The sequence below is a fragment of the Nicotiana tabacum genome, chromosome 6, assembly GCF_000715075.1.
Source record: "Nicotiana tabacum cultivar K326 chromosome 6, ASM71507v2, whole genome shotgun sequence".
Lineage (NCBI taxonomy): Eukaryota > Viridiplantae > Streptophyta > Magnoliopsida > Solanales > Solanaceae > Nicotiana > Nicotiana tabacum.
Window position 1 is genome coordinate 116475584 of NC_134085.1, and position 72089 is coordinate 116547672.

Consider the following 72089-nt stretch of genomic DNA (forward strand, 5'->3'; position numbering starts at 1 on the left):
AGGCAGGGAACGAAACTAAATAAATTAAACTAATGAGACTAAAACCAAAAGGGAACAATCGAACAGAAAACGATTCAAACTCGAAAAATTGGTCAAGTTTTCAACCAAAGAAAGAGGAGAAGAAAAGAAGAAGGACAAAAGGTGAAATAAAACCAAAAATGGACACAGAGATGAATAGAAACTCACCGATTAAACTCGAAATTACACTTGATATCCTGATTCACACGAAATTGATGCTACTCACTTGTTCTCTGTCAAGAACAGACGAACAACATCAGTTTTGTAGTGCATCAGCCTCATAATCGTGGAAAACAAAGGCTTGAGTCGATGCATATTGGTTTTGAATTTTTAGGGCTCGAACTCGGATCTAAAATTCGAGGGGTTTTAGCAAGTTTCGAGGGAAACGAGTTGTGGATTAGTAAAAAGGATGAGGTAAGGGTTCTATGATATCAACTTGGGGCCGGTCAGAGGTGGCGCCACCAGCTGAGGCGGTGGAAAATTAGGGCGGCCCTAGGGTTTCTGGGGTGATCTGAGAGGAATACGAAGAATGAGATTGTAACGGGGGGGGGGGGGGGAGTGGTTCAGACAGATTTATATCAAATGGAACCCCACTTCGCGACCGTTGAATTACTAAACCTCGACGGCTCAGATCTGATCTAACCTAAACGGGGTCGTTTTGGTTGGGGGATGGGTTGGACCGGTTTGGACGGGTATGGGCGGGTTCTGGGGAAAAAACATTGGGCTTGGGTGAATTAATTTAAAGCAGCCCAAAAACCAGCTCTCTCCTTATTTTGTTTTCAATTCTTTTCAATTCTCTAATTTCAAATCAATTTTTCAAACAATTCTTTTCCTTCTTTTCCAAAATTAAATTAAAATCTAAATTAAGTCCTAGAACCTAATTAAATAAAAAACACTAATTAAACCTAAATAATAATTATCACAATTAACAACGAAATCAAATTAAAAGAAAACTATTCAAAAATCAAAATCAAGATTAAAAGTGCAAATTAAACTATTTTTTGTGATTTTCCCATTTTATAAAAAACAATAATCACTAATTAATTTTTAAAAATGCAAAGTTAAATCCTAAATGTAAATGCAACCTATATTTTTGTATTTTTCATTAATTTCAATAAACACGCACAAACAAATGCAAACAATTGACAAAAAATGCCCCAAAAATCCACGAATTTGTAAATAATGGGCAAATTATTCTGTTTTGAATTTATGAGAGTAATTCATATAGGGCAAAAATCACATGCTCATAGCTGCCCCTCTTTGCTCGGAAACACGGAGAGTTTTCGTGCAAAGATAAAGTGAGCGGATACGAGCGATTTTTGCCCGTTTGAATACTCCGCGGGAAGTATTTTTGAAAGATTTGACCGCACCCTGCTTCCGAGTTTGCCTACATATCCTTGGCTATAAAGAAATCAGGTCAGTGTAGTTCGGGAAGTTTTGGTAGCTGGGACTACCATGAAGCTGTGATTTCACTGTTGCTGCTGCTGCTACTGCTTACTGACCTCCTTATTACCCCATGATGAAATAAAAGAAGCTAGACTAAACTATGATCTATATATTACAAAAATCCTATCTATATCTTCAAACTTGATCTTGTGATTCTTGTTGCCTTGTGGACTTGTATTCTCCCGGTGAAATCCCTTTGTTGAGTTGTGATCTGAGACGCTCTCCCTTTTCTTCAGGTGGACGCTTGATTGTTGAATTCAAATTATAATCTGAAATGATTTCCCTTTCTTCAGGTGGACACCTGATTGCCAAAACTGAACTGTATTCCCGTGCTCTCCAGGTAGGCGCCTGATTGCCAAAACTTCAACTGTGTTCACTTGCTCTCCAGGTGGGTGCCTGATTGCCAAAACTTTAACTGTATTCCCTTGCTCTCTAGGTGGGCGCCTGATTACAACATTTGAACTGTACTCCCTTGCTCTCTAGGTGTGCGCCTGATTGCCAAAACTTCAACTATATTCCCTTGCTCTCCAGGTTGGCGCCTGATTGCCAAAATTTTAACTGTATTCCCTTGCTTTCTAGGTGGGCGCCTGATTATCGAAACTTGAACTGTTCATCTGAAACTGCTGCCTTTGAACCTGCTTAGAACAAAACAAACAAAACAAAAGAAATTTTCCTGCCCCAGTTTGGTGTTGGGCGCGTCTATGAGTGTTAATTGAATCATGTCACCAAATATCTCTATGAATTTGAAAGATATATCCTATTATCCAGGAGGGTTCTGAAAACTCCTAGTTAAATGACAGTTTTAAAAGCCGAATTATGTTTTCTAAAGGTATGACTTCCGCCAGATCTTGTTATCTAAGAAGGTCTTACGACTACATCCCGTTATCCAGGAGGGTCCTGACAATCTCTTAATTAAGAGACAATTTTAAATCTAAGTCATATCTTCTGAAGGTAAGAAAGTATTAAAGCTACATCCCATTATCCAGGAGGGTCCTGAAAATCAAAAATCAAGTCTTATCTTAAGATTGACAACTTTGACGGATGAATTATACTTCCTTACAACAAAACTTACGTTAAATCTAGTTATTAGAGGAAACCTTAAAACTACATCCCATTATCCAGGAGGGTCCTGAAAATCAAAATCAAGTCTTATCTTAAGCGTGACAATTTTTACGACTGAATTATACCACCCTACAACAGAACTTACGCCAAATCTTGTTATCTAATGAAAATCTTAAAGCTAGGTCCCATTATTCAAGAGGGTCCTGACAACTCCTAATTGAATCCTATCTCAAACTTGCAAACTTTGAAACCAACTTATATTCCTTTGTGGTGCATTTATGTTAGATTATGCTACTCATGATTGTTTTGAATTTTAAACTAGGTCCCATTTTCCAGGAGGGTCCTGAAAACTTCAAATGAAATCCCATTATCCAGGCGGGTCCTGAGAGTTTACGGTCAAACCTATCTGGTGCTTGCCTTTCCTTATGGAGGCTTTCCCTGAAACAATCGAAACTTTCTGCCCCTGTTTTAATCAAAGAAAAATCTTGTCAGTTTAAAATGTGGTGGTTAGTTTGTGGCATTCTTGATGAAAGTCTCTCCGCTGCCGTGCTTTGTTTTGATTGGCTTCCCCGAACTGGCTCTGAACCTCTTGACTTTCTGGATATCTTTCAACCCACATGACCTCGAATGACCCGATTATTCTATACCCGAACCGCTGTTTTACACATTTGACCCCTTTTACTGAGCCTCTGCATTTCCCATGAAATTACTAAATCATTCCATCGGTGGATCTTCTACTGGCATTTTATCCCACTCTACATCATGCTATCTTTGGTATGTTCTAGCCATACTGTGCTTTGCAATGTTTGGAAGTTGGTAGTGAGCATCGAAATCCTTTCTTATTTTGCTTGTCCAAGACTGACATTGAAACATCTTAGAGAAATGAAACCCAAAAGAAATGAAATGCAATGACCCTGAGAGTTAAGGATAAAGAAAATCCAAAACTGGATGACTTGCTAAAAAGGGAAAAGGAAAAAGACTTATCTGAGTGGAACGACTGATACCAATGATCATGACATGCATTTCGGATTAAACGGCCTGATCTGTCCAACCAATCAACTTTCAGTTGCCATACTTGTTGCCCCGGAGTTTCCATAACCTGATTTCTTCACCGAAGCCTTGACCTTGTTCGGCCTGCGGTGCCCTGAAGGGTTTTCACCAACAAACCTCTCTCATTTGTTCATCTCTCAACTCACTTTCATCTTACGGCGCCCGTGAGGGTTTTCACCAATAAGACTCTCTTATTTTTGATTTCTCTCAGCTCCCGTCGCCTTATGGTTCCCGTGAGGGTTTTCACCAATAAGACTCTCTCATTTTTAACATTTTTGCTTGGACCAGAGTGTTGCCCCTGATATGCATTACCTCTCCTTACTTGACTTGGCATTTCTCGAAGACTGATTGGAAGGTCTTTCTTTGGACCGTAATGTGGGCTTTTGGATAGGGTTAGAAAGAAAGGGTATCAAAGGTTCAAAACAATTCAAATAGGTTCAATATTACAACTTTTGGAATCAGATTTCTTGCAACAACCACAACTTCTGCCCCAGTTTCTTTGCTTGGGGATTTTTTTGGGATTTTATTTTAATGGGACCGAACCGTGAGGCTGCCTACGTATCCTTAAAAGAAATCAGATCGAACGTAGTTCATGTCATAGGAATTACTTTGTTGTTGTGATTTTTCTTTCCTTTTCTTCCTCTTTCTCCTCTTTTCTTTTCTTTCTTCTTTTTCTCTTTTTGTTGTTTTGTTGTTGTTTTTTTTCTTCTTTTTGTTTCTTCTTCTTTTTCTCTCTTTTCTTCTTTTCCTTTTCTCTTTTTCCTTTACTTATCTATCACACTTGCGTTTCTGATCTTTGCTACTAATTTCGAAAGAAGGGTATGAAAGAAAATAAATAAGGCTCAAAGGGGTAACAAAGGATAAAGTGTGTAGATAGCAGAACAAAATGCCTTCGTCATTCCAATCTTCAAAATATGCCAATTACAAACAAACACAATTTAACCGAAGAGATCATACATAATATCTTTTGACCGTATCAGAATTGATGGTCATTTCTACACATTTGCCTTCTACATCTGTTAAATACAAAACACCATTGGACAACATTTTCGTCACGATGAATGGCCCATGCCAGTTTGGGGAGAACTTGCCTCTGCTTCAGCCTGATGAGGAAGGATACATTTCAATAATAACTGACCCACTTCAAACCTCCGTGGACGCACCTTCTTATTATATTCTCTTGCCATTCTCTATTGATACAACTGGCCATGACACACTGCTGCTAATCTTTTCTCATCAATTAAACTCATCTGTTGTAAGTGAGTTTTGACCCACTCATCGTCATCAATTTTGGCCTTAGCGACAATCCGAAGGGACAGAATTTTAATTTCCGCAGGTATCACTGCCTCAGTGCCATATACTAACAAATAAGGAGTTGCCCCTACTGAAGTGCGAACAGTAGTGCGATAACCCAACAATGCAAAAGGCAACTTCTCGTGCCATTGCTTGGAACCTTCCACCATTTTCTGAAGTATCTTTTTTATATTCTTGTTGGCCGCCTCAACTGCTCTGTTTGCCTTGGGACGGTAAGGGGTGGAATTGCGATGCGTAATCTTGAATTGCTGACATACCTCTTTCATCAGATGACTATTGAGATTAGCCCCATTGTCTGTAATGATCACCTTTGGTATCCCAAACCGACAAATGATATTTGAGTGCACAAAATCAACCACCGCTTTCTTGGTTACGGACTTGAATGTTTTAGCCTCTACCCACTTGGTGAAAGAGTCGATGGCCACTAGAATGAACCTGTGCCTATTTGATGCTGATGGCTCAATTGGCCCAATGACATCCATGCCCCACGCAACAAAAGGCCATGGTGCAAACATTGTGTGCAATTCAGATGGTGGAGAATGAATCAAATCTCCATGCACTTGGAACTGATGACACTTGCGCGCGAAACTGATACAATCTCGCTCCATAGTGAGCCAATAATAACCTGCTCGGAGGATCTTCTTTGCCAACACGTACCCACTCATATGCGGTCCACAGACTCCAGAATGTATTTCAGTCATGATAGTTGTGGCCTGTCTAGCATCTATGCATCTTAACAATCCAAGATCCAGAGTCCTTTTGTACAAAACCCCTCCGCTGAAGAAAAATTTGTTCGCTAACCACCGAATTGTTCTCTTTTGATCGCCTGTGGCTTGTACCGGATACACCCCCATCCTGATATATTCCTTGATATCATGAAACCAAGGCTCTCCATCAAGTTCTTCTTCTACCATATTACAGTAAGCATGCTGATCATGAACCTGAATATGAAATGGGTCTATATAAGCCTTATTCGGATGATGTAACATTGACGCCAAGGTAGCCAAAGCATCAACAACTTCTTTATGGATCCTTGGAATGTGCCTGAACTCTACTGATCGAAACTGTTGACAAAGATCATGCAAACATTGCCAGTACGGTATGAGTTTTAGATCTCGTGTTTCCCATTCCCCTTGAATTTGATGCACCAGAAGGTCCGAGTCCCCCAAGACCAAAACTTCCTGGACACCCATGTCTGCAGCTAACCTCAAACCCAAAATGCATGCCTCGTATTCAGCCATATTGTTAGTACAGTAGAAACGAAGCTGAGCCGTAACAGGGTAGTGATATCTTGTTTCAGAAATCAATACAGCTCCTATCCCAACGCCTTTCATGTTAGCAGCTCCGTCAAAGAAAAGTTTCCAACCTGTCTCTCCAACTCGTTCCAACTCATCAATATGCATTACCTCTTCATCAGGGAAGTAAGTCTTCAAAGGCTCATATTCTTCATCCACTGGGTTCTCAGCCAGATGATTGGCCAAAGCCTGGGCTTTCATCGCGGTCCTGGTCACATAGACAATGTCAACTTCTGTGAGCAAGATCTGCCACTTTGCGAGCCTCCCTGTAGGTATAGGCTTCTGAAAGATATACTTTAATGGATCCAAACGAGAGATGAGGTAAGTAGTGTAAGATGACAAATAGTGCTTCAGCTTCTGTGCTACCCAAGTTAGGGCGCAACATGTCCTCTCAAGGTGAGTGTACTTAACCTCGTAAGATATGAACTTCTTGCTGAGATAATAGATGACCTACTCTTTCCTACCTGTGATGTCGTGCTGACCCAACACACAACCAAATGAATTGTCCAAAACCATCAAATACAGAATCAAAGGTCCCCCTGGTTCTGATGGCACCAACACGGGTGGGTTTGACAAATACCCTTTTATCTTATCAAATGCTTCTTGACACTCATCTGTCCACGTGACCGCAACATCTTTCTTTAATAGTTTGAAGATAGGCTCACAAGTTGTCGTAAGCTGAGAAATAAATCTGCTGATGTAATTCAACCTCCCTAATAAACTCATCACCTCAGTCTTGTTCCTTGGAGGTGGAAATTCTTGGATAGCTTTAATCTTTGACGGGTCCAATTCCATACCTCGGCGGCTGACTATGAATTCCAACACTTTTCCGGACGGCACACCGAATGCGCATTTTGCAGGATTGAGCTTAAGATTGTACCTGCGAAGCCTTTGAAAGAATTTTCTCAAATATCTGACGTGATCAGACTAATTTCTAGACTTTATGATTACATCATCCACATAAACCTCGATCTCCTTGTGTATCATGTCGTGAAATATGGTTGTCATTGCCCTCATGTAAGTTGCCCCAGCATTTTTCAATCCGAAAGGCATGACCCTGTAGCAGTATGTTCCCCATGGTGTGATGAATGCCGTCTTCTCCGCATCTTCCTCATCCATTAAGATCTGATGATAACCTGCATAACGGTCCACAAAAGACCCAAGCTCATGTTTGGCGCAATTTTCAATCAGAATGTAGATATTTGGCAGTGGGAAGTTGTCCTTGGGACTCGCTTTGTTGAGATCACGGTAATCAACACACACATTGGTCTTGCCATCCTTCTTTGGCACAGGTACTACATTGGCTAACCAAGTGGGATACCGAGTGACCCGAATGACTTTTGCATCAAACTGCTTAGTGACCTCTTCTTTGATCTTCACACTCATATCAGTCTTAAATTTCCTCAGCTTCTGCTTGATAGGAAGGAATGCTAGATCAGTAGGCAATTTGTGAACCACCAAGTCAGTGCTTAAATCCGGCATGTCATCATATGACCATGCAAAGACGTCTTTGTACTCAAGTAATGCTTTAATTGTCTCTTCCCTGAGTTTTTTTTTGGCAGTCCGCTAGGCAATGCCTAGGGCTAGTTTTTATATATATAAATCAAAACAAAACGAAATATACAATGTCAGGTGGTCTTGCAAAATGGAAATAATAACCTATGTTTATTACATAATACCTATTACCAATATTGAGCAATGGACTCAAAATTGGTATCACATATGAACTGATGTACACATTGATGAAAAAACCTAGCCCATGCATCAGATTAGCACGGGTGTCCAATTTCAAAACTTGGATACTGCACATAAAGCCTCTTAGCCTTATAGCCACTGCCCAGTTTTTGACTTTGTAGCCCCCTTGTATTTGAATTCTTGCTTCTGCCCAGTTTTGTTGATGGTGTTTGCTTGTATATGCCCTCATGATCCTCCATAGTAAAGTACAAATGCAATGGCTCGTCAACTAAATATCCTCATCATTTGTGTATCCCAATTCCTTAGCATATGGTAATATTGCTGCCCATCACCTGATGTGTGTGCTGCTCGTGTATTTTGTTGTCCACAATTGAAGGATTATCCAAGTACTAAAAAATGTACAGAAAACGAGACCCCAAGTTCCTTGTTTTAATATCCCAATGCGCTTGACTACACTGTTCACAACATTACTTGGTATATGAACCCACGCCTGACAGCCTTTTCCTCCTTTTGATACATGAGCATGTAGTGCATTTACAGCATGATTGCAAAGCTGAATTCATTGCATATCCCAAGTATTAAAACATTTACCTTCTTCAGTTTTCCGGAACCTCATGGTGACTCCATTTACGTATACCGTATCTTTGGTCATTGTTGAGCTCCTCGTCTGTTCTTCAGCTTTGTACCAGTAGGTACAGTTATTTTTAAGCGCAATTGAGTTCTTCTGCAAAGCTCTGCTTAAAATTTGCTGTGATGTTTCCTTTTTGCATGAAGAGATGTCCTTGCCATAACAGCCATTTCGATTTGATTGATGTTGTGTCCTGATGTTTCTGTATCTTCCGTTGGTGACTCTTGATGTGTGACTTCTTGTAGTGCATTTATTTTAGTTTCTCTGATATTATCTAGGTCCTCTAAATTGATTGCTTCTGTATCACTCAGGTTAGGCTTGGGTTTTTCTTCAAAATGGCTTAGTTCTTTACTAATCTCTTCAAAGGCCTCATCCTCATCGTATTCTGATTCATCATCACACTCTATTTCTTGAATTACTATTTCAGAATTAGATTGGCTTTTAAGGCTGGGCCAAAGATTCCTCATGCATGTCATGTTATTGAAACCAACATAAAAAGAGCTATACAAGGAAGAAAAGAAAACAAAATAAAACTGTCAGGAATGAGGAAAAGGGAAATTGCATTTTATTGAAATTGAAAGATAACAAGGTTTATACATCCAAACAGACGGAACATAGAATCTGAATTACAACCCTGGAATAATCCAGATAAACTGAAAGAAAATCAAAGCAAACTACCAAAACTCCTTCCTGGTGGGGAGATGAGTAGCTTCCTAATTGTTAATCTTTGCACTGGGCCCAACAAATTGTACATCTGCCTTGCTAGAACCCTCTCCAGCCTCCACCATGTTCACCTCGTCGAATAATTTCTCAAACCTTTCAAGCAACTCCTTATCAGGACCAACCACAGAACTGGGAACTATTGTTACTGGGCGTTTCTTGGTGCCGGGCTTGACAAATGATCTGGAGAGACGTGGGATGGGCTTTGGGAGGACCCATGCCCTATGTTTCAACTTTCTGGCTCTTTTTATGTCCGCAACTGTGGGCTTGAAACCCAAACCAAATGTATCCAAGTTTTTGGGGAGAGACATCGGCTGTACGATACCTTGTAGAGATGCACCCAAACCCTTGCCTGGTACAAAACCATTTTTCAACATTTCAACGGCTACCATGACTGATGCGGCAGCTACCCTCGGAGTTCGAACTCACTTCCCTTCTGGAATTTTCTCTACCGATACTGTGTCAAATACCCGATAAACCCATGGCCCCGTGTCGTCTTCAAACTCTATGAACGAAACAATGGCATCACTGTGGTCACACAAATTATCCTCGTCGTGCATAACAATTTCCTGTCTATCCCATTCAAATTTGACCATTTGATGAAGAGTAGAAGGAACCGCTTTTGCAGCATGAATCCAGGGTCGACCCAACAACAGATTATAAGAAACAACCACATTGAGCACATGGAACTCCATGGTAAATTCAACTGGCCCTATTGTAATCTCAAGCACTATGTCTCCGACTGGATCTTTCCCTCCACCGTCAAATCCCCGAACGCAGATACTGTTCTTGTGAATTCTTTCATCATCCACCTTCAACTTGTTTAGAGTGGAGAGAGGGCAAATGTTCGCACTGGAACCATTGTCGACCAGTACCTGGGTAACCACGAAATCGTCGCATTTCACCATGAGATAGAGGGCTCTATTGTGCTCAGTACCCTCCACATGCAACTCATCATCAGAAAAAGTGACTCTGTTTACCTCAAATATCTTGTTAGCTATCTTTTCCAAGTGGTTTACTGAGATTTTGTCAGGGACGTGGGCCTCATTCAAGATCTTCATCAAAGCCCGACGGTGCTCGTCTGAATGGATCAATAATGACAATATTGAAATCTAAGCCGGCGTCTTCCTCAACTGCTCCATAATGGAATAGTCCTGCACTTTCATCTTTCTCAAGAATTCCTCTGCTTCTTCCTCGGTCACAGCTTTCTTCATTAGCACCGGGTTGTCTATGGAGCTCTTAGCTTTTCTCAACTCTTCGGGGGCAAAGTATTTCCCCGATCGAGTCAAACCATAGGTCTCAAAAACTTTTTTTTTTAACCTCTTTCCCCTTGTAAGTCACTGTCACTCGTTCATAATTCCACGGAACTACCTTGCTATTGACTATCGGTAATTGAGTTACCGTCTTGATAATGACAGGGTCTGTGCGGGCAACCTCCACAATTACAATAGGCTTGTTCACCACTTCGGGCACAATCACTTTTGCTCTTTCTTGTTTCACTGCAACACCACTTGAAAACCCCTTCTTGCCCACCGCGGATGGTTTACTGTCTGCCCCACTCAACCAGATCACTGATTCCCCACTTGTTGGCTTTTCAATCGGCCTGACTTCGCTGGCCCGGATCATCATGACGGTCTGTGAAGGCTTCTTGGGCTCCCCTGCCATATGCACTATCTCGATCATATTTGTCTCAAGATGGGCCAACAGCGAATTCTGGTTGATATTGGGTGCCTCCGAAGCTTGAACTTCAATCCGATTAGTATCAATGAGCTCTTGAATAGCTGTTTTCAATTTCCAGCACTTCTATGTGTCATGCCCCGGAGCACCAGAACAATATTCGCAACTCATAGAGTGATCAAGATTCCTCGGGTGAGGGTTTAGCAGTTTTGGCTCGATCGGGCTCAGCATACCCAATTGTCTCAACTGGTGGAACAAACTGGTATAGGATTTTCCCAATGAAGTTAAGGTTTTCTTCTTTTGCAACCTCTCATTCTTAAATGCTTGGTTGGGCCGGAAACCTGATCCAGGAGGGTTTCAGTAGGCTCTTAGGGGTGGATAAGCATTTTGTGGAGCTGGGTATGTATTTTATGGGACTGGCGCATGCCATTATGCGTGGGCCGGAGGTTGGCTGTATGTTTGGGCATGATGGACAGAAAAATGGGGGTCTGGTGGTAGGTAGTAGTGTTGGGGTGAATTATATGGGGTATGAGGGTAGGTTTGGTGGTGGGGTCTAGGCAAGCTATAGTAATGTGATGGACCCCTAGGTCCACACCAAGCTCCTGAATCAATCGTTGCTACATCCTCTTTCTTCTTTTTTCCAATTACTCCCCCAGTTCCGCTTTGAATGGCCTGGGTGGTTGCCTTAATAGCCGAATAACTCATGATTTTATTTGTCTTGAGCCCTTCTTCTACCATACTGCCCATCTTTACCACTTCATTGAAGGACTTGCCTATAGCTGATACCAGATAACCATAATAAGCAGGTTCTAAGGCCTACAGAAAATAATCTACCATTTCACTTTCTTTCATTGGAGGGTCAACCCTTGCTGCCTGTTCTTTCCACCTAAAACCATACTCCTTGAAATTCTTATTATGCTTTTTCTCAAGTTTCGTAAAAGACAGACGATCCGGAACAATCTCAAGGTTGTACTGGAAGTGACAAGCAAATGCCTGGGCTAGATCATCCCATGTGTACCATCTTTCGTGATCCTGCCGAGTATACCATTCTAGCGCTGATCCACTCAGACTCTGACTAAAATACGCCATTAGCAGCTCGTTTTTCCTGCCAGCTCCCCTCATTTTGCTACAAAAACCTCTCAAATGCACTACTGGATCACCGTGCCCATCATACAAATCAAACTTGGGCATCTTAAACCCTGCCAGCAATTGCACATCTGGAAATAGACATAGATCTTTGTAAGCCACACTTACTTGACCTCCCAACCCCCGCATATCTCTGAATGACTGTTCCAGGCTTTTAACTTTCCTGAACATCTCCTCCTGTTCGAGATTTTTAGATGGTTTTTCAGTTTTCGCAGGAAGGTCAAAATGAGAAGTGTAGGATTAGGGCTCAGGAACCTTGAAAGTGGGATCTGGGGGGTAATACTGGTTGTCGTGAGTCTGGAACAGAGGCTCACTGGAGGATCGGTGTAATGCCACAGGTGGGGGTGCCACAAAAACAGGAGTGGCTGGTGGAGGAGGGTACGTGACTTGTTTGGGCAGTGAAGCTTGTGATGTATGGGAAGTGGTGCCATAGCATTGTTGGTAGAGGGGAAAGGCCGGAGATGAGTTCTCAATGGGAGGTTCCTGGGTCTGAGCCAATGGCGGGATAAAAGCAGGGTTGGCGGGGTAAACTGGCGGTGGGTGCCCTTTTGCCCATGCTTGGTACATTTCAGCCATCTGCTGCTTCAGCTTATACAACTCATCTTTCAGATTAACCTCCGATTCTTCCACCTCTTTTGACGGATCGACAATACTTGCCTCAAGTTCCTGGTTGGCCATGTTCAGCTTGTTTTTGGACCGGGTGTTGTAGGAGTGAGTTTCTAGAATGCCAATCAAACTAACCACCTGCCTGAACTGAACTTCATCAATAACAAACTTGTTAGCAATTAGGGCTTTAACAGATAGGCAACCACACATTTGAGGAGTGAATGTACCTAAGCAATTAACCGTTTCTATTATACATTTGATCAGTTGTTTGCGTCATTCCGGCTTTTCCTTATTTCCATTTGCAACTTCTCTTTTCTCTCTCCTTTTCTCTTCTCTTTTTTCTTTTCTCTCTTTTTTATCTTTTTCTTTCTTTTCCTTCCTTTGCTTGATTTCCTTTTTATTCTCTCATTTCCCTCTCTTTTTTTGTCATTGTTTCCTTCTCACGGTTTCTTTTCTCTCTTCCTTTTCTTTTGCTCTTATTTTTACTCTCCTTTTCTTTTCCTCATCTTATCACTCTTTTTCTTCCTTTTGGGTTATGGTCGAATCCAATGGAGATTGCCTACGTATCATGACCCCGCATGAATCAGACCGAGCTTAGTTCTGGAGATAAGTGCATAATATAAATAATAATTTTTTTTGGGGTTTTCAACTTTTCCATAAAACAAAAAAGTTTTGATTACAAGCACTCATTATACCAAATTATAAATTAACAGACTTGAAACGGGAAACTAACAGATGCTGACTCAAAACAAGATCAACAGACTCTAACAGAAGGTAACAACAGACTCGAAAACCAACTAACAGATTCCAATAAAAGAAAATACAGACTCACAAATAGACTAACAGACTCTAATGAAAATCATGAATACATTAATGCCTCAAATGCTCCTGGGGCCCGCGGGACATCGTTCGGTCTCGCCACGGGCCTATGTGCAAGATCCCTTTGAAGCCTCTCCAAGTCACTCATTATTTGCCGGACAAATGTCATCACTGCCGCAAAGAAGGTGGTACGAGTCATATCCTCACATGCTTGTAATTTCATAACAATGTAGTCGGCAATAGTTGTGATCCGCTCTCGGATTCTGCCTTTTTCCTGAAGCAAACGCCCGACCTATTGATTTCGGGCTTCTAACACCTGAGTATCATGGAGATGTTGATTTTGCAACTGTTGCATTTCTTCCTCCATCCGAGACATCAAATCACAATTGTGTTCCCTATCATCTTTAAAGTCTTTGGCCTGCTTGGCTGCCTCATTCTCGAGAATATCTATTTTTCTTTTCAGGATAATGATTGTCCCTTCATACTTTCTTTTCATTTGTTGCACAAACCGTGTCCGACCTTTTGTGTTTTCTGCCAATTGAGCCCAGACTTTCGCTAGACCGGCCTCAGACTTTTCTAGGTCATCTTGATACTCAAGGGCTTTCTTTTTCAGACTGCTTATAAGCCTTTCATCCGTTCGGCTTCTTTCCGAGTTTCTAGCAGCTATTTTCATCTTTCTGATTTGAGCTTTGAGGGCTTCATTTTCTCGGGTTAGCTTCTTCCTCTCGCCTTCATCTGCGGCGGCTTGAAACCCATTCTCAAACTGAAGGTCCATGACTTGCTTTTCCACCCTGCCTATGGTGGCTCTGTACTCATTTTCTTTGGTCAACCAGTTCCATTGCACCTATGCTTCATCGGTAAATTGTTGGACATGGGGTTTCTTTGTTGGCCTTTCGGGCTCCTGATGAACTCGGAATCTTTTACCATACCACACAGTGTAACCAGGTTCCACCTTGCCTCTGGATAGATCTCGTACTTGAGTTCTAGGCTCTAAGAATCTGCACTGATGCCAAATCCGACGCACTCTTTCTTCTGGAAAAGCGGCTTTTGATTCCAACTCAATAACCTACTGACTCAAATCCTCATCGTGTGGGGTGGTCTAATATCGGCCTAACTGACGTAGAACTCAGTGCGAGGCATAAGGCTGGATACTTCGCAGACCCATTAACAACAGAAAGCATACCTCAGCCGACATATAGATTACCTCACTGACCAAGAGCCACCCGAATGTACATTCGATCTTATTTGCATTCAAAGATCTCAAATGAGCATGCCATGCTTCCGTACCATCCGGGAACTCATAACCCTCTACCCGCTTTTCATGTTTTTCAATGCACTCGAGGCCAGTCATTCCATAATTCAAGTATCCAGGACGGTGGCAAAGATATTCCTCCATCCATAATTGTAACAACATATTGCACCCTTCAAAGAACTTTCCCCCTTCTCGACAGAGGGTCAGAGCTCGGTGCCAAGATCAGCGGCACTATGGTCCCATTTTCCCTTTTCATCATAAAATCGGCTATTCCCACGAGTCCCAACTCTATGTTCCCGTCTTTTCTGGGGCAAATCAAAGTACCCAGGAATGCCGTTATAAACACTAATCCTCTTCGAGCTTCCCATTTGTCTTGGTTTCCCGCGTGAGTAAGACCGGTATCTGGCGTCTCGAAGCCACGAGGATTCCCGTAACGTCGGTACAAAAAGTAGAAGGTACAGAATCCTTTGGACAAATTTCCGTCTCGGATGTCCCAACTGATGCTTAACAGGTTCAAATATTTGTGAGGGGTTACTGTTATCGGTGCTACCGGGTATTGATTTCTAAGATTCCCCTCGAAACTGGCGTAACCTGCTATCTCTTCCAGGGTAGGAGTTAACTCGAAATCAACAAAGTGGAATACATTATGTGTTGGGTCCCAAAATGGTATCAATGCCTCGATTATGTCCTTTCTCGGCTTAACCTTCAAGAGCCCGACAAGACCACCCAATGCTTTTGTCACAACTTTTCTGCTATTGTCCCCCAAATCATGCCACCACATATGTAATTCCAAAGGGATCTCTTCACGGACTAAGAAATGTTCATTTTGAATTGTGCTCATCCTGCACAGTTATTAAGGTGATTTTAATTACAAGAAAACTATGACTCATTTTGACTCAAGAAAAATTCTCACAAAAATATCCAGCTTTGCCAATACGGCCTTTCAGTACTTCGAAAACGAAGATTTTAAGGATGTGTCGGCTAACCAGCCAAAACCTTTAAAAATGACTAAAGGTGGCTGTTCTTGCAAAACAGCATTCCGGCGCCCTTTTGAGGGACATTTGACTATTTTTGACAAGAATGGCATCACATTGCTTATTTGCAATAAACATAAATTTTTTGTTCTTTTTGGGCTATTTTTGCAAAAAAGGAAGTTGGACCCGATGAGGGTTGCCTACGTATCTCACATCCAGTGAGAATCAAACTGGCGCAGTTCGGGCAAATAAAATAAAACAAAACCTTTTTTTTCATTCATTTTTTTATTTTTCTAAAAATCGACAGAGTTTCAGTACCATTTGGACATTGGTTTTCCAAAACAGGTGATTTAACTCACTTAACCCTCACATTGCTATTCTCTTTTTTCCAACTGTCTTCCATTATTCAAAAGCCGGTCAGCAGGCAAATCCAAATCAAATAAATGCACAAGTAGCAAGTAAGATGTCAGGATGGTCTTTTCATTTTGGGGTACACCTGTCCTAGACAGACCCAACCCCTGTGTTGAGTCTCCAAAGTCAAATGCACGTGATGCAAGCAAACGTTCCTACTAGGGATCCGACATGAGGTCTTGTTATACTAGATTTAAAACCTGGGTTTATTGTTCTAGACCTGGCTTACCTGAGCGGACAACTCGAGCCGGGGGGGGGGGGCAGCGTACCGGGAATACAGAAGCTTCACCGTCTTTGCAACTTGTCCGAACCTCGTTCTAAAATTTGGGATATGACTCTAACGGAAGAGAAGTCACACGAAGTGCACACTCCCCAGATAATTTAGAAGACTCAGAGAGAGGAGGGTTTCGTAATAATTTATATACAGTCCAAACAATATCAAAGCTGTAAAAAGAAACATTTAGCATATTAGGCCCAAACATGTAATAAAACCAGATAATAAATAAAGCTAAATATAATAATTATTCCAAGCTTGAATTCTTGAACCCTGCGAAACCAGAGATTCTGGGTTCGATCCCCTGCAGAGTCGCCAGAGCTGTCACACCTCCTTTTTACCTACCCCCCTCCCCCCTCGAGAAAGGGTGCAAGGGAGTTTTTTCCAATTTAAGGACAATCGAAACGGAATTTATTTATTAAGATTCAGAGTCGGCACTTGGGATATTTATGGTGTCCCAAGTCACCGGTTTAAATCCCGAATCGAGGAAAGGGTTGACTCTGTATTACAGTCCGCGAACCAGAAATCCGGGTAAGGAATTCTGTTAACCCGGGGGAAGGTGTTAGGCATTCCCGAGTTCCATGGTTCTAGCACGGTCGCTCAACTGTTATTATTGGCATAATTATCTGATTTTAATACATGTTTCAGCTTGTGGTATATTTTAGCTTATTGATCACTTTTAATTAATTTTATGAAGATTCAACGTTATCTAAAACATGTCTTGAACCACTCCACATGAAATGCACCCGCGGTCTATGACACATTTTATTTAACGTTGTTGAGATTTGGATTTGGGTCACATGAAATGCACACCCAAGTTTAGGAAGGTAATATTATTAAAATAACGCGCCTAAAACAACTATGCATTTTTAACTTTGCGAGGGCCATGGGAAATTTGCTAAATGGTGCGCCTCGAGTTCTAAGGATTTAACACATTAATTAACTGAGGGTCGTGCATTTGAAACTTTATTTGTCACGGCACACCTCGATTCCAATTTTTTTAAAGAGGGAATAACTAAATTGAACTATGTGAAGAGCTTCTAATCCTAATGTGAGAGTTTCAAACTCAATATTAGAAATCATATGCTAGCAGAACATGACATTAAGCTGAACATATTAGAAGAGCATAGGCAGGTGATGGCCCATCGAAAGGGAGACGACCCAGATCTAATTCGGAGGCACTTTTAGATTTGGGCCTCAGAGCGAGCCCAAATTTTGGAGCCTTACAACCACTCAGCACATGACTCAGTATCGAATTCCCCCATTGCGTGAATAACGCTTGGCGTCACGAACGGCCCACATAAATTCAAAAGGCTAACCATGGGACCAATACACATATAAGCAAACCTTGGGAAACATCTTCTAGCTTATCAATGGACAATTATATGCCATTCAACAATGATTTGGTTTGCAAGCAGTTGAAAGTCTGATTTAGATAACTAGCAGTAGGCAACTTACTTTCAGACCTCCAAATTAACTTAAAATAAAGACCTGAAGATTTAAAACAAATCAAACCAATCTCACATAAGTAAAAGCAAATTAACGATTTGTCATTTCCCAGTGAACTCAAACACACATCTACATTAGAGAATCCCAGTAACTCTTAGCCAAAAACTAACCAAAGTCCATAACAAACCAACGTGAAATTAGCAATTGCAAACTTAAAGTCTTACTAACACGAATTCGAACTCATTCAAGGGCCAAAGTCCATGATCCACCCAATACTACAGAGCATGTTTACAGATAAACAATTAAGGGTGAACATGACAAAAGGGAGATCAGATTACTCTACACATTCTGATGATTTCCAAAAGACATGAGTGACATTTTATGAACCAAACAGAAATACAGCTAAGCTATAAAAGTGAACAAATTTAATGCACTGCTTCAAGGTTCCCTGTCCATTTCATTCATCATGTTTGGATTCACATTCTGCAGGTCTTAGAATAAGTACCTGGATATGGAAAGCAAAGAACCAAGTGAGGAATCAGTAGCAGTACTTAACAGAATTCAGCACCAGCAACACCAATGCAAACCAGAAAAATGGATACGAAGCAGTACAAGACAGTCTTAATCGAACAATAACCCAAAGCAACCTCAAACCAAGCTTCAAACACCCAAAATTCAATTCATTTCAGCGCCAGATTAATCAGAAATTCTTCAAAAGTTAAAAGTCTTCAAAATTATAGAAGAAAATGCAATGGAACAGTAATCTCTTTTTTTAGTGTTTTCAACCGTTTCTAATTTTCCTCCAATCTCTTCAAAATCTGACTTGTGAAAGAAGAAAAGATGCCTTTATAGGCAAGTCTTAGGGCAGCATAAAAGGGATTCTTATTTGCACTTTAAACCTTTTGATATTTTCATTGATTGCTATTCAATCCCTAGCTTAAAATAAGTATTTCCAGTAAAGTCCCAAAGCCAGCTTCTAGAAAGCTTCCCTCAATCAGTTACAAGAGAATCCCTAACCTAAATTCCCCAAACTACCCTTAAAACCCCTGTCAATTACCTAGCTTACCTCATGGGTCAAGTCGACCCAGTAAATTAAACCCAACTGAACGGGCTTTTCTTGCAAATGGGTCAGAAATGACCCAAAGCCCAAACAACCACTGATCCAAACTAGCTTCTGTGATTTTACCAAGAGCAGGAGAAAACAAACATTTATATGATTTGAAGACTAAAATTTTAACTACACGACTGATTAATAACACAAATAGGCAGGGAACAAAACTAATTAAATTAAACTAATGAGACTAAAACCAAAAGGGAAGATCAGAGATTTAACTATGACATTAACAAAACTCAACAGGCCAAGAAAATCGGAGAACAAGTTTTTTACGATTTGAAAACGAGATAGCGGGAACAATCGAACAGAAAACAATTCAAACTCGAAAAATTGATCAAGTTTTCAACCAAAGAAACAAGAGAAGAAAAGAAGAAGGACAAAAGGTGAAACAAAACCAAAAATGGACACAAAGATGAATAGAAACTCACTGATTAAACTCGAAATTACACTTGATATCCTGATTCACACGAAACTAATGCTACTCACTTGTTCTCTGTCAAGAACAGATGAACATCATCAGTTTTGTAGTGCATCAGCCTCCTAATCATGGAAAACAAAGGCTTGAGTCGATGCATATTGGTTTTGAACTTTTAGGGCTCGAACTCGGATCTAAAATTCGAGGGGTTTTAGCAAGTTTCGAGGGAAACGAGTTGTGGATTAGTAAAAAGGATGAGGTAAGTGTTCTATGATATCAACTTGGGGCCGGTCAGAGATGGCACCGCCGGTTGAGGCGGTGGAAAATTAGGGCGGCCCTAGGGTTTCTGGGGTGATCTTAGAGGAAGACGAAGAATGAGATTGTAACGGGGGGGGGGGGGGCAAGTGGTTCAGACAAATTTTTATCAAATGTACCCCCACTTCGCCACCGTTGGATTACTAAACCTCGACGGCTCAAATCTGATCTAACCTAAACAGAGTCGTTTTGGTTGGGGGACGGGTTGGACCGGTTTGGATGGGTATGGGCGGGTTCTGGGGAAAAAACATTGGGCTTGGGTGAATTAATTTAAAGCAGCCCAAAAACCAGCTCTCTCCTTATTTTGTTTTCAATTCTTTTCAATTCTCTAATTTTAAATCAATTTTTCAAACAATTCTTTTCCTTCTTTTTTCCAAAATTAAATTAAAATCTAAATTAATTCCTAGAACCTAATTAACTAAAAAAAACACTAATTAAACCTAAATAATAATTATCACAATTAACAACGAAATCAAAATAAAAGAAAACTATTCAAAAATCAAAATTAAGATTAAAAGTGCAAATTAAACTATTTTTTGTGATTTTCCCATTTTATAAAACAACTAATCAATAATTAATTTTTAAAAATGCAAAGTTAAATCCTAAATGTAAATGCAACCTATATTTTTGTATTTTTCATTAATTTAAATAAACACGCACAAACAAATGCAAACAATTGATAGAAATGCCCCAAAAATCCACGAATTTGTAAATAATGGGCAAATTATTCTGTTTTGAATTTATGAGAGTAATTCATATCGGGCAAAAATCACGTGCTCACACCTATCCCCCATTCTTCTTTATGCACTCACATTCTTCCAACGTTGTCTGTGAGAAAGTCTGCTTCTTAGTTCCTACCTTGCCTTGCCCCAGCGGCACCTTGAAAAACTTAAACACTTGCGTAAGTAGAAACCCGTATGGAAGACCATGATTACCATCCTTGAAGGTTGCTACATTTTGCATGTGTTCGATCATAATAACAGGCAGGTCGACAGGATTAAAGCCATCCAGTTGCTCCATTAAAAACAAGTCAAACTTAGAGGTCATGAACCTCCTCTCAGCACGAGGCAACTGAACTTTATTTACCAATTCGAAGAGCAACTGATAAACAGGGAGTAGTGCCTTCTTGTGGATCTGGTCCCCTTTTTGGTTCGCATTGTCCTTTATTACAGCATTTCGGAAATTATACTGACACGCATCCTTCACACCAGACACACCATCCGCAGGGACCTTGAGAATATCCCCAAGCAAACTCACGTCAAACACAATGTCCACAACAGATATGGTCGGTATCAATAGGGAAGAGGCTGGCATAAAAGCTTTGAGCCTCATCCTCATACACTTTGGGTGCATCCATTTGAAACAGATGCCCCCATCTTTGAAACTCAACCATTGCAAGAACTTGCCGCATACCAGCCATATCAGAGATCGCTGGGTCAAAAGTACGACCCAACAGAACCTTTTGGTGCCTTAGACGTTCTGAAGCAGAACTACTTTCACTCCTAAGCTTTTTCACAGTACTAGGTTCCTTAACGGTTTCATACTTTCCTTTGCCAGACTTCACACCACTTGATTTTGGTTTTCCCTTAGACTTGGCTAACACATCCTCATCAAAAGCGGAGAGCTCACTCACAACATCTTTCAACTTGGAACTGGGGGTTGTAACATTCTCGATGGAAGCAGATTCCTTCTTCTTCTGGGACCTTCTCACTAGGGAACTGGGTTCCTCAGTTGTTTCTTCTTAAACCTCCACCACTGGAACAACCTTATCACACACGATAACATTGTCTTTCACCAATCTTATCCTGTTCTTTTTATTGTTTTTTCTGCTCTTTTGAAGGGCAGAGTCATAGGCTACTTTTGCTTGCAACCTAGTAGTAGGTCGCTTAGTAGAAGACTAAGGAGTGGACACCACCCCTCGCTTGACTATGAAAGCATCAAGATCAAGGTTGTCTAGATCCTCCTCATCACTAGACCTCATCTCAGGGACTTGAATGTCCATGGGCGCAACAACAAATACAGGATCAGAACTAGCATGAGAGTGAGAAACTTGACCCGTTTCCTTCGGAGAGGGGTCAGGTTCCTCATGAGACGGCCGGTAGTTTTTGCTAGTGCAGAGCCCTCAACAGTCACCAATTGATGAGGAATCAAGTTCTCAGTTTGGCTTCAAAAGCCCCATCTTCACCCTGTTTCTTTCAAAATGTTCCCTGCTCAATGCTTTGGTGAAGATATATGCAATTTGGTCTTTTGTGCTGCAGAACTTCATACAGATCAACCCTTTTTCCATATTGTCCATCAGAAAGTGATGTCTCACATCAATGTGCTTGGTACTTTTGTGTTGAATTGGATTCTTAGCCATGTTGAGTGCACTAGTGTTATCACATAGAAGAGGCACACACACAAAACACCCCAAAATCCTCCAGTTGCTGCTTAATTCATAGGAATTGAGCACAACAGGATGCTGCAACTACATATTCTGCTTCAACTGTTGAAAGAGCCACTGAGTTTTGTTTCCTTGTGCCCCAAGAGATGAGACATGATCCTAGAAAGTGAGCCATTCCAGAAGTGCTTTTCCTGTCCATAAGATAACCTGTATAGTCAGCATCAGCATACCCAATAAGATTAAAACTATCACCTGAGGGGTAATACAAGACCAGGTCCTGTGTACCCTTAAGGTATCTCAAAATATTTTTGGCAACCTTCAAATGAGATTCCTTGGGATTTGATTGAAACCTTGCACATAGCCCCACACTGAAGACAATATTGGGTCTGCTGGCAGTGAGATAAAGAAGAGACCCAATAATGCCTCTATACATATTTTGATTCACAGGAGATCCAGTTCCATCCATGTCCAGTCGAGTAGCCGTTGCAATGGGGGTGTCTATCACTTTTGATGCTTCCATATCAAACCTCTTCAAGAGCTACTTAATGTATTTCTACTGACAAATGAATGTACCCTGTATGGACTGCTTCAGTTGAAAACCCAAAAAGAAATTCAGCTCCCCCATCATGCTCATTTCAAACTCACTTCCCATGAGTTTTGCAAATTCCTCACACAGAGAGTCAGCTATTGCCCCAAAAATGATATCATCAATATAGACCTAGACAATGAGCAGGTTCCTTCCCCGTTTCTTTAGGAACAAGGTGTTGTCAATTTTCCCTCTTTTGAAGCCATTTTTTAAGAGGAACTTTGACAGCCTTTTATACCAAGCTTGAGGGGCCTGCTTCAACCTATACAATGCTTTGTCCAATTTAAACACGTATTCAGGGTGTTCATGACATTCAAACCCTGGAGGTTGCTTCACATAGACTTCTTCCTTAAGAAGTCCATTCAGAAATGCACTTTTGACATCCATTTGGAAGAAGATGAATTCCATATGAGATGCAAAAGCGTTTAGGATTCTAATAGCTTCCATGTAAGCTACCGGAGAAAATGTTTCATCATAATCAATCCCTTCCACCTGATTGTAGCCTTGAACCACTTTCCTGGCTTTGTTCCTTGTAGTGTTTCCATGTTCATCAAGCTTGTTCCTGAATACCCACCTAGTTCCTATAATGGTTCGATCAGATGGTCTAGGTACCAGGTGCCAGACATTGTTCCTTTCAAACTGATGCAGCACATCTTATATGGCTGTAATCCAATCTGCATCTTTCAGGGCTTCCTTGATATTTTTGGGTTCTATTTGGGAGAGAAAGGCTGAGAAGGCAAGTGAATTTCTAGCTTTTGACCTGGTTTGTACTCCAGAATCTAGAGGAGTAATTATGTTGTCAAGAGGATGAGAAATTTTGTGTTTCCAGTTAGACATTTGAGGTTCGTTTGTAGAGGAGGTGGGTATATTTAACTGGTTCTCTTGTGTTCTTCTCTCGGATACTAGTGGAGTACCCTGTACTGCATCAACCACTCTTTCTTCAGCTTTAGTAGTTGTAATTGAGGTACCTGGTTCCAGTGAAGAAGAGGCAGCATTGTCTCTAGTCGGCTCTTTCACTTGGCTTATCATATCTGCCTTTCCATTTATCATGTCAATGACTTCACCAGAAGCTAGTAAGGGCTCTCCATCTTGATCATTTTTAGCACTTTTATCACATGAAGTATAGGACTCATCAAAGATAACATGAACACTTTCCTCAACACATTGAGTCCGCTTGTTGTATATCTTGTAAGCTTTGCTTTGAGAAGAATACCCCATAAATATTCCTTCATCACTCTTGGCATCAAATTTCCCAAGTTGATCATTTCCATTGTTGAGAACATAACATTTGCACCCAAATATTCTTAGGTGAGCCAGCTTGGGTTTTCTTCCATTCAGCAACTCATAGGGGGTTTTGTTCAGGAGAGATCTAATTATGCAGCTGTTCACCAAATATCATGCAGTGTTGACTGCTTCAGCCCAGAAGTTCTTTGCAATTCCACTGTCGATCAACATTGTTCTTGCCATTTCTTCAAGAGTTCTATTCTTCCTTTCCACTACTGCATTTTGCTGGGGTATTCTAGGAGCTGAGAAGTTGTGAGTAATGCCATTTTCATTGCAGAACTCACCAAATTTGGCATTGTCAAATTCTGTACCATGATCTGATCTAATACATGCAACTCTGGACTCCATCTTCACCTGGATTTTCTTCGCAAAATCCACAAACACCTCAAAGGTTTCATCTTTAGTTCTAAGAAACAGAGTCCATGTGAATCTGGAGTAGTCATCCACTATCACAAATATGTATCTTTTTCCTCCCCTGCTTTGCACTCTCATAGGGCCACACAAATACATATACAGAAGATCGAGTGGCTTTGATGTGCTTACATCCTTTTTAGACTTAAAAGAGGACTTCACATGCTTTCCTCTAGCACAAGCATCACATACCTTCTGTACTTTGAACTTTAACATGGCCAGACCATGGACTAGGTCCTTCTGAATTAATTTGTTCAGAAGATAGAAGCTTGCGTGCCCCAGTCTTCTGTGCTAGAGTTCAACATCATCATCAACAGCTTTCAGATAGCTCAAATCACTACTTTGTATGGACTCGAAATCAGCAACATAGATGTTCTTGTATCTTTTGGCCACAAGTACCACTTCACTAGTTACCAGATTAGTAACTGTACATATCTTGGACAAGAACTCCACCTTATTTTCTTTATCACAAATCTGAGAGACACTCAAGAGACTGTACTTTAGACCATTGACATAGTACACATTCTCAATAGAGTGAGTAAGTGATTTCCCGACTTTTCCAACTCCAAGAATGTATCCCCTTTTTCCATTACCAAAGGATACACTCCCTCCTTGCAGGGCTTTTAGTGAAAGAAAGACCATGGTGTTCCCAATCATGTGCTTTGAATATCCACTATCTATGAACCATTGTTGACTGCTTCCTTTCACTATTCCCTGCACAAGGAGATCAAAAGTTAGTTTTAGGAACCCAAGCAAGTTTGGGTCCCTTGTAGTAGGCAAGAGGATGAATGATAGCTCTCGTAGTCCATGCAGGTAATACACACTTTTTGTGGGTAGAACCTGGTCCCTTTTTAGTAGTTATATTTTCAACAAACACTTTGTTTTGAAAGGACTAGACCCTGGCTTGACAATTTTTCTTGAAATGCCCATTGTTCCCATAATGGGTACACAGCCAGTTGTCTGGTATAGTAACATACTTGCTATGGGGGTTATAAGGAGTTTTTTCCCTCTGGAACCCTATTCCCTACATGTTTCCACCATTATTAACATACATGGCAGTGATAGCTTCTGAGGACCAGGTCCACTTTAGAAACTTTTCAAGATCATTTTTTATTCTTTCCAGTTCAGTTTGAAGATGTTTTTTTTATATTCAACACACAGACTAGTTCTCACAGTATTCAACTTGTTTTCAAGCCTAATGTGTTCCTCACTTGCTATCTCCTTTCGTTTTCCAAAATTTCCAGGTTTTGACTCAGTCCCTAGTCCCTCTATTGTTTCCCTTAGGTCTGCAATCACTACCAAGAGATCATCTCTTTCTTCCTCAATCTCAGTCACTCTTTTCATCAAGGCTTCTCTTTCTTTTCTGAAGTTTTCAATAGTTTCCTTATGGTCAACAACTACAACCACTAAGTCATCTCTTTCATGTTCTATGTTAGTAATTTTTTTGGTTAAGACAAATTTTTCTTTCTCCAACTCACAAATGGTTTCCTTCAGATCAACAACACATACTACCAGATCATCTCTAGTTTGTTCAGTTTCTCCTAGCTCTAAGGTCAAAACATCCTTATCCTCCACAACGCTATGATAGGCATAAATCAATACACTAGCTAAAGATATGAGTTTCTTAGGAGAGTAGGATTTTAGATTTCTCTGAACATCCCTGAAATTTACTTCACTGCTGTCATCGTCTTCATCATCATCTGATTGGGCCATCAAAGCAAAAATTGAATCATATTCATTTTCCTCACTTTCAACTGCCACCATGGAGCTATCACCGGCATCAGTTTCATCTTCAAACTCACTAGAGGAGTTTGTCCATGCTGCAAGAGCATGTTTCACCACATTGTCAGCAAATCTATTCCTCTTGAAGTCCTTGTCAGGAACCGAGTTCCATTTGGCTGCTTTCTCAAGGTTGTACTTGGAGTACTTTTGCTTCAGGAGAGGACAGTCTTTGATGAAGTGCCCAGGCTTTCCACACTTATGGCAGAGATCATAGTTCTTTGGTTTGCTAGAGCTGCCCCTTTTCATTATTCCTCCATTTCTTCTGACTATCTTCTGAAATTTTTTGGTTAAGTAAGCCATGTCACTGTCCTCCTCACTCGAGTCATTGCTATTAACTTTGCGTACTAGGTTCTTTTCTTTCTTTGGTTCTCTTCTTTCACTGTTTATATTCCTCTTCATCTCGTAGGTCTTCAGATTTCCAACAAACTCGTCTATGGTCAGCTCATGTAGGTCCTTTGCTTCAGTAATAGCATTCACCTTACTTTCCCAAGAACTGGGCAGGATATAGAGAATTTTCCTCACTAGCTTGTTCCTAGGAATGGTTTTACCAAGTGAGTGTAACTCATTTATGATGGAGGTGAATCTAGTGTGCATATCTTGAATAGATTCATTGTCCTTCATACTAAAGAGTTCATACTCGGTAGTGAGCATATCAATCTTAGATTGCTTTACTTCAGTAGTTCCCTCATGTGCTGTTTGTAGAGCTTCTCATATCCCCTTTGCAGTTTCACAAGCAGAAATTCTATTGTATTCATCAGGTCCTATTCCACATACCAAAAAATTTTTGGCACAAAAATTCTTCTTCACATCTTTCCTGTCTGCGTTGGTGTATTCTTTTATGGTTTTTGGCATCGAGAATGGAAGTTCTTCTAGCACCTTTGTTGGGATGTAAGGACCATTACATATGCATCCCATAACTCAGAATCCTCAGCCATGATAAAATTATGCATTCTTGTCTTCCACCACCCATATTATTTTGTTCATAAACCTGGGTGGTTTGTATGTAGATTGACCTTCTTCAAAATTTGGTGGAGCAGCCATACAGATCTTTCCTAGGTGTTAGCCTGATAGGAGGAACCTGCTCTGATACCAATTGATAGATTATATGAGTCCACCAAACTATAGAGTACCTGTTCCTCTATGAGTTTTTACTGAGAATACTAATAAAACAGTAAGTAAATAAGATACAGGATTTTTACATGGAAAAATCCCACACAAGGGGACAAAAACCATGACCTACACTCGTAGGCTTTCAACTTCACTAACTTGTAAATACTCTGTTACAAGCCACTTTGTAATGACTCTATTACAAAGACTTCAACTCAACTAACTTGTGATACTCTTATCACAAGCCACTTTGTCACTCACTAGTTACAAAGACTTTAACTTATGACTAACCCTAGTCACCACACAAACTCAGAAAGTTTATGGTTTTACACGTGGGTTCCTAAGCAACGCTTCTACCTAAGAAATTTAGGAATTACAATAAGAACAATCACAAAGTTACAACTCAACTAAGGATAACAAAATACTAGATTTAAAAACTGGTCCGTAGTAGCATTTAAGTTTGTTCTTCAAGCTCTTGAGAATTGAGTTCACTGTGTTCAGAAGGCTTGAATGCTTGAAGTAAATTGTCAAGTGTTCAAGTGATGTTTTGTTATAAGTCTCTTCTTAATACACCCTTGATGACATCACTTGAATGATGTAAGCACTCGATAGGTCAAAAGCAAGTGACTGCAAAATTGCTGCACTGTGTGCACTGTTTCTGTAGCAGTCACTTTCCAGCTGTGCACAGTTGACTTTCGTACTGCTATCAGGGAAACACAAGGGATCAGGTCCTTGACTTGTTTCTTCCTTTTCTACACTTGCAGCAATTCACATTAGCTGGAGTCCAGGCTGGAATCCGTTCATTTGTAATATGTACCAAGTATGTCAGGTTCCCTATCTGGTTCTTGACTGTAAGTTTGTTAGATCATCAAAATATAAGACAAAAAAATTGAAAACCCATCATATAGATTATGTCCATCATGAATTTTATTCTATTAGGAGCATTAATAGCTAAAATATGACATTTAGCTTTGGTCAGCACATGCTCCTGCAATATTTGCAAATGAATTATCACTTGAAATTCAAGTTCATATTTTCTTGTACGAGGATCTAGATGTACTCATAATAATTCATTCCACATATCACTTTTCAGCTGCTCATTTTCTCCCCCCTAATGTTGGGATCACCAACACATATCCTAACCTTCTTGGGGAACCCATCTTTTTGTATTATGGTGGGATAATTAAATTATATAGCACATTCATATTTTTAGATGAAAATTATTTGGTTCCTGACCCTGAACCAATTGTGATAGGGAGAATTTATCCTAACTTGGCTAGATGCATACAAGTGCTGTTGTATATTAAATAATACATCTCATACCAAATTTTGTTCTCATAACCAATGGTTTAGCTATAATTGGAGGCATACAATTTTGCTAAACCAACTTGGATTTAAATTAGCATTATCAAGATAAATCATCATAATTTACATTCTAGAACTGTGCTCTAATAATTTGAGCATGTAGCCTTGCAAAAGCCAAACTGCAAATTGATAATAAACTCACATGCGACGATACAATAGATGCATCTATTAAAATCATATAATAGTAAACGGTCCACATGGCAGGTGACTGGGCCTATATATATATATCACCTTTTATTTGTTTCAGAAATCAAGAGATTAAATCCCGACCTTAACTGGTATATCATGAGAATACGCAGCACAAGAGAATTCTTGAAGAATCTTCTATTTCTTCAATATATGCCAATGTGAATTCTCAATCAATTTTTGCATCATAATTGAACTGGGATGGCCAACTGGCCATGCCAATTGGTATTTGTTTTAGTAAACCTCTAGTTTACTTGTGGCATGTGATTTCATCATCATGCTTATACTTGTGTAGTACAAATAGAAGAAAAGTCGTGTACGCTTTCATATTTACCCCGTATGATTATAGTAATATAAAGATATTCAATCTTCCTTTCATTTGTAGTCTCAATATGCCAACCACTTTGGCTGATATCTTTGAAACTCAAAAAATTTCTTTCAAGACTTACTACAACACCAGTGCCATAAATAATTTTATTTATTCGGCTAGTAACAAATTCACTCTTCTGGAGCTCTCAATAATTTTGTACTATAAGATCTTTTATAACACCATTCAAGTGGTGATTTTTTCCTTCACAGAGAAAATTATATTATTTATGTCACAGTCAAAATCATTATAGGAAATACTCTTTTCTTGCTTTACTTTTGCCTTTAATAATATTTGATAACGTCTAGCAAAATATATTTGTCATACCATAAATATGCAACCAATGACAGATTCATGTAATCACACAGTAAATTCATTATCTTTCTCAAACCTCCCTTAGAGGTGAGTTGTAGCATTTATCCAACTATGCATGAGCATGACCTTAACCATAATTTTTTATCACATATATATTTCAACATTCACTTTCAGGAATGAGTTTGCATTTACAATGCTTATCACAAGTCACATTTTCAATGAATAGACTATAATCATGTGAACATGTCTCATATTAACAAATCACTCTGATACATATTTCCTTTACCTTTGAAGGGTTATTTTGAGAACCCTTATTGTTCTTCGTTTTGCGGCTACCAATGATGACCATTATTATTTTAGTCGTTAGCATGCCACGTTCATTGGTCAACCACTTGTATTCATTTAGACATATTATGCACCGCTACCAAATTCACTTCAATAATAGAGCAAATCAAATGGGACATGCTTCATGTTTTTTCATAAAAAATACATTAGTTTTCTTTAGTCATCATTATATCATCAATGTGGTGCATTGAGACTCAAACTCATTGCCTTACCCATATAAAGGCATGTTACACCATATGAGTTGGGACTCAAACCTAACTCTTATCATCATGGTGCACCAGGACTTAAACCCGATGTCTTATCCTCGTGGTGCACTGGGACTTAAACCCACCATCTTACCCTCCACGTATTGCATTACAGGCCAAAGTGTCTAGGGACTCACCCTCAAGCCTTTAAAAATATTGTAACTTCATGATTATATGCATAACAACAAGCACAAATATTAAGATTATTGCTATACATGACTGTAATAGTAGAGTAAAGACAATCAAACATTAAAAATGGCAAAAAATTGAAAGATTATCTCTAACAAGTCCTCCGTTGAAACTAAAATGTGTATTCTTTGTAGAACTACAAGTTGAACCATCCACAACATTACAACTGATATTTATCGTCTTCAATTTTCATTCTTAATATTATAAATCAACAACAACAACAACAACTCAGTAAAATCCCAATAATAGAGTCTGGGGAGAATATTGTGTACGCATACCTTACCCTTACCCCGCATGAGTAGGGAGGTTGTTTCCAAAATATCCTTGGCTCAAGAAAAAAGACAAAGGACAAAAGGAGACAATATTAGTATCACTATAGAAATCATAGGAAAAGTAGGAACAACATGAAATCCAGAAGAAGGATGCAAAGCAAAAGCGAAAGCGGAAGCGATGGCTAGTAAATAGGTCATGCACTCGAAAGCGAAAATAGTAAAACACGACATTGTCACTAGCTATCTTAGACAAAAAATCCTACCATATTAGTCCCACAATGGTACGAAGAAAGGCAAATAAGAGTTATATATAGTAATACTATTTAGAATATATTACTGACGAGCGTAAAATCCATGTATAAAACTTAGGCTCGCTAGTCAAAGATAGTATAGTATTAAATCGTCTCCACAAGAATTGGTTTAAATAATATTCTAATAAATCTTCAGTTTAACACTATCTAGAAAAAATAAACCTTTGATTTAAGTTATTACCGACTAATAATAAAAACTAAGATTATCGATTGTGAGAAGATAATAGAAATTTAGTGACTAAGTAACAACGATTGAATATCAAGGTGAGAAGTAAGGGCCGTGACAAGATATGTAATCAACTATTATTCTGGGTAACTCCGTGCTAAGTTTACTCTTAACTTATATTGGTTCTTTCAATTTCAACAGACGATTAGGCTATTTTAAGTATTCAAATTCTTCTTCCGAATGAATGAGATTTCGTTAACCAACCTAATGACAGGTTCTATGAACATATGCAAAAATAAATTGAATGAATGGTCTTACGAAGAACGTCTCTCGACTATTCTTTTAAATTGGGTCAACTGATAACTCTCTAAGCTTTTTCGATTATCTATGAGCGGTGTAAATCAACCCAAGCAAGATAACACAATGCGGATTGTAGCAACACTTCTCTTTCGGTTAAAGTAAAATCACAATTGGCATTGCCATTCAATTAATAACACATTCAACGAATTCAGGCAACTAACAGAAAGTAAACCCCAAACAATAGTTAATCACATTATCTGTCAATAACCCTAAGAAAGATTACTCCATAGTGGAGAAGCTGTTTATCAAAAGAGTATTAGAAGAACAAGAAGACAATACAATTCCCAAATCAAACAAACTTCCGTAATGAATGAATTGGGTGAAGTATTTAGAGTCTCCGTTGTTTCCTTGCCTTCTTCTCTCCAAAAGTTGCTCCCAATATCCGAGATACTTGTTTTGAGACGAGCTATGCTTCATATAGGTCTAACAAGGCCGCCTCCAAATTTACAAAAATAGGCCCGGGTAAAATTACCGAAGGCAAACGTATGCGGTTGCGCACCTTGAGGTGTGACCGCGCTCATGGCCGTACACCTCTGGCAGAATACTGTGTCACTTACGCGCTCAAGTGCGCACTGGGGGTCTCTCATGCGCGGTCGCACACCTAGGTTTTCCTCCTGCTCAACTCTTTTTCCTCCCACTAAGTGCACTATTTGTCCATTGATCCCCTCTGCATCACCTGCACTGAAAGACAACATATTAGACCCAAATTCAACCAAACCTCTATCTAATCATCCAAAACAAAGACGCAAAATGGGCATAAATAATAGGTAACTTTAAGATCATCAATTACCTAACTTACCATCGACATGAACTGTCAACTTATCACTTGACAAAGCAGCAAAAACAATTGTAGCTTCCATGGAAGGTTTTCACTTCTTTTAGGAAGTGCTAGAAGAATATAGCAATTCCTGTTGATAATGTGTTAAGAAACCTAGCTCAAAGTAATAATATAAAATAAGAAAATAGACAAAAATTGTTAGTTTATATGAGTCCGCCAAACTATAGAGTACCTGGTCCTATATGAGATGATGCTTAGAATGTTGTACAGACTGAAAGTAAAGAAGGCAAGGGATTTTTACGTGGAAAAATCCCACACAAGGGGATAAAAAAACCACGACCTACTCTTGTAGGCTTTTAACTTCACTAACTTGCAATCTCCCTATTATAAGCCACTTTGCAAAAACCCTATTGCAAAGACTTCAACTAACTTGTGATGCACCCACCACAAGCCACTTTATAACTATCCTAGTTACAAAGGCTTTAAACTTATGACTATCCCTAGTCACAACATAAACTCAGAAGTTTACGAATTTTGGTTTGTTCCTAAGACAATGCTTCTAAGAAAGCAAACTAAGAATTACAATGACGAACAAATAACAAGACTACAACTCAACTATAGATGTACATAAACTCATTAAGAGACTGATCTTTAGTGGAGTTGTCTTCTTGTTCTTGACACACCAGTGACTTCAATGCCAGATGAATACTGTTGTTGCTTGAGAGAATATCACTGAATGCACAAAGAATGATGTGTCTTGCACCATGTTGTTTTATCACAAAAGATATCACAATAGATAGTGATGTCAACTATTGGTGTACGCTTCTTTCCAATGAGAAGTGACTGATGTACTGTCTGCACAACCACTTCTGGGCAGTTGCATTCCAGCTGGATAGTCGACTTTGTACTTCTGTCAGGACACACCAACAGATCAGGTCCTAGTTGTGTTCCTCTTCTGTGACAATTGCTAGATGGTCACTTTCTTCTGCTACGTTCCAGCTGTTCATTTGACTTGTACTTCTGTTAGAGAACCCTAAGAGACCAGGTCCCTGTTGTGTTTCTCTTTATAATATTTGCGTACAGTTACTGTCTTGTGCTTGTGTCGGAGAACCCCGAGGAACCAAATCACCAGGTCCCTGTTATGTTCCTCCCTGTGGTCGTTCATCCATTTGCTGATTTCAAACTTCGACCAGGTCACATGAAATGTATACCCTGTGGGCCAGGTTCTTTATCTAGTTCTTCACAACAAGTTTGTTAGATCATCAAAACATAAGAAACATAAGGCCAAGACATTGAAAACCCATCAAGAATGTAGAGAGCAAGAGATGAGAGATTCTTATTTCTTCCATGTATTCAAGTGTTCTCCAAGTATTTTTCAAGTATCTATAATATCACCTTTCATCCTCTATTTATAGTATTACATAGAGGTATACGAAAGAATGCCATAAATATGGCATTAAACATTTGAGATCATAGAGGAAGATCATGGGGAGGTTATGAAAATATGGATGTTACAACCATAAGTATTAGAGTAGTGGGAGTTAGGGAGATAATGGAAAAGAGTAGTGGGTATTACTCCTTTATGAGTTATGGACATCCACCATTAGATAATTATTTATAACATATATGATTTTCTTTAAAAAAATGTTAGAAAATATTTGTCATCCTATCATAGGATGTAATATTTAATAGGATTATAAAGCGCATCCATTTTTATTTACTTTAAAGAGTGCTTGATCGTAGCGTGAATCATCACTTTCTTATCAAGTGCTATTGAATTGCATTAATCTTTTTGTTCTTCCATATTCATATGTCAATATCTATCAAATTCTTATATCTTTTTGAATTTGAAATGTTGTTTATCGGTAATTTTAAAATTTAAATAGAACATATCATTATTTAGGATTCATATTGATTTTGTAATTATTAAAATTCAGTCAAGCTTGAAAGCATACACCAACGAAAAATTATTATTAGGCTAAGAAAATAAATATCAATGTGTTACCAAAAAAATTCTTAGATAAGAATATTTTAATAGATCATATGTTTGTCAATTTGTTCAATTATTATTAAATATATAGTAACTTATCAAAACTTTATCTATAACTCTAACAAAGTATAAAATAACATTCATGTGGAAAGAAATCCGAAAACTCCACCAATAAAACCGAACCAACCAAACCGATATAGTTGGTTTGATTTGATTTGATTACCGAACCAACCCGACTCGTGTACACCCCTAACTGTATATTCTCTGCTACAGCCTCCAGCAAGACAGCAACGCATTCAAAGTACTCCAAGCTCTATGTAACCACAAACACAAGGTTTGATTCTCCAAATGCTAGTAGAAACATATTGAAGAGGATATATAGTTAATTGGGTTATCAACCATCTCAAATCTTAAAAATAACTCAGCACGCCCAGATATCCGCTTATTTAAGACTTATGGCATCGAAGATCAACATGGCGGCGCAGCAATAGCGTAGTTTTGCAGTGAACTATAGTTAGAATCTGAAGTCTTTCTTGAGTATGAAAAGACACCAGTGAGCTTTTAGATGAAAGAATAGCTTTCTTTACTGTTTAAATGATAGAATAAGATTACCAAGGTTTCCATTTGCACGAACAATCTTCCGCTTTTGGACGTTCTTTTGTCCAGAATCCGCCCTATAGTACGATTCAGTGCGTGATCAGTTCAAGTTTCCGCCGTAGCTCATTCTTTTCAAAGGCCATAACTTACAAACCTTTTATAAATATTGGAAATAAATCTGGTGTTCATGCAAAGGCTTGATATGCTTTTGAAACCAACTTGTCTGGGCATGTTCTGGCCTTGGACTGGAGTAGTAAACCTTTAGCCACCATAAAAAACTTGTATAGTCAGGTATACTACACCACAAGGACCTTTTTCTTTGCATAAAGAACAAATGAACTCTGCTGAAAATATTGATATTTGATACATTTAAGAACTCCTATGCTAAGTTGCCTTCAGATGTAAAGGACGGTAGAGAAACAGAGATCATCTCATACCTCCCATATTCGCAATCTCTTGTTGGATTAATAGTAACTTTAAATTTCAAAGGACTGTTATTCTCCTGTTGCAGTAGCAACTTCAGTAAAATTAACCAAACCAAATAGAAATTTGATCCTACATCGAATTTATTATTTTCTTTCAATTCCTTTTCCTCGTTGGTGCTTGATGTGTCAGTGGCTGCAATACCTTCCCCAGCAGCACTATGAAGCACAGTCCTTTCAGCCGTGCCATTCCTTCGGCAAACTAAATTTGGAGCATGATCTTTTCCCTCCTTCAGCCTTTTATAGCAAGAGAGCACTTCCTCAGCTCTGATGTTTCCAAACAACACTTCAGCTGCCTTGTTTTTAACAAGAAGTGGAGCGTACATTGAAGCATCCCACACATATAGCTGCAACATTGAGATAGTAAATTTTAAAAGAACTTCCAAATAAACAAACATAAACCAAGAATAAGAGGTTAGGTGCACTTTGGCACTGCAGCTAATTTCTGCTCCAAAGTAGATATCTCACCCCTGTTCATCATTATAATTGCGTGATTGAAATGTCAATGAATTTGAAAAATCATCTGTGATACTGGTGTCAGCTAGAGTGAAGTTTAAGTACCAGAATAAAACATAAAAAAATCAGGTGCCGATCACCACGGTATGGAAGGAAAACCGCAATATAAGCAGTAATGGTGAAAAAGTTTTCTGGAGCTAATTTTTACAAGAACAGAGAATGTTACCAATTGAAAAGAAAATCTTACCATGAAAGGCCGATATATCGTGCTTACAACATGAAGGTGATTGGAACTCTCCTGACAATAGAGTGATGCGGCATTTTTAACACTGCCTAAACTGTTGCAAACCGCGACGATATAGTAGTTGCTAAATGTTACAGGCATATCATCAGCATAGATATGAAAAGGGGACTGGTAAGCTTTTCCTCTTACCTAGATTCGTAACTTAAAGGAGTACCACAGAGATGGCAGCCAGCAGTAATTAGATCGTCAGCCACATCACAATCTGAGTGCATGTATAGTCTCTTGCTAATGAACATGCTTTCAGTAGCCGATTCAGGAAGATGTCTCCACGTAATTGGCAGAAATACTTCACCGACAGATGCATACAAGGTTACCTTGGAGGAATCAGGAAGATTAGATAAATCTTTAAGAGAGACACAACCCTGAGATTTTGTCTCTTCGTGCACTTTCCAATTTATTGATGGCTGTTTCCACTGCGAGTACATGAAGCCAACATTCATATATTTCATAAAGCAAGCCCGATTTACAAATATCGTTCAACTGCAGTCACTTGACAACAGATGTGAAGTAATACATGAGCATGCACCTATCACAGTCATATGGATATCAAATGATCTTGAATAGTAGCATTAAGAAAATACAAATCAGCAATAACAGCCATTTAAAAGCCATAGGTTTCTTCCATCAGAAAAAGGTATAATTTGATGGACTACTTGGACCTCTCCTTATTTTGACAAACATCATAGACCTTTCCACTTTAACAGTAAAAGTAATTGGCTTAATTTCTCCACAACTGGACCATATAACTCACATAGTGATGCACCTCCGACAGAAAAACCCCAGCATAGCATAAGTATTGAACTCAAATCATTAATCTGGAACTTTATAAAAATTTCATTTTCATAGTTAAGCTAAAATTAAAAAAAAAATCAAATTACTCTTTCCTTTATTTCTTGGGTAGATACAGTAGCAATTGGGAGAAAAATAGGAGCAAATAATTCAAAACATTTTTATTACATCATTAACTTTTAATGTCCTAGTAGAGACACGGAAATTTTCTATATAAAAAAAACTAGACTAGAGGAAAGTTTTTAGATATAGGGGATGTCCATTTAGTTTGACTAAACTAGAGTGGAGGTCCAAGTAATTCACCCAAAGTTAATTCATTAATTAAAAAAAGAACGAAAGGCACTTATTGGTTGGTGCAAGATAAAGCAGCCCTGAACTACATAACAGAGGACAAGGGATTCTAAAAATAACTCCTTCTGTTGCATACATACATCCAAATTTTGGTTTTCATCAGTGTGAAGACTGATTAAGGAGGAAAAGAGAAACCCCCATAGGAAGGGCATAGGGAAGAAAGAAATTTGAGAAGGAGAAGAGGATGCTCGTTAAATAAACTCTTAGTCTCTGCTCAAGTGTACGCAACTGAAAATTAGCACTGAAGTTCCAAGAGAAAGAGGAAACCTGATGGTTGTTTAATTCAACAGCAGCCCCCTGCTGCAGCCATTTCACAATTTTTTGAAGCTTATCCTTTGCTGCCACACCAATTCGACAGCTGAGCAACAACTCGTCTACACCTGCAAAGACGATAAATCATAATCTTAGCTAGGTCTGCCCCTGGAAAACTTTAGTTGAGCCGCTTATCTGAAAAGAGTAGTTTACAGAAATTGAGTGTCCAGTAATGTATCAATGATCCTCCAAAGCCAGACCATATCTACCAAAGACAATGCATAACAATCTCATAAATTCATCAAACTCAACCATATACTTATAGCTACAGAGTGCCCTAGGGGGAGGGGGGGGGGGGAGAAAGTGAGAGAGAGAGTAAGTACCTTTAGAAGCAAGTGACTTGTATGAATGGAGTACACATTGCAAAGTTGAGCAATGTACAGTTCTAGCCTCAATTAATCCACCAACTCTTGTAATCTTAACATCTGAAATTGAAAAAATAAATATTAAAGCATTACCTCTGGAGTCTGGAGCATCATCATTATTTGCAAGAACACACAAACGACATAGTCAACAGTATTTAAACAATACTGATCAGCGGATAAACCAGTACAACAAACACAAGTATAGCAGATTCCAAGTAAGTAAGAAGCAGAGAGGAAAGAAAGCTATATGAGTTAATGAATTTAGAAGATCCTTTAAGGCAATGACGAAGCAGTGAGCACCAATTACATCACAATCGAAATGAAACTTGTAATTATGAACGGGCTCTTCGTAAATCAATAAGAAATCCTGCCTATTTTTGTTTATGCTTAAAAGATCTTGTGAGTTTATTTCTAAAATCCAAATCCTATCTGTATTCATGTTTACTGTTTATATGTTGAGTGGTAAAATATGCCACAGGCGACAAATTGCATCAGAATTACAATCTTGGATAGTGCAAAAAGAGGTAAAAAAGACTTTTTTGGTTAACAAAAAACGTGTAATTAAAGGAGTTGGGGTCAAATTAAGAATAACAAAAGTTGTGGGTAATATTAAAATTTTCAAAAATCATACTCATTCAAACTAATTCAAATTTTCATTAAACTCTTCTTTCTCCTTTCTCCTTTCTCTTTCTCTTTCTCTTTCTCTCATTCTTCTTCCTTACTTTCTTCTTTCTCTTCAATTTTGCTGATGCTGCAGGTAGTTCAGGTATGTCATCTTCTTGTTCTTCTTCGTTTTCTTCTTGGTCTTTTTCTTCTTTCCCTCTTCATCCTCATAATTTCATCATCTTCTTCTTTTTTCATTTTATCTTTGGTTTAAAATATACAAGAGAAAGAGAAAAATATGAAATTTTACAAAGTGGGTATTTTGCAAAATACTCTCGAGAAATTTTGAGACATCCCCATAAATGAGTATTCTGTTGAAACATCTCTTAGGATATTGGAAACATCTTCCCGTGATGTTTGAAACATATCCCGGAATGTTTGAAACATCTCTCGGGTTGTTTGAAACATCCATTGGGATGCTTGAAACATCCTTCTAAATGTTTGAAATATCTCTCGGGTTGTTTGAAACATCCATCGGGATGTTTGAAACATCTCCCGGGATAATCGGATTGAAACATCTCCCGGGTTGTTTGAAACATCCATCGGGATATTTAAAACAATCCCGTGACGTTTGAAACATCCATCGGGATAAATGAAACATCTCACGGGATGTTTGAAACATCCATCGGGGTAGAGTAGGAGGGGATGTTTTTGTAAATAAGAAAACTTTGGGGGTTTTAAAAATTATATCATTAACTCTAATCACAAAAGTGTCCCTTCTACCCCATTCTTTAACACTTTTGTCTTAACAATTTACAGTATATAAGTTTTGAAGTGTCTTAAAAATTTAAATCCAGTGAGCACTCTCATTGTTTTTGAATTGAACTACATATACAGTTGAAGCAAAAACAGAATAGTGGATGCAGTGGTAAACTTTTTTTTTTCTTCTGAAATATAACTTTAAAAAATAAAAATAAAAACTTACTTTGAAGCAAAATGACATCGCCAGCGACAAATTTGGAGGCCAAATGTTTCTGCCAAATTGAAACAGGAAAAAATGGGCGGGAGTCATCGCCCACTTGTACGTCCGTCCTAATGACCTCTGCTCCACCTTTTCTCCATAACTTGTACTGCAATATATATAAACCAATTGATCCAAAGTAGCGAAGGACATAAATAAACAACAGAGAGAAAGTGTAAGTACCTGAATTGGGGTGATATTGTGAACCAAAACGAGGAGTTGGACGTACTCGCCGATGTGAACTGCTGCTCTAGAGAGGTCAATTAGAGGACCGTAGCATACTATTGCCGCCATTTTCTTCTATTTTGGTTTTTGCCATGTTTTCTTCCTCCCTTTTCTCTCTTTTGGGCTTTTCATGACCCGACCCGGTGTTTGCTGTTATACATGGGTGAAACGTCACGGGCTAGCATCCAAGAGGAACTTTGGGCAAATTATACATTTGGCAAAATAGTTACATCTGCCAGTTAATTATATAAAAAATATATTATTAATCTTGTACAAAATATGTAATTTATATATTATTAATATATAAAATATACCAACTAGTATTATTTTTGGCAGCAGCTATATATTCATGTGAAGGGAGTTTCTCATATTAGATTTTCAGGATCTTGCTAGTTACTACTACCATTTATTTAAAAGTTTATGACAATTGTAGAAAAATAATTTTTTATCTCATGCGTATAATTTTTGAAATTTTCATAATTTAAATATTGTTGAAAGGAAAAATAAATTTATTGGAGACAAGAAGATCCAAAATGCTAAAATTTTACCATTTGGAGAATTTTTGAAAAGTGAAAGGAGGTCAACGTGAATAGGTTCGGCCGAACCTGTAATTTAAAAGATAGCCTTGCTTTTGGTAATAACTAATAACCCTCTTGATTTTCATGTAGAAACTCGCAAATAGTGATATAATCAATATATATCAATTGGATCTCACATGTATTTCTCTGAGATTATTTGATTGCTACAATTTCCCCTTTGTATAAGCTTAATTAATTGATTGTAATCAGTTTTTCTCCAACATTCTTTTTGGAAACGTATTAAAAAAACCAGACACAAGGTCGTTTTTTATCTAAGATAACGTCGTTCCAATTAAACAATTTGGTAGTACAAAGAAAGATCTCAACACCTTGCTACAGACAGCATTAAAATAGCTGTACGCGTCTGTTAGGAGAAGGGGAAGTAAAGAAGAATATTAGTCTTAATTCGTGCACGCTAAGTATCACTATTCACTATAACCAATTTAGCACTCTATTAGTCCTCTTAATGAATTCAATATTGTAAAATTATACATACAATTATATTCGCTCATAATCTCCACCTTCGGATTTCGAATAGGTTAGATACAACCTGCCCGCGCTGAAGTGATCAAAAGAAATTAAGGATTGATTCAATACCAAATTAGAGAGCAAAAATTAAATACTAACACGCCCGTGCTTAACACTTAGCATCACAAAGAATTGTTTGTCCCAAACAAAGAAAAGCAGAAATAAAATTAGCCCAAATTCGTATGACACTAATTAGTGGTACAGTAGCTTGTTTACGCTATTATGCTTACATGAAATAGAAATTAAAGATGACAAAACGAAAACAAAAAGAAAGATCTGTGACATAGAGAGCTAAGCAAGTAGCTAGAGAGATCGGTTGCATCATGCATGCTTTGCGAGCATTATCATTATCAAGATTCACAAATTTTCTTAACTGAGATGGGAAAAAAAAAACTATAAGAGTAGCCCCACAAGGGCTCATTGAAGTGGCGGAAGCATGATTTTTATTGAAAGGATTAAAAAATTAAACATACAAAAAGTTAAGGGATTCAACATTTAATATATATATGAAAAAAATTGACTTAATATACATAGTATAATTTTCAGCTGAACCTCCTTCTGCCTACCTAACTCCGACTCCGGGCTGCTACTTGACACGTGAAAAGAGTTTCAAAAACTCGAAACACTGCAGAAAGCCGAGTCCTATGATGCTGCTTCGAATTCTTTGCTTTGGCTTTTTCTCTCTAACGAACCCGGCAAAATCTTCTTTTGCGAAAAGTACAATATCTTCGATATTGCATCGTTCACAGACACTATACAGATGTTTATCATAGCAAGAATTACTACATATTGTACATGGACTTGTTGGTGGACTCACCAAAACAATATATCTTGAGAAATAAATCATATTTCTTGCGCTGCTCCAAAAGGATTGAAGGCTGTTATGTAACGCCATTTACTTACAAAGACTTATATATGAACTAGAATCCTAGAGGGACAATAAGTCTTGTTGTATTTAGACATCATCTATCTGTAAATTATCGTGTCTCCCAATCCAAACATAATTAAGACTTGCAAACTTCTCAACTTTCTCGAACATCCTTTTATTTACTTAGGAGGGGAACAAGTTTTCATGATATTATTATTTTTATTCTTACTATTATATTAACTATGATAAATTACTGTACTTTTTTTTGGAGGTATTTTTGGGGGGAAAAGAGAGGGGCAAGTTTAGTAAAATTTAACTCTAAGATTCAATATTATGTATTGTATTGTATTGTTTCGACTAATATAATGTTTTGATAAATTATATCATATTTTATCGTTTCATGATGTCACACATCATCAATTTGAAGAATAAACTTATATTATTACACAAAAAAGAAGAAGCAAAGTATGTGTAGAGTTATTATAAAAAGTGATAAAATATAATTATTAAATACTAATGAATAAAGGACAAAATGAGAGTGAAAATAAGATAACGTCGCTACTACACCAAATCGATCGTAACAATAAAATTTAACGATAAGAGTACAATAAAATTTAAGTAACCATCAAAACAACTATATTTAAAGTAACTATACGATACAATACAATACAATAGGTATACGTTTTTATGGGCAATGTTAAAGAACAATTAAAAACTTAAGGTTTAACAACCTCTAGTTTTTAAGGGTTATATCTTTCCTGAGCCCGAAAGTCTATCGGAAACAGCTTTTCTGCGTACACATTACTTTTTTCAGATCCCACTTGAGAAATTATACTGAGTTTGTTATTGTTGTAGTAGTAGTAGTTTTTAAGGGTTATGTTTAGCATTCATTTTCTATTTTTTTTTATGTGGCTATTTTCCTTTTCTTGATAACGGTACTTGTTGAACTTTAGACTCTTTAGTATCATATCTTCTATTGGATATATCAAATGATCAAATCACACAAGCTTCGTGAGTGGCATTATCTGATAAGTCTCTTGCTACTGTTTGACATAATGTAAATAGGGAGAATTACATGGGCAATTTGCAGCCATACCCTATATTTATGCCACTTTTTAACTTGTACCTTATTTTTTTAAAACTATTGATTTCATAGCCAACTAACAAAAAATGCGTAATAATATGACCATTATACCCCTTCCAAAACATATAAAAGATGCATCACGCATACCAGATTCAAAATTCCAGATCCCCTCTGTCTCTTCTCCATCACCCCGTTTCTTCTAAGATTGCCTCTCGCAAACCAGATTTGAACCAGATCCAAATTCCAAATTATAAAATACATTGTAAGTATTCAAATTCATCTTCAGGTTTCAAAATAGTTTTTGAAATTGATTGATTTCATGTCATATGTTTTCTGAACATGAACTCTTCACTGATATGCTGAATTTGCATTCTAAATCTGTTTCACGTTGAATACTAACATTCTAATTCGACAAATTCAAATATGCTGAAGTTTTCCACTACATAATATGTGAAAATTTTCGGTTTATTTGCTAAACAAGCTAAAATTATTTAGTTCATATGTAAAAAGTTCAGGAAAACGAGCTGAAACATAGCTGCACTGAGTAAAAATAAAACATAAATTAAAATTTAATATTGAACAAATATTTTAGCATGGGATGCTGAAGTTTTTAGTTCATCTTTAAAACTTCAGCAAAACGAGCTGAAGTTTTCCTCCTAGACTGGGTAAAAAAAACATAAAATACAAATTTACATACTGCACAAAAACTTCAGCATAAAGTGCTTAAGTTTTTAGTTAGTCTTTAAAAACTTCAGCAAAACGAGCTGAAGATTTCCTCCTACACTGGGTAAAAATAAAACATAAATTAAATTACATATTGCACAAAAACTTCATCATAAAGTGCTGAAGTTTTTTAGTTAGTCTTTAAAAACTTCAGCAAAACGTGCTAAAGTTTTCCTCCTACACTGGGTAAAAATAAAACATAAATTAAAATTTAATATTGCACAAAAACGAGCTGAAGTTTTTAAAGATTAACTAAAAAACTTCAGCACTTTATGCTGAAGTTTTTGTGCAATATGTAATTTTGTATTTTATTATGATTTTTTGAAAAACTTCATACCAAAAAATGCTTATGTTTTCCGGAATATGTAAAACATTTTTCATATAATTTTTAGTATGTTGAAGTTTTTTTAGTTCATCTGCTAAAACATGCTTAATATTTTGTCCTGCAATATGTAATTTTCGGATAAGTTTTTGTTAATTCTTCTGTTATTTTCTAAGTTTAAAAAGGATTTTTAGTTCATGCTTGAAAACTTCAGCAAAGGGAGCTGAAGTTTTCCTCCTGCAGGATGTATTTTATTATGATTTTTTGGAAAACTTCATACCAAAAAATGCTTAATTTTCGGATGAGTTTTTGTTAATTCCTGCTAAAGTTATTTTGTTCATTTCCTCTATTATTTTTCGAATTTGAAGAGAATTAATATTAAAAAAAAAGCTCAAAAAACTTAAAACAAAAACTGAATATTTCATTAAACATTAAAAAGATAAATTAAAATTACATAAAAAACAAATAACATTATAATCCTTTAACTAAAAGGATTATACAAAAAAAGAAAAACTAATCGTCCATATCATCATCATCATCATCATCGTTGTCACTGCCAGATGGACGAGTGTCACGACCCGAATTTTCCACCCTCGGGAGTCGTGATAACGCCTACTCGTAGAAGCTAGGCAAGCCATGAATTTAGAAATCATTAACTCCTTTATTTTAGAACTTCTTACCAATTGTATTAACAAGGGAGTAAACAGTTAAATAACAATGGAATATGAAATTTAGTGGAAGTCTTAAATAAATAGAAAACGAAAATGTCTCAAAGACCCTCACGTGCCTCTAACCAGAACCTGGTGTCACAACATCCACGGACTACTAAGAGTACTAAATACGACCGTTTGAAAGAAATATAACATTGTTTGTCTCGAATACATGAGATAACAGAATATAAAATAAGATAGAGGAGATGTCGGCCCTGCGGACGCCTGCAAGGCTACCTCGGTGTCTCGGTGGACTAAAGGCTGGCTCCCGAGCTACTGCTGCTGACCAAAGGTTACTCCGGTATCTGCACAGAGTGCAGAGTGTAGTATCAGCACAACTGACCCCATGTGTTGGTACGTGTCTGGCCTAACCCCGGCGAGGTAGACGAGGCTAGGACCAGACTCCAGATAAACCTGTGCAGTTATATAATATACAACAGAAATATAAATAGGAAATAATAGTTTTAAAGGGAGGGGGAAACATGCTTCGGGGAAACATATCAATTATATCAGAAACTTAATAAAGTATGGAGAAACACTCGATGTCTACAATCAATACCATAACAATACTGTTGCGGCGCGCAACCCGATCCCTTATCATTTAACACTGTTGCGGTGTGCAACCCGATCCACATATATAACTGTTGCGGCGTGCAACCCGATCCAATATAATATCTGTTGCGGCGTGCAACTCGATCCACATATACAACTGTTGCGGCATGCAACCCGATCCAATATAATATCTGTTGCGGCGTGCAACCCGATCCACATATATAACCGTTGCGGCGTGCAACCCGATCCAATATAATATCTATTGCGGCGTGCAACCTGATCCAATATACAACTGTTGCGACGTGCAACCCGATCCAATATACAGTCAATAATAATCATAATTAACCATCCCGGCAAGGGATCAACAATAGACTATACTATCCCGGCAAGGGATCAACAATACAAGTATATACGTCCCGGCAAGGGAGAAACAACTGTAAGCACGTGATTTTTGCTTCACGGACAATCACTCCAAAAGAAAACAAAAATAGTGACCAGTGACCTCGCTGTACAAATTTTCAATTTTTCATGACATGTACTGCTAGTCATTTGTGGTTCGTCCCATTTTTGCATTTTGATCTTATCAATCAAAATACAAAGTATGTCTGTCATAGTAATCAAACCGTAATTCGGTCGTTGAAAGAAAATTCAAAAAAATATATATATGCATCGTTCGTTCTAGGTTGTGATTTAACTTACTTAAATATTTTTATATGTGTGTGATAATTATGTTAAAGTGTTACATTGTTGTTTATTTTAATTTCATTTTTCATTTTATTTCATTTTGTTTTAAAATTAGGAAAAAAACAAAAGAAAAGAAGTGATGAAAATCGGTTTGGGCCCAAGAAATAAAACAAAAATAGGCCCAAAACCGGCACACAAGTCCAGTCCAAGTCCGGCCTGCCCAAACTCTAATTCAAATGACGCCGTATCAGCGTCCTTATTGGAGCCGTTGATTTGATTCGAATGAACGGTCCCGATCAGGCCACTCATTCAACCCCGAACGACATCGTCTTAGGCAATTGATCTGAGCCGTCCAACCCCTTGATCCAACTGACCCAGGCCTTCCCCCTAAACCCGTCAAATTTTGACCCGATCCAGCCTTACCCGGTCTCACCCACTATCAAACCCAAAATGACACCGTCTTCCCTAAGTGAATAGATCCTGGCCATAGATCTCATTTGATCCAACGGCCAGGATCTAAACCCCTAGATCGTATATAAGCTTTCTATCGTACCCCACGCCCCCTATTCGAACCCCCCTCCACTCATCGTCTTCACCAAACACTGAAACCCCCCAAACCCTAGCAGCCGCCCTGATTTCCCTTTCACCAGAACCCGGCGGCATGAACGCCGATGACCACCTCCTAAACACCCTAGGACCACCTCACTGTCCTGAACATGGATCTGCTATCCATTGGCCTCGAATCACCTTCCTTCATCTCGAATCTTCATTTGAAGATTCGAGTCGAACTCTGACCTACACCAAACCTCACCATCTTCACACTAGACAATCCCCTGACCTCCCTCGTGACTAAACCAAGCTTGGTTTGGTCTGAATCTACCCACAACTCTTAGAATCTCAAATCTGAGAATCCAAACCCTAGAACACAAGGACCTAAGGAATCCGGCTAGTCTTAACAGGGGTTTGAGGTCTAATAGACCTTAATCAAGGTGTTCTCGTGTGAGAACATCCTGATTAAAGTTTGTTTGGCCTCAAATGGACAAAGTTGAGTTAGACTTGGGTCAATTTTGTTTGGACATTTTTCGGTAAGTTTTTCTTTGCCTTTCTGTTTTATTCGAGTGGTAATTAAGTTGTTAGCATGCTTTGTTGTGATTGCTTGTTATTTCTGGTATTTTTCTTAATTCCTTCCATCTTTGTAAGGCCTTTATTTGGTCGTTGGTTTGTCTGTGTGTGTTCTGAATGTATTCTGTGATATACATGATCGTCAATTAGATTAATCGTCAAATAAGTTAATTCATATAGGTTCCCAGTAATTGAACAAAGTTGTCTGAAGTCATTCGGGACTCTGTACGTATTGTTTATATGAACGATTGATTATTATGTGTTATGATTAATATAGTCGAGTCAATGTATGTCGCCAATTAGTTTCAGTCATTAATGGTAACAACTTGATTCGTGTTGTTTATTTCTGCTGTGATCGTATTTGAATCCCATTAGGAACTGAATTGTATTGCCTAATGGTTTTGTTCAATTTGAATCAAAAACATCTAGGGGGTAGATTATAATGGCAGTTCAGACTTTGATCTTAAATGGATGCCATGTTTACTTGGTTCAGATTGTGGGCAACATGTGTATGGTCAGCTGTTAAGGAATTAAATAATTGGACAGCATGTGTTGTCAGATTATATTCCTGCTGCCCATACTTTGGCTAAATAAATAAGAGATTAGGACACTTTAACAACAAAAATAGAGAGGGGTTGTCAGCGATCTCATGGGAGGTCTGGTTATTTAAAATAACTGAGTGGAAAAACAACAGTGAGGGGGAATTTTGAGTTGTCACACAGACTGTAAAGTGCTGAATTCAGGCTATAAAAGAGGCAGACCTTCCATTTAGAAAGGGGAATTTTTTGAGAGATTTTTGGAGCCTGGGGAAAGGGTTTTCTTAAGGGCTGGATATTTTTAGTCTTCAAAGATTCTGTGAGTAAGAAAACTGAAAAAGGAAAAACAGAAATAAATTTTAGAACACTGTGAATGAGTATTGTCTAAAAGAAACTGTGTAAGAGTCCAAGGGGGTCAAGCTGTCCTTGTGGTTTTGCTGTTGGTCGTTTGCCAAGCTTTTTGTGGTCATTGGATTTCTGTTGCTGTTACATTCGATATCCTGAGCTTCTTGCTGTCTTTCTGCTCTTTTTTCTGGGATTTGTCTGTCTGATGCTCAATCACCTGTGGGCTACATAGTTGTTGCTGGTTGTGTGGTTGTGTTGTTGCTATTTGTTGTTGTTGTTGGTTACTTGCTGCTGATACTCTTTCTCTTCCTCTTCTTATTGTACAAACATCTAGGTACACGACTAATACTGCCAATGTAACTTGAAGTTGAGTATGAATGCAAAAAGAGAAGAATTGAAGATTGTTTACTTTAAACATAGACTGTTATATTGAATATCATATAATGCATAATAGTTTACATTTTGTTTGGATACTGAAGGTAACTTGCACGCCTAGTAGATATCAATGTATGGGGATTGAATGTTAGTTGTATATGTATGTTGTCAGATAAAAATATTCCCAATGCAGTAGGTTGTATCCCAGACTTAGTTTAAATTGTGTAACATATTCTTTAATGTAGGCCAAGCATGTAAACTATCCACTACTAGTATAGTTCTTTCCCTTCTGATAAATTGGCTTATATAACTGTTTAAACCATACTTTAGAACAAAGAACACAAAAAGCTTGCAATCTCAACCTCATGAAGGTCGAGCCCAGGTCGAAACAGACCAAGCAGGCCCGCATCGAACAAACAGTGGCCCAGGTCTGGCCTATCCCGCATGAGCTGGATTTGGGCCCGTAATGATCAATCAGCTGTCCGTGTGCGTAGTCACGTTTTCTTATTCTATAAAAGCATTTTGGATCCTGCTGTAAATAACCTGCGAGCATGTAATTAACTAGGACTATCTCTGTTTTCAATTAGTAGAGACAAACGCGACAAGAAAACGTAGTTGCTATAGGATATCCTTTTTAAAAAATAAAAATGAGACGAGCCTCGCCAAACAAAAGGGACAAATTGCGGGGCCCTCACAAAATATATGTATTAAATACTTAGATTCCGGGACGGGCCGTTTAAGCAAATTTCTCGGCCCTACCCAAAAAATAACAATACGTTAGTCGCTTTAGGCGCGTCTTAATAATTTATTCTCCTTAATTCGGGTGCACATTTATGTGACCCAAATCCAAATCTCAACCGAGTCGAGATATGTCAATAACCACGGGTGCATTGATGTAACGTGGTTCGAGATATATTTTCACGACGTTGCAAGTCCTATAAAATAGTAGTGAATGATAAAAGCGGTTAAAAGATAAAATTGGCACATAAGTTCACGTTTGTATAAAATCAGATAATCAAGCCGAATATAACAGTTGAGCGAGCGTGATAGAACCACGGAACTCGGGAATGCCTAACACCTTCTCCCGGGTTAACATAATTCCTTATCCGGATTTCTGGTACGCAGACTGTAATATAGAGTCATTATTTTCCTCGATTCGGGATTAAAATTGGTGACTTGGGACACCCTAAATATCCCAAGTGGCGACTCTGAAATAAATAAACCAATCCCGATTCGATTGTCCTTTAATTGGAAAAAACTCCCTTGCGCCCTCCCGGGTGTGGAAAAAGGAGGTGTGACAGCTCTGGCGACTCTGCTGGGGATTTTATTGAGACCCAGAACCACTGGTTCAGGGTTCAAGAATTCGAGCTTAGAATAATTGTTATATTTGGCTTTATTATCTGATCTTTATTACATGTTTTTGCATAACGTGCTAAATTTTGTCTTTTACCGCTTTGATATTATCTGAACTGTATATAAACTGCGCCGAAACCCTTCTCTTCTTACCTCCGGGGAGAAGCTCGCTGGTCGAGACTCCCTATTCTGTTAGTGTCATACCCTGAAATAAGAAAGAGGTCGGACAAGTTACAAAGCCGGACGATCTCACGGGTCCCCGGTACGTAGCCCCCTCCTCGACTCGAGTTGTCCGCTCGGGTACACAGTCTAGAACAAATACCCAGGTTATAAACCTAGTATAACGAAACTTCATGCCGGATCCCTAGTAGGAACGCTTATTTGCATCATGTTGCATTTGACTTAGGGGACTCAACACAGGGGTTGGGTCCGTCTAGGACAGGCAACCTGAAATGAAAAGACCATCCTGCTGCATCCTACTTGTTTGCGCATTTATTTGCTTCAGTTCCGCATGCCGACCAGTTTCTAAAAAAAAAACAGCGTAGTGAGATAATTACTTATTTTGGGAAAATAATGTCCAAGTAGTGTCGAAACCTCGCAGTAATTTTTCTAAAAAAAAAAAAAAAATTTAGCAAAAAGGGTCAAAATATATTCTCTTTAATTACTTTCAAAAAGGGGTATTTTTTTTTTAAAAAAAAAATGGAAAATTCGTAATTCAAAAAAAAAATGTTGTTTCTTTTAATGTACCTTTTCTATATTTTAAAAAAAAAATATATTTTCTTTAGTCTTTATCTCTTTTCAAAAATAAAAATATATTCTTGCTTTCTGGGTTTAATTGATTTTCTCTATTCATGATGTACCGAACTACGCCGTTTTGATTATCACCGGATGTGAGATACGTAGGCAACCCCCATCGGGTTCAACCCCACCTTTTATTAAAAAAAAACGAATAAATAGTAATAATAATAATAATAAAAATGTGTCAAAATTTTAATTCTGTCACGAATAAATCAGGTGATGTTGTTTTGTCATAAATAGCCGAATGTTCCCGAAAGGGACGTCGGAAGGCTGACTTTGCATAAAAAACCACCTTCGAGTCATTTTTTTTAGGATTTTCATCCAATTGACCCACACAGCCTCAAAATCTTCGTCCCCGAAGTGCTGAAAGGCCGTGTTCGAAAACTTGATCCACCTTGTAAAATTTTTTTTTAGTCAAGTTAGTTTTGTTAAAGAACACCTTAATAAATGTGCAGGATGAGCACAATGCAAAATGAACATTTTTCAATAATGACCAAAATCCCTGTCAAGTTACGGCTATGGTGGAATGATCTAGGTGCTGAAGGACAAAATGAGGTCAAGAAATATCTGAAAGGTCTCGTGGGTTTGTTGGAAATTCAGCCTCGGGGAGATATCATAAGAGCTTTGGTTACCTACTGGGACCCGGCGCACAATGTGGGATTCAATAATCCAATCAACAAACTGCGCAACAAAGGTATTCGTCAGAAGTGGGACAAACACAGACGAGTAGCCTTTATGATGATGTTCCTGGGCCTTCTGGTGTTTCCAAGGAAAGACGGAAACATTGATTTGAAGATATCCGGGGTCATCAGCACCCTACTCACGCAAAGTGACAGTACTCTCGTACCTATGGTGGTATCTGACATCTTCCGAGCTCTCACAGCTTGTAAAGCTGGGGGAAATTTTTCGAAGGTTGTAACTTGCTCCTACAAATGTGGATGACCGAGCACCTCTGCCATCGTTCCGAGATTTTGAGCCATGGTTCCCCGGAAAAGACTTGCATAGAAGAATTTTACACGAGAACCAAAGAGATCAGTTTACCCAAAGGAGTCCTGGCATGGACCTCGTTCTTTCAAGCTCTTACTGCCAGCCAAATACAATGGACGCTGGGATGGTTGCCTGTTGATGAAGTCATATATATGCCGGCAGCTAAAACTCATTTCTTACTGATGGGGCTTAAGAGCATTCAACCTTACGCGCCCTGCCGAGTGTTGAGACAGCTCGAAAGATGCCAGACAGTACCTCATGAGGAAGATCTTAGCGCTCAAGCAGTTGAGATAAGTCCTAACGGACAGTTTCCAGAAGCAAAAATTCGCCAAATCTGGAGTGAGTGTCAATATTTGAAATCAGATACTTGCGTGCGGGATCGAGCCAAAGGTGAGATGGCGCCAGGTTACCTTGCATGGTATAGAAGGGAACTTGAGCATGAAAGACCGGCTAAGAGACCCCACATCCTGAATTTCGCCGAATCGTCGCAAAAGCAGTGGGATTGGCTAGCAAAAGAAAGAGGCTATTGCGCCGAAATCAGCAGGTTAAAGCAACAAGTGGAAAGTCTGAAATATGATCACAATGTGCAAGTTGCTACCAATCTGGGAGAACGGAACAGGTTGATTCAGGAAAACGAAATGCTCAGAGCCCAGATCAAACAGATAAGGACGGATGCGGATAAACAGCCAAGGCGTCGATCAGATGAGCAGTTGATAAAAAGGCTAAAAGGCAAAGTCAAGGAATGGCAAGAGGATTTAGAGAAATCTAGAAACGTCATAGCAGAGCTCAGGGCACAGTGGGATACAAGAGCAGATAAGCATCACCGATATTTGCATCAATTGGAAGGCGACCACGAGAAAACTGTTGCTAAAATAAAGAGAGGGATGGCTACACTTGAGATCAAAGCAGCTAATCAGGCCAAGGATTTCCAAATTAAGAACAGATACTGGTGCGACTTGTTAGCCCAGATGAAGTTAGAAGTACGGCAACTGAAGCATCAGCATATGCAGGATGCTCAGGTATTCAAGATATGTAGCGATCAGATAAAACGCCTACTCGTAGAGAAGAAGCAAACCAGAGATAGGATCAAGGCCATTGCCCATGCCATTACCAGACGATGTCTACGATGTGAGAACATGACCAGCATTACCGTCCTTTCGGAAGTGATGGGTTATGTCAAGCAGACTATGCATGAGCTGGAGCAACTTGAGAGGGATCTCGCACCTAGGACCGCGGCAAGGCCGAACAATGCCCCGCGGACACCAATTTTTAAAACCATAATGTACTCATAAGTCAAGTCTGTATCTTAGTACCTTCTGCCTGTTTTTTTCATCAGGGTGATTTTTGGTCTATTTTTTGAGTCTAGGCTTATTTTCAAAGTTTGCTCTAGGCTTATTTTCAAAGTTTGCTCTTTCTTTTGCAAAATGTAGTTTGTAATAGACCATTTCAACAATAAAAGGTTGTTTGCTTTTACGCTCATTTGTGTTTTGAACTACGTAATGATCTGATTCACGCGGCATCGTGATACATAGGCAATCCTCATCGGATCCGGTCGCATTTTTTACCGCAAAATAAAAACGCAAAAGAAAAAAAAACAAAGAGAAGAAAAAATGATAAGAAAAGGGAAGCCTAAAAAGAAAGCCGGGATGACGCATGTTGTTCGAAGCAAAGCATGTAGAAACGGTTAAATGCCTAGGAGCATTGCATCCTCTATGTGATATGATCAAATCTATTAAGCTCTAACACTAACAAAGTTTATTGTTGTCTGTTCCAGACAAGTTAGTTGTTAAAGAACTCTGGCAACACACTCCTATCAAACCAGATCCAAAGGACCGATAACAACAAGCATGACTACTTCAGAGAATAGTAATGAGGAGGAGAGGCCGATGAGCCAGTTGTTAAAAGAAGCGATGGAAAAGATTGAAAGGATGTGACTAGAGATGAATGCAATGCAGCTAGCCATAGCCAAAACACAAAAGAGCCCTGAAACACTGGGACACACGCCGGAATACCCTCACTCCGGCCCTTCCACAAGCCTCCCAAATCCCCTTTATCATCAAGAAAGAAGCCCTCATGATTCCCAAGCTCCACCACCCCATCAACCTCTCCCAACACCCAATATTCCCATTTTTGTGGGACCCACATCAGCTCCATTGCAAAGAACGAACAGTGAGCCATTGTTTCAGGCTCACGATACGCAATACTATCCCCCTGAGCCTACATTTCATGCCCCCGAGCCACAGGCTTACAATCCACACTTGGAAGTGCCGGCAAAGATTTAAAAGCCGGTTAAAGCCCCTGAACAGGATGAGGTATTGAGAAAGTTCAAAAGCCTGGAGCAGTCCTTCAGGAACTTGCACGGACTGGGCAACCAAGTCAGCGTAGCATACAAAGATATATGCCCTTTCCCAGACGTCCAACTCCCGGCTGGATTCAAGATGCCTAAGTTTGATCTATATGAAGGGCACGGTGATCTCATGGCACATTTGCGGGGATTCTGTAGCAAAATGAGAGGGGCAGGCGGCAAGGATGAGCTGCTAATAGCTTATTTCGGCCAAAGTCTGAGCGGATCTGCGCTAGAATGGTATACCAGGCAGGATTCCAGTAGGTGGTATACTTGGGACGATATGGCGCAAGCTTTCGCAGGTCATTTCCAGTACAATCTCGAGATAGTCCCTGACCATCTCACATTATTAAGAACTGGGAAGAAACCCGGGGAAAGTTTTCGTGAGTTCGGGTTCCGCTGGAGAGAACAAGCAGCTAGAGTCGATCCTCCCATGAGAGAGGGAGAGATGGTGGACTATTTCTTGCAAACATTGGATCCAACCTACTTTGGTCACTTGGTGACAACGGTTGGAAAATCCTTCAACGAGGTGGTCAAGATAGGGGTCATGATAGAAGAGGGTCTGAGGTCTGACAAAATCTTGAACTACTCGGCACTCAAGGCCACAACCCAGGCTATTCAGAGCGGCACGGGAGGTGCGCTGAGAAGAAAGAAAGAAGAGGTTGCCACGATCGAGGCAGGCAGTTGGTACAGGGCTGACAAGCCACACTACAACCAACCCAGACCTCACAGGCCAAACTACCCATATAACCCACCACAATATTTCTATCCGCTTCGAGAACCACATTGCTCCATACACCAGGCCCAAGCATACACTCAGCCTCCGGTTCGCCCGCAATGGCGCCCGCCGGCTCCCCAGAACATATATGCACCACCACAAAATACCTATCCTCCACCGAGGGCGTATAGAAACCCTCCAGGGGAAGGCTTTCGGGGAAATCCAGATGCTAGGAATGACAGGTTGCGGAAACAGAGAACTTTCACGGAGTTGGGAGAAACCTACACCGCTTTGTTCCACAAGCTGAGGCAATTGGGTTTGGTTAGTCCTGTCCAGACTCGAGAACCAAATCCCCCACCTCAGAATTTGGATCGATCATTAAGTTGTGAATACTGCTCAGGGATGCTCGGGCATGATACCGAGAAGTGTTGGAAGTTGAGGCATGCAATACAGGATCTTATTGACACCAATAAGATCGAGGTCCATACACCGGAGGCTCCTAACATCAACCAGAACCCACTGCCAGCACACCACGAGATTCACATGATTGATTTGGTGTATGAGGGAGGAGAGTTGAGAAAACCCTCACAAACATTGATGATGATCCAGGCCGCCCCGAAAGAAGTCTCAACCAGTGGGGGAGCGAGGGTACAGTCACAGGGAGAAGGAGTCAAGCCTGTAGTGATATTGGGAAAGAGCTCGTCCGCCGTAACAAGCAAACCCGAGCCAAACAAGTTGGTAATATCAGGGATTCCGCCTGCACCAGCAGTTGTGTTGAAGGGGGTATATAGAGAACTAGTCACCATAAAGCCTGTAGTCCAGCTGCCGATGATGGATTGCAAGGCTGTGCCTTGGAAATATGAAAAGGCGGTGGTGATGTACAAAGGAAAACAAGTGGAAGAAGTTAGTTGTGAAGCGCAAGGGCTGACTCGATCAAGTCGATGTTTTGCTCCGGTAGAACTAAGGAGAACCAACCCAGCTGCAACCAAGAAACCTGTGTCCGAGGAAGAGGCTGAGGAGTTCCTGAGGAAGATGAAAGTGCAGGACTACTCCGTGGTCGAACAACTGAGAAAAACACCGGCCCAGATCTCAGTGCTATCATTACTGATCCATTCTGAGGAGCATCGGCGGGCCCTGATGAAGATATTGAACGAAGCTCATGTACCCAATGGGATTTCTGTAAACCACCTGGAAACCATTGCCAACAAGATCTTCGAGGTGAACAGGGTGACATTCTCAGATGATGATCTGCCGGTGGAAGGTACGGAGCATAATAAAGCTCTATACCTAGCTGTCAAATGTGAAGACTCAGTGGTAACTCGAGTATTGGTGGATAACGGCTCAAGTGCCAATATTTGTCCACTATATACCCTGAACCAGTTAAATATCGACCACGGAAGAATCCACAAGAACAACATTTGTGTCCGAGGGTTCGACGGAAACGGAACAGCCACTGTGGGGGATGTTGTACTTGAATTGACCATCGGTCTAGTCCTGTTTACCATGGAGTTCCAGGTGTTAGACGCCACAGTATTTTATAACCTGCTGTTAGGACGACCATGGATTCATGCAGCCAAAGCAGTGCCCTCCACCCTACATCAGATGGTGAAGTTCGAGTGGGAAAGACAAGAGGTCGTGTTACACGGCGAGGACACAACGTGCACCATGGGCGGAGCCATTGTACCTTTCATAGAGACCGCTGATGACAAAGGTCCTTGGGTCTACCAGATTTTCAATACAGGGTCGGCCAACAAAATTTCTGAAGGAGAAATCATCCCACACCCTAGGGTAGCTGCCGCGACAGTCATGATGGTCTCGGAAATGCTGGGTAATGGATTTGTGCCGGGAAAGGGCCTGGGAGTCGAGCTTCAGGGGATTGTCCAACCTGTCTCCCTGCCTAAAAATCTGGAAACTTTCGGATTGGGGTTCAAACCAACCGCAGCAGATAGGAAGCAAGCGCGAAAAATGAAGAAGAGGGTCTGGTTTCTGCCCAAACCGGTGCCACGTCTCTCAAGGTCCTTTGTCAGAGCTAGTGCCAAGGGGTCGCCAGTCCCGAAGATCCTAGGACCATTGATTGGTATGGATGGGGACCTGAATCAGAGTTTCGAGAGGCTGTTCGCTGATGTCAGTATGGTAGAAGTTGGAGAAATTTCCAGCAGAACAGAGATACAGTTTGTGGGGCCTGAGGCCAAAACCAACAATTGGACGGTTACTCCTCTTACTGTCCGAGGGGAGTCTTGTTCTCTTTTTACTGGTTCTAATGACATGGCATGCACAACGGATCTTCGACCTAGTCTAATAAATCAATCTGAATCCGACTCAATGATGCAAGAGGTCGTTGGTGACGATGAATCTGAATGTGATGAAGGTGAAGCCTTCGAAGAGATAAACCGAGAACTGTGCCAATTTGAAGAGAAACCCAAGCCTAACCTAAATGACACTGAGGCTGTGAATCTAGGAGACACTGATAACATCCAAGAAACCCAAATCAGCATCCACATTGAGCCGAATGTCAGGGAAGAATTGATCAAAACCCTCATGGAATTCAAAGATGTTTTTGCATGGTCATATGACGATATGCCTGGATTAAGCACCAATTTAGTGGTTCACAAAGTACCCACTGACCCGGCATACCCTCCGGTCAAGCAAAAGCTAAGGAAGTTTAAAACAGAAATGAGTGTAAAGATCAAAGAAGAGGTGATTAAGTAGTTGCAGGCGAAGGTCATTCGGGTCATTCGATATCCCGAGTGGCTGACCAATGTGGTACCAGTTCCAAAGAAGGATGGGAAAATCAGGGTGTGCGTCGACTAACACAACCTCAACAAAGCAAGTCCCAAGGACAATTTTCCATTGCCCAACATCCATATCTTGATCGATAATTGCGCTGGGCGCGAGATCGGATCCTTTGTAGATTGCTATGCGGGTTATCATCAGATCCTAATGGACGAGGAGGATGCGGAAAAGACAGCGTTTATTACGTCATGGGGAACTTACTGCTATCGGGTGATGCCGTTCTGATTGAAGAACGCCGGGGCAACGTACATGCGAGCAATGACTGCTGTGTTTCATGACATGATACACAAAGAAATCGAGGTGTACGTCGATGATGTGATCATAAAGTCTTGGCGTCAGGAGGACCATGTAGCAGACCTAAGGAGATTTTTCCAAAGACTCCGAAGGTATGATATCAAGCTCAACCCGGCCAAATGCGCATTCGGGGTTCCATCAGGAAAGCTGCTAGGATTCATCGTCAGTCGACGGGGGATTGAGTTAGACCCATCCAAAATTAAATCCATCCGAGATTTGCCACCGCCAAGGAACAAAACAGAGGTAATGAGTTTGCTGGGTAGACTCAATTACATCAGCAGGTTCATCGCTCAACTCACAGCAACTTGTGAGCCCATATTTCGGCTGCTGAGAAAAGATGCTGCAGTAGGTTGGACGGTAGAGTGTCAAGAGGCCTTCGACCAAATCAAAGGGTATCTGTCTAATCCACCCGTATTGGTCCCGCCTAAGCCTGGGAAGCCCTTAATTCTTTACCTGACGGTCCTGGAAAATTCATTTGGTTGTGTACTGGGGCAACATGATGACACAGGAAGGAAGGAGCAGGCCATCTACTATATTAGCAAGAAATTCACAGTACATGAGGTCAAGTACACTCAACTCGAGAAAACATGCTGCGCCCTAACTTGGGTAGCTCAGAAGTTGAAGCATTACTTGTCCTCGTATACTACTTATCTCATATCCCGTTTGGACCCATTGAAGTATATCTTTCAGAAACCTATGCCCACGGGAAGGTTGGCAAAATGGCAAATTCTGCTCACAGAGTTTGATATCGTCTATGTGACGAGGACAGCCATGAAAGCCCAGGCGCTGGCCGATCATTTGGCAGAGAATCCTGTTGATGAAAAATACGAGCCTTTAAGAACGTATTTCCCCGACGAAGAGGTAATGCATACAAATGAGCTGGAGTTACCCGAGGAACCGGGTTGGAAGCTTTTCTTTGATGGAGCTGCAAACGCGAAAGGGGTTGGAATAGGAGCAGTACTCATTTCTGAAACGGGACGCCATTATCCTGTTACTGCTCAACTACGCTTCTATTGCACCAATAATATGGCCGAGTATGAAGCTTGCATTCTGGATCTGCGCTTGGCTGCTGACATGGATGTCCAAGACGTTTTGGTCTTGGGAGACTCGGACCTCTTGGTACATCAGATTCAGGGTGAATGGGAAATGCGAGATCTAAAGCTCATACCATATCGACAATGCTTGCATGATCTGAGCAAGCGATTTCGATCGGTGAAGTTCAAACATATCCCGAGAGTTCACAATGAGGTTGCGGATGCCTTGGCCACCTTAGCATCGATGCTACACCACCCTGACAAAATATATGTTGATCCTCTGCACATCCAGGTCCGTGATCAGCATGCTTACTGCAACGCCATAGAAGAAGAAGCAGATGGCGAACCCTGGTTTCATGATATCAAGGAATACCTCAGAATGGGGATATATCCAGAACATGCCTCTGGAGACCAAAAAAGAGCCCTTCGGCGTTTGTCGAATGGTTTCTTCCTCAGCGGAGGAGTATTGTACAAAAGAACCCCGGATTTGGGATTGTTGAGATGCATAGATGCCGGTCAAGCCACGACGGTTATGGCAGAGGTACATGCTGGAGTTTGTGGGCCACACATGAGCGGATATGTATTGGCAAGGAAGATCCTTCGAACAGGGTGTTATTGGCTCACCATGGAACGCGACTGTATCACTTTCGTGAGGAAATGCCATCAGTGCCAGATACATGGAGATCTGATTCATTCTCCGCCAACAGAGTTACATACGATGTCAGCACCCTGGCCGTTTGTGGCATGGGGCATGTATGTCATTGGACCTATTGAGCCGGTAGCATCCAACGGTCATAGGTTCATCCTACTGACCATTGATTACTTCACCAAATGGGTTGAGGCTAAAACCTTCAAGTCGGTAACCAAAAAAGCAGTGGTGGACTTTGTTCACTCCCATATCATCTGCAGATTTGGAAACCCAAAAGTGATCATCACGGATAACGGTGCGAATCTTAATAGCAGTCTGATGAGAGAGGTAAGCCAACAATTCAAGATTACACACCGCAATTCCACCCTATATCGTCCCAAGGCGAATGGAGCGGTCGAAGCAGCCAATAAGAACATCAAGAAGATACTGCGAAAGATGGTGGAAGGGTCCAGACAATGGCACGAGAGATTACCATTTGCTTTGTTAGGTTACCGCACTACCGTCCGGACTTCCATAGGTACAACTCCTTATTTGTTGGTGTACGGAACTGAGGCCGTAATACCAGCAGAGGTCGAAATTCCGTCCCTCCGGATTGTCGCTGAAGCCAGGATTGATGATGATGAATGGGTCAAAGCTCGATTGGAACAGTTGAGCTTGATAGATGAGAAAAGATTGGCGGCAGTGTGCCATGGTCAGCTTTACCAGAAGAGAATGGCAAGAACATACAATAAGAAGGTGCGCCCTAGGAAGTTTGAAGTAGGGCAGCAGGTATTGAAGAAGATCCTCCCACATCAGGTCGAGGCAAAAGGCAAATTCGCCCCAAATTGGCAAGGGCCTTATATCGTGAACAGAGTATTGTCCAACGGTGCTTTGTGTTTGACAGATATCGAGGGGAAATGTGTCGACATGGCTATCAATTCTGATGCAGTCAAGAGATATTATGCGTAATTTCTTTAATTATGGCAATTTTGGTTCGTTTGTTTGTATTTGGTATTTATTGGATAATGAGATGACGGAGGCAATTCTTTCTTCTATCCAAACACTTTAACCCTTGCTTCCCCCTTTTGAGCCTTAGTTATTCTTTCATACCCCTCTTTTGGAATCACTAATGGAAAAGACATGAAAAAAAAGAGAAAAGAAAAAGAAAAGAAAAAGAAAGGAAAAAGAAAAATCTTTAAAGGAAAATGAAAAAAAAAGAAGATCAAATGAAAAGAGGAAGTGGGAACTACGTTTGACCTGATTCCTCAAAGAGGATACGTAGGCGTCTCACGGCTCGGTCATAGTGTGCATCATAGTGTATATAGGATGCATGATGAACATAGTGTGCATAATAGGCACAATGTGCGTAACGCACGTAGCTCAACATAAGTGTAAAAAATAAAATTCCCCAAGCAAGAAAACTGGGGCAGAAGCTATGTTTTAAGTTCCAATAAAGGTTTGATTCCAAAAGTTGTAGCAGATCACCCATCAAATTATTTCATTTTGATAGCCTTTCTTTAGCCCCACACCAAAACCAACATCGACGTCCAAAAGACCTCCCGATCAATATCCAAGAGATGCCAAGTCAGGAAAATAAAGCCGAGAATAATACACTGATCCCCAGCAAAGAAGAGGATCATAAGACTGGGAATGAATTGATGGTCAGAGGAATCTCCAGAAGAGAGGGTCATATCGACAACACCCCGATTCTTCGACGAGGAAATAAAATGAGAGAGTCTTATCGGTGAAAACCTTCCCAGGCACCAAAAGGCGACGTAAGATGAGAGATACAATATGAGAGAGTCTTATTGGTGAAACCTTCACAGGCACCATAAGGCGCCGGGAGCTGAGAGAAAAGAGAGAGTCTCATTAGTGAAAACCCCTTGAAGGGCATTATGAGGCAACAAGACAGGTCAACAAAAGCGTCCACATTCGCAAAAAATGGACACTCATTCATCCCCGGCAAGTCAGACCATCGGGCAAGTCGATCGATACAACTAGACTGGGTCGGGAATCTATGGTGCACGTCATGATCACGGGGACCATTCATATCCTCCAGATAAGTTCTTCTGAATTTCTTCTCCCACCAAATATTGGTTCAGAAAGATTTTCTCCATTTTCTATCTTTTATTTCTCTTCCTAAAAATTTATCTTGAAAAGGATTTTTCAAAGCTTACTACCAGAGACCGAAGGGGAATTCATCCAATGCAGGATAACCCCAACAGTCCTAAAGGCTGGCCCCAGGCAATGCAATGTTGTGCCCTGCGTTTTGGAGGAAGTGAACTCCTAAAGGGAGTGGTTTCGGGAGTAAAAGCAGACTCCCACATCATGTACTGTAAAGAGAAAGCAGAAAAGGGGATAAATTGAAAACCAATCCCCAGCAGGCCGAAAACCCCCAGCAAGCAATTTTGTCCACCAACCAATTATGGGGGCATAAAGCAAGAAAAGGGGAAGAGAGGAAAAATCATCCGCCGGAACTTAAAAGTATTCCCGCATTTTACTGGTGGGTGACCTAGAACATAAAAGTATTCCCGCATTTTACTGGTGGGCGACCTAGAACTTAAAAGTATTCCCGCATTTTACTGGTGGGCGACCTAGAACTTAAAAGTATTCCCGCATTTTACTGGTGGGCGACCTAGAACTTAAAAGTATTCCCGCATTTTACTGGTGGGCGACCTAGAACATAAAAGTATTCCCGCATTTTACTGGTGGGCGACCTAGAACTTAAATGTATTCCCGCATTTTACTGGTGGGCGACCTAGAACTTAAATGTATTCCCGCATTTTACTGGTGGGCGACCTAGAACTTCAATGTCGCCCACCAGTAAAATGCGGGGATACTTTTAAGTTCTAGGTCGCCCACCAGTAAAATGCGGGAATACTTTTAAGTTCTAGGTCGCCCACCAGTAAAATGTGGGAATACTTTTAAGTTCTAGGTCGCCCACCAGTAAAATGCGGGAATACTTTTAAGTTCTAGGTCGCCCACCAGTAAAATGCGGGAATACTTTTAACTTCTAGGTCGCCCACCAGTAAAATGCGGGAATACTTTTAAGTTCTAGGTCGCCCACCAGTAAAATGCGGGAATACTTTTAAGTCTAGGTCGCCCACCAGTAAAATGCGGGAATACATTTAAGTTCTAGGTCGCCCACCAGTAAAATGCGGGAATACTTTTAAGTTCTAGGTCGCCCACCAGTAAAATGCGGGAATACAATTAAGTTCTAGGTCGCCCACCAGTAAAATGCGGGAATACATTTAAGTTCTAGGTCGCCCACCAGTAAAATGCGGGAATACTTTTAAGTTCTAGGTCGCCCACCAGTAAAATGCGGGAATACTTTTAAGTTCTAGGTCGCCCACCAGTAAAATGCGGGAATACTTTTAAGTTCTAGGTCGCCCACCAGTAAAATGCGGGAATACTTTTAAGTTCTAGGTCGCCCACCAGTAAAATACGGGAATACATTTAAGTTCTAGGTCGCCCACCAGTAAAATGCGGGAATACTTTTAAGTTCTAGGTCGCCCACCAGTAAAATGCGGGAATACATTTAAGTTCTAGGTCGCCCACCAGTAAAATGCGGGAATACTTTTAAGTTCTAGGTCGCCCACCAGTAAAATGCGGGAATATATTTAAGTTCTAGGTCGCCCACCAGTAAAATGCGGGAATACATTTAAGTTCTAGGTCGCCCACCAGTAAAATGCGGGAATACTTTTAAGTTCTAGGTCGCCCACCAGTAAAATGCGGGAATACTTTTAAGTTCTAGGTTGCCCACCAGTAAAATGCGGGAAATGCATTTCATAATTTTGCATTTAAGCAACTTTTGGTTTTATATTTTTGGAATCAGTAACCCCACCTGGAAGCGGAAGGTTACAACAAAGATCCCCAGGCAGGAAACAATAAAATCCCCAGCACCAAGAAGCAGAAGGCTGCAAAGGCAAGCGCACGACTCAAAAGGAAGAAGGAACGCATCTTGAAAGAAGCAGCTTGGGAACGTTATAGCATGCCCAGCATAACACTTCTGATGAAGAAAGCCATACCAATGAAGAAACCATTGAAAGGCTTAAAGAAGAGGGCCATGTTCCCAGCAGATCAAGCGAAGTGATGAAAACTGGCATTCAGAAAAGGCGAAGGACCAGTATCATCCCCCAAGTTCAAAAAATAAAGGCATCAGAGGAAAGCGCTAGCCGACAAGAAATCAAGGCAACAAGAACAAGTTGAAGATAGATGAGATCTCATGATCCATAGTCTAGCTTAGCTTCTTGTTTTTCCTTTCAGAACAATGTAACAAGGAGATCGGTGAGCGGTAGCATCCTACAGCAGCATGCAACAGCACACAACAGCAGCGAGCACTACAGTCCCACGGTAGTCCCAGCTACCAAAATTTCCCGAACTACATTGACCTGATTCCTATTCAGCCCAGGATATGTAGGAAGCCTCTGAAGCAAAGGTTCGGTCAAATGTTTTTCAAAAATACTTCACACGGAGTACTCAGACGAGCAAAAATCGCCCGCTTTATCTTTGCGCGAAAACCCTTCGTGTCTTCGGGCAAAGAGGGGCAGCTGTAAGCACGTGATTTTTGCTTCACGGACAATCACTCCAAAAGAAAACAAAAATAGTGACCAGTGACCTCGCTGTACAAATTTTGAATTTTTCATGACATGTACTGCTAGTCATTTGTGGTTCGTCCCATTTTTGCATTTTGATCTTATCAATCAAAATACAAAGTATGTCTGTCATAGTAATCAAACCGTAATTCGGTCGTTGAAAGAAAATTCAAAAAAAAATATATATGCATCGTTCGTTCTAGGTTGTGATTTAACTTACTTAAATATTTTTATATGTGTGTGATAATTATGTTAAAGTGTTACATTGTTGTTTATTTTAATTTCATTTTTCATTTTATTTCATTTTGTTTTAAAATTAGGAAAAAAACAAAAGAAAAGAAGTGATGAAAATCGGTTTGGGCCCAAGAAATAAAACAAAAATAGGCCCAAAACCGGCACACAAGTCCAGTCCAAGTCCGGCCTGCCCAAACACTAATTCAAACGACGCCGTATCAGCGTCCTTATTGGAGCCGTTGATTTGATTCGAATGAACGGTCCCGATCAGGCCACTCATTCAACCCCGAACGACGTCGTCTTAGGCAATTGATCTGAGCCGTCCAACCCCTTGATCCAACTGACCCAGGCCTTCCCCCTAAACCCGTCAAATTTTGACCCGATCCAGCCTTACCCGGTCTCACCCACTATCAAACCCAAAATGACACCGTCTTCCCTAAGTGAATAGATCCTGGCCATAGATCTCATTTGATCCAACGGCCAGGATCTAAACCCCTAGATCGTATATAAGCTTTCTATCGTACCCCACGCCCCCTATTCGAACCCCCCTCCACTCATCGTCTTCACCAAACACTGAAACCCCCCAAACCCTAGCAGCCGCCCTGATTTCCCTTTCACCAGAACCCGGCGGCATGAACGCCGATGACCACCTCCTAAACACCCTAGGACCACCTCACTGTCCTGAACATGGATCTGCTATCCATTGGCCTCGAATCACCTTCCTTCATCTCGAATCTTCATTTGAAGATTCGAGTCGAACTCTGACCTACACCAAACCTCACCATCTTCACACTAGACAGTCCCCTGACCTCCCTCGTGACCAAACCAAGCTTGGTTTGGTCCGAATCTACCCACAACTCTTAGAATCTCAAATCTGAGAATCCAAACCCTAGAACACAAGGACCTAAGGAATCTGGCCAGTCTTAACAGGGGTTTGAGGTCTAATAGACCTTAATCAAGGTGTTCTCGTGTGAGAACACCCTGATTAAAGTTTGTTCGGCCTCAAATGGACAAAGTTGAGTCAGACTTGGGTCAATTTTGTTTGGACATTTTTCGGTAAGTTTTTCTTTGCCTTTCTGTTTTATTCGAGTGGTAATTAAGTTGTTAGCATGCTTTGTTGTGATTGCTTGTTATTTCTGGTATTTTTCTTAATTCCTTCCATCTTTGTAAGGCCTTTATTTGGTCGTTGGTTTGTCTGTGTGTGTTCTGAATGTATTCTGTGATATACATGATCGTCAATTAGATTAATCGTTAAATAAGTTAATTCATATAGGTTCCTAGTAATTGAACAAAGTTGTCTGAAGTCATTCGGGACTCTGTACGTGTTGTTTATATGAACGATTGATTATTATGTGTTACGATTAATATAGTCGAGTCAATGTATGTCGTCAATTAGTTTCAGTCATTAATGGTAACAACTTGATTCGTGTTGTTTATTTCTGCTGTGATCGTATTTGAATCCCATTAGGAACTGAATTTTATTGCCTAATGGTTTTGTTCAATTTGAATCAAAAACATCTAGGGGGTAGATTATAATGGCAGTTCAGACTTTGATCTTAAATGGATGCCATGTTTACTTGGTTCAGATTGTGGACAACATGTGTATGGTCAGCTGTTAAGGAATTAAATAATTGGACAGCATGTGCTGTCAGATTATATTCCTGCTGCCCATACTTTGGCTAAATAAATAAGACATTAGGACACTTTAACAACAAAAATAGAGAGGGGCTGTCAGGGATCTCATGGGAGGTCTGGTTATTTAAAATAACTGAGTGGAAAAACAACAGTGAGGGGGAATTTTGAGTTGTCACACAGACTGTAAAGTGCTGAATTCAGGCTATAAAAGAGGCAGACCTTCCATTTAGAAAGGGGAATTTTTTGAGAGATTTTTGGAGCCTGGGGAAAGGGTTTTCTTAAGGGCTGAATATTTTTAGTCTTCAAAGATTCTGTGAGTAAGAAAACTGAAAAAGGAAAAACAGAAATAAATTTCAGAACACTGTGAATGAGTATTGTCTAAAAGAAACTGTGTAAGAGTCCAAGGGGGTCAAGCTGTCCTTGTGGTTTTGCTGTTGGTCGTTTGCCAAGCTTTTTGTGGTCATTGGATTTCTGTTGCTGTTACATTCGATATCCTGAGCTTCTTGCTGTCTTTCTGCTCTTTTTTCTGGGATTTGTCTGTCTGATGCTCAATCACCTGTGGGCTACATAGTTGTTGCTGGTTGTGTGGTTGTGTTGTTGCTATTTGTTGTTGTTGTTGGTTACTTGCTGCTGATACTCTTTCTCTTCCTCTTCTTATTGTGTAAACATCCAGGTACACGACTAATACTGCTAATGTAACTTGAAGTTGAGTATGAATGCAAAAAGAGAAGAATTGAAGATTGTTTACTTTAAGCATAGACTGTTATATTGAATATCATGTAATGCATAATAGTTTACATTTTGTTTGGATACTGAAGGTAACTTGCACGCCTAGTAGATATCAATGTATGGGGACTGAATGTTAGTTGTATATGTATGCTGTTAGATAAAAATATTCCCAATGCAGTAGGTTGTATCCCAGACTTAGTTTAAATTGTGTAACATATTCTTTAATGTAGGCCAAGCATGTAAACTATCTACTACTAGTATAGTTCTTTCCCTTCTGATAAATTGGCTTATATAACTGTTTAAACCATACTTTAGAACAAAAGAACACAACAGCTTGCAATCTCAACCTCATGAAGGTCGAACCCAGGTCGAAACAGACCAAGCAGGCCCGCATCGAACAAACAGTGGCCCAGGTCTGGCCTATCCCGCATGAGCTGGATTTGGGCCCGTAATGATCAATCAGCTGTCCGTGTGCGTAGTCACGTTTTCTTATTCTATAAAAGCATTTTGGATCCTGCTGTAAATAACCTGCGAGCATGTAATTAACTAGGACTATCTCTGTTTTCAATTAGTAGAGACAAACGCGACAAGAAAACGTAGTTGCTATAGGATATCCTTTTTAAAAAATAAAAATGAGACGAGCCTCGCCAAACAAAAGGGACAAATTGCGGGGCCCTCACAAAATATATGTATTAAATACTTAGATTCCGGGACGGGCCGTTTAAGCAAATTTCTCGGCCCTACCCAAAAAATAACAATACGTTAGTCGCTTTAGGCGCGTCTTAATAATTTATTCTCCTTAATTCGGGTGCACATTTATGTGACCCAAATCCAAATCTCAACCGAGTCGAGATATGTCAATAACCACGGGTGCATTGATGTAACGTGGTTCGAGATATATTTTCACGACGTTGCAAGTCCTATAAAATAGCAGTGAATGATAAAAGCGGTTAAAAGATAAAATTGGCACATAAGTTCACGTTTGTATAAAATCAGATAATCAAGCCGAATATAACAGTTGAGCGACCGTGATAGAACCACGGAACTCAGGAATGCCTAACACCTTCTCCCGGGTTAACAGAATTCCTTATCCGGATTTCTGGTACGCAGACTGTAATATAGAGTCATTATTTTCCTCGATTCGGGATTAAAATTGGTGACTTGGGACACCCTAAATATCCCAAGTGGCAACTCTGAAATAAGTAAACCAATCCCGATTCGATTGTCCTTTAATTGGAAAAAACTCCCTTGCGCCCTCCCGGGTGCGGAAAAAGGAGGTGTGACAACAACCATAACCAAACTTGTTCCAACATCTAACTATCTCAACTATAACTCAACTAGTTTCAACTTCTAACTACCTCAGCTAGAACTAAACTTGTTACAACACCTAACTACCCAGCTATAACCCAACTTGTTACAACACCTAACACGAAGAATCATCAACCTAAGCTTCCATAATATCAATTAAGAACACAATGCAAGGGAACCTCAACTCAACAATAGCCCGTCAAGGGGGCAACATAATGATCTCTTCTCTTTCTCACTTTTACTTCACAATTCACTGCACATCTGTTAATACCCAATTTTTTTCTGTATATTTTATATATGCAAAATACTTTTAAAATAGCATATATATTCATATATAAGTATACCCAAGTGTTTTAGTATTTTTCTAATTTTTAAAGATTTTTAAATCAATTTATGGCCTTATTTTTATAGTACAAAAACTAATAATTGTTCCTCAAATTGTCATTTTGGTAGTTAATGTATTTTATTCTCATATTTATACCGAAATATAGCTAAGGTAATTATTTGCACATTTTTACAAATTTATTTAGTATTTTTAAGGCTAAATTGCATATAATTGCAATTTTAGCCTATTTTAAGATTTAATTGCATTTTATACTTATAAAATTGGTTCCAATATTTTTAATTTAATATTTATATATTATTAATTAAGTTATTACCTTTAATTTATTTTCAGAAATCATTTTACTATTTTTCATAAAATAAAAGGGAGAAAGTGGTTATTTAAATGCTAGCTCTATTTCATTTCAATTATAGACTGAATCAACCCCCCAATTAACCCAATTTCAAATCCCAAATTGACTGGCCCAATTTCACTTTAACCCGCCCCTGACACAACTAATCTAACCCGCCCGGCCTCCCCTTTTGATCCAGGTCGTTGATCATTTTGATCAACGACCACAATCATTCCTTTCCTTTTTTAATTCACATACACCCAACCCTAAAATCATTTTCCCCTAACCCGTTGCCTCTGAAATCCTCTCCTCTCTCAGACTCTCTCGAACATTCCCTAACCCTAGCCCCTCTCACCGTCTTCAAACTTTGAAACCACCGGAATCCATGGCCTCTCAGGTCATGAAAGTCTTAAACTTACCTCCCTTTGATCTTATACTTGAAGATTCGAGGTCTGACCTCGAAGGTTTTCGCTCAGATCTCCGCCAATTAAAGGTTCTTCGGCCATCTCCGGCCTTGCTCCGGCGTACAATGGTGTTTCGAGCCTGGTTCTGACTTCTCCGACTCAGATCAGACCTTTTCCCAAGCCTTTCTCATTTCTAGGGCTCTTCTGAAACCATAACTCTTCGAGGTTTTCTCCCATCTTTTTAGATCTGTTATGTATCTATGCTCTACTTGAGTTTTCAAACGATTTCCCCAACTTTTCTTTCAAAATTACTTTCAAAATCACTTCTTTACGATTTAGGGTTTTCTGAAAATGCTTAAAGTGTTTCTCTGACTTTTTCTTTTCCTTTTCCTTTATGTATGTGTGTCTCTACTGTGTTCTTATGTTCTTCTTTTACCACGCATGTTCTTCTACTGTGTTTCTACACTATGTGCCTGTATGCTTTTCACTATGTTCTGCTATTTTCTTCCACTACGATCTGATATGCTTCACCTATTGCTTCCTTCTATCATGTTTTTAAGTGTTCTTACTATTTTACCTTGTTTAGGTTTTTCAAAAAAACCTGCTTAAGCATGTTTTGCTTCTACTATTTCTTCTACTATTAGTTGTTCTTTCATTATGCCTCAAATTAGTCTCTTCACTCTGTTTGCTTGGACCTTTTTACTTGTTCGCATGTTTTCTCATGAGTTTCTGAAAGAAACCTCTAAGTATGCTTCAACTACTTGCCTCCTTATCTCTGTATCTGATTCAAGGTGGAAACCCTAGAATTTGGGGATTCCGCCGAGGTTTGATTATGTGAACTAGAGTTTTTATTTTTTAGAACCCTTAACTCTTTCAGACTGATTTTTGAATCTCTGAACTGAGTTTGGACGCCTTTGTTTTCATACAATGTTGACCCTTTTTGCTAAAATCTTCTACAATGGATTCTTTCTATTGATTTTGCAAGGGCATGATAAATTTCATTCATGTTTAAACGTGTCTGTATGCTTTTTATATATGTTGATTCTTTCTTGAAAAATGTTTTCAAACTAGTGATTGATTCAGAATCCCTTTTTAATAGGTCTAATTGATTGTTACTGATTTTCCTTAAGTAAAACCTTTTCCACCTTTCTGACTTGGTTCATTCATACCAAATCTGTGATCTCTGATTTCCTGGCTGTTAATTGATTCTCTTGCCTTATTTGCACAAATCGTGTACTGTCAAGACCCTGTCCTTAAATAACCTTTATGTATTTGCCTTTAGTTTACTACTTTGCACAAAGTATTTGACTACTTTCTTTCCTTAATTAGTTTTACCTGTTTGAACCTGAATCCCTTAATTAAGGGAAACCTTGTGTAATTGATTGACAATCAGTCTTCAAACTATTTTCTTACCTTATTTCTGCTTGCTTTATACACTATAAAAGGCACGACCCCTTTTCACCACTACAGACTTCAGACTTCACAAGCTCACAACCTCTTCTGAATTCATACTTAGAGTATTCTTGCTTCTTGTCTGCACTTTGGCTTTTACAAGACAACTGCTTTCTTATTTACTTGTCCCTTTGAAACTGGTATGTCCTAACTTAATTTTCAGCATCACCCCAATGTGTTTACTTATAATTTTGTATCCATGTCTACTTTATTATTTTCTGTAAAGTTTAGCATCTAACTTAATATGCCTATGTGCTACTGCTTGCCTCTTTCTGTGAACACTTGCTCCCTATCACATTACCCCTATGTGTTTGTAAGTCGAGACTTAGGGCATGGCAACAAGGATTGTTGTCTATGAACTGAGTTTTGAACCCCTGAGGTCTTAACCTCTAAGTAGGCTGGAGGGTGTGCTAGTATGTCTCATTGCTGGGTATGCCCCTTTGCCTGCTCTTTCTGCAAATTCCCCACTCCCCTATACCCCCATGTGCACTGGTTTTAAGTTACTTCCTTCTCCTTTCCTCCTCTCAGAACTCTGCACTTCCACTCACTCTTAGCTTCTAAGTTCTGCCCCCTTTATGTGAGCCTTGCCTTGGGACCTTGAGTTCTCTCTAAACTTGGACACTTGAGGGCTGGCCCTTCCACACTGCACTATGACTTAATCCTGCAATTTATTTAGATGTGAGCACTACCGGAGTCCATATGAGGCTCTTAGGGAACTCTGACACAACCAAATGATAGAAAGGCTTTGGGTCTTGATCTTGGGAGTTGGTTTACTTCATACTTCAGACAGGAAGTCTGAATCAGACTCTCCTTGGTTGTAATTTTCAATTTTCTGATGTATTTTCTCTATTTTATTTTTGGATTGTAATAAACTTTTGGGGTGATTAGTAAAAAGGGAGGGGTAACCATGCATGCAAAGGGTAGACGCCTGCTCATAGGGTTTTCTGCACTTCTGCATTTATATAGATACCCTGCCTATAGTTTCTGCACTTCTGCATTCATGTAGATATCATGCTCATAGAAATTTCTGATTTCTGCATTCACATAGATAACTTGCCTACATGCTTATTAATTTCTGCATTCTTATAGATAACTTGTCTGTAGGAATTTCTGCATTTCTGCATTTATGAAGATAACCTGTCTTTATGAATTTCTGCATTCATGTAGATAACTTGACTATAAGAACTTCTGCATTCCCATTTAGATACCATGACTATAAGAATCTCTGCATTCGTATATAGATACCATGTCTATAGGATGTACATGCATGTAGATAATATGCTTATAAGTCCTTTCTGATTCTTGCATACTCGCCTCTCATTAGGCAAACATGGTATAGGTTTTAATAACCAGTGAAATTAGATATCGCGTTCGTAATAAAATGCAGCACCTAGATAACATGTTTTAAGTTAACAAACACATAGAAAACATGCCTATAGGGGTTCTAATCAAATCTGAATTGCTTCACTCACTTGTAAGTTTAAACTGTTAGTAGTAACGCATTATCGATTGCAGAACTTGTATTATTCTGTTAAAACTGGTAACCTATCTGTAATCCGTTTACCTCTTCATTTCTGAAATTAGTAGATAGCATGCCTATAGGTCTTCGTCTAACACTTAGGCGAGCCATAAGGTAAACTTGTTAGATTTTTATTAACTACAACCAGCAGGCAGGCCTGATTTGGATTTCTTATCTGAAATATGTAATAAATCAGTCTGCCTCAACTTTTTAAGTTTTAATCAGACCCTAAGTAGTACGTGCAAGACATGCTAAACTATGTGCTTTTCTTTGGTTTTAAGGAGGTCTGTTGAGGCTTATTTGTTTATGTGCTTTCTCCTCAAACTTGCTACATGTGTTTTTTTGTTTGCCGCCTTAGAATTTTGCCTTTGAAACCACAAATAGGCCAACTTTCCCGCCTTTTTAGGATTAGTAGTCCCAAGTACCTCCGGGGCTGATAGGATTGGGGCGGGTAATAGCATGCAATAAGTAAACGAGACTATTCCGCGCTTTAATACCTTAACGGGGTGGGAAAGGGTAGATATGGATATGATGAC

General features: G+C 39.6%; 1 protein-coding gene across 1 annotated transcript; it reads right to left on the reverse strand.

Annotated features, from left to right (window-relative positions):
• Positions 1 to 35013: 35013 nt before the first annotated feature.
• LOC107770303 (uncharacterized) lies at positions 35014 to 39800 on the reverse strand. Its single transcript, XM_016589597.2, has 7 exons — positions 39586 to 39800; positions 39367 to 39511; positions 37737 to 37838; positions 37369 to 37481; positions 36091 to 36374; positions 35905 to 35995; positions 35014 to 35548 (listed from the first exon to the last, which is right to left on the reverse strand). The coding sequence occupies exons 1-7, from the start codon at positions 39694 to 39696 to the stop codon at positions 35099 to 35101; spliced, it is 1296 nt and encodes a 431-aa protein (XP_016445083.2). The 5' UTR covers positions 39697 to 39800; the 3' UTR covers positions 35014 to 35098.
• Positions 39801 to 72089: the final 32289 nt, after the last annotated feature.

What these genes read in the sequence shown, in the direction of transcription:
- LOC107770303 (XM_016589597.2), bottom strand. Translation starts at nt 39,696, where the DNA reads ATGGCGGCAATAGTATGCTACGGTCCTCTAATTGACCTCTCTAGAGCA. An exon ending in ACAATATCACCCCAATTCAG is followed by an intron (nt 39,512 to 39,585) that starts GTACTTACACTT and finishes TATATATTGCAG; the next exon opens with TACAAGTTATGGAGAAAAGG. An exon ending in CCTTTAAGTTACGAATCTAG is followed by an intron (nt 35,996 to 36,090) that starts GTAAGAGGAAAA and finishes GGTTTGCAACAG; the next exon opens with TTTAGGCAGTGTTAAAAATG.